The sequence below is a fragment of the Bos grunniens genome, chromosome 8 (assembly GCF_055505025.1).
Source record: "Bos grunniens cultivar Pamir isolate PY7600 chromosome 8, Bosgru_T2T1.0, whole genome shotgun sequence".
In the NCBI taxonomy this organism is placed as follows: Eukaryota; Metazoa; Chordata; class Mammalia; order Artiodactyla; family Bovidae; genus Bos; species Bos grunniens.
In genome coordinates, this window is record NC_141172.1 from 20,884,536 (window position 1) to 20,956,624 (window position 72,089).

At 37.6% G+C, this 72,089-nt stretch overlaps 2 long non-coding RNA genes across 2 annotated transcripts; one reads left to right on the forward strand and one right to left on the reverse strand.

The window, feature by feature from the left end:
• Positions 1 to 1,917: 1,917 nt before the first annotated feature.
• On the forward strand, positions 1,918 to 27,304 carry LOC147366736 (uncharacterized). Its single transcript, XR_015169061.1, has 2 exons — positions 1,918 to 2,251; positions 26,834 to 27,304. It is a non-coding gene; the product is annotated as an uncharacterized LOC147366736 (long non-coding RNA).
• Positions 24,693 to 42,238, reverse strand: LOC147366737 (uncharacterized). The gene is made up of 3 exons (XR_015169059.1): positions 42,155 to 42,238; positions 41,578 to 41,646; positions 24,693 to 26,873 (listed from the first exon to the last, which is right to left on the reverse strand). It is a non-coding gene; the product is annotated as an uncharacterized LOC147366737 (long non-coding RNA).
• Between the last annotated feature and the right edge of the window lie 29,851 nt (positions 42,239 to 72,089).

Consider the following 72,089-nt stretch of genomic DNA (forward strand, 5'->3'; position numbering starts at 1 on the left):
AACTTGATCAACGTTTTTTTAAATGAGTTAATGAATGAATGACTGAGTCTGCATACCATCTTTGGTCTGTGGTCTGGGCTTCCAATCTATGACTACTGATTTATACTGAAAGTCTCATGGTACAACCCAAAGGGAGGAGACATGATCAAGTTTGGACAGTGAACACCTAAACTCTTACTTTCTGAGAAAGCCAAGTAATCAAACAGCATTATCCACAATTTCACGGAGTATTTCAGTCAGTATAGTTCCTGCATGCAAAAGTAAAGTGTACCCAACAATGTCAAATTCATTCATCTATTTTTATTTTTATTCATCTATATTTTAATCACTCCATTTTGATTAGACACTTATCCAACAATGACAAAGTTTAGAGTTTAAGCTACTCAGATCTCTTACCTACAGTATTGAGCTTCAAGTAAATAGTATCTAAAATAAGCCTAGTTCCTTTGCTAGTTGGGAAATGAAAATAAAATAAATGTAAAAGAGACAGGAGGAAACAAAGATTAAGACTGATCCTCTGTGAAGGGAAGGCATTAATTTACAGAGATAATTTCTCTCAAAGTCTTATCTTGTTTCTTTACTCAGCTTATATATAATACTTCAATACTTTGGATACTATTGTTAAGAATTAACTCAGTTCTGTCTTTCCTTCTATGTTTTGTCCAGAAAAGGTTTAGTCAAGGACAACTAAATTTAAAAAATGAAATTCAGGTTAAAAGTGATATTCTTTGATCTAAGAAGAGGTTAAACAACCAAAATACTTTAAATATGATCAATAACCATAACGAGATAAAGGACATATGGAAGAAGAATATATATTTAATTAATATTATGCCAGAGATGCCCCAGGGTTTGAAATACTTTTAAAAGGAGCAGATAAATGAAATACACTTTATGACTGGGTAGTACATTTTGTAGTTCATTGCCCCAAGAAGAATTACTCAATGAAAATATTTTTGAAAAAACTTGAAAAAGATGAATAACTGGATGGAAATAGATCCTTAATAAGTTGTAAAAAGCAAATTGTTTGGATGCGTTGCTTGACCTTTTAAAGTGGGTACCAGGCAGGGTTTGGTCAAAGAAAAAGCAATCTCAAGCTATTTCAAAAAGGAAGGAATTACAAAACATGGATGACAAGAAAAATCAGAGAAACTACCATTAAAGTTCAGGAAATCAGAAAGTGCAGGAGTTCCAAGGAACCTCCATGGGCTGTCTCAGCTGTCTGCAGTGCCAAAGTGGGTGAAGTCACTGGCAGAGGCTCAGGTCTCTATCTGCCAAAGACTCTCTGTGTCTTGCTATGGCCAAAGCAATAATGGTGCCTTCCCTTTCACTTTCCAAATCTCATGCAAGTGTCTCTTATTAGAGGATCCTGTAACAGAACTCACATGAGGTCTAGGCTCTGCTCCCAGGAAGAGCGCAGAAAGGCAGCAGGAAGCATGCTGAAACACCAGCATCAGGCCCAAGTCAAAGCCACTGGGAATAGCAGTACTTTCCATCTGTTTTCTATAGTCAAACTAGATCCATCTGGGCCAGATGGATCCAGTATGACCCAGCATTTGAATCTTCTGTTCCTATGAACAAACCAGGCATTCCCAGAACCACCAAGGGGTTTAATAATCTTTTCTTTATGACATTTTCATTCTATAAGTAAGACAATCAGACAAATGCATACACAAACCTTTTTACTAAAGTTAGTCGAGTCCTTTAGTTAACTCTGCTGATTTGGACACCTCTCAGTTGGCATCCCCAGTAAGAACAGGGAGCAGTGGGGGAAGGGCTTTGGAAATACAGTAAAGAGGTAACTACTTTATAGAGCAGACTGAAATGTTACCAGGCTAAGACCAAATTCATCTCAGTAAAACTTCTATTACACTGCATACTAGCAATGTCTACTCCCTTGGTTCCACAGCCTTCCTGTCCTGTGACTCAGATGCCTACACAAAGGGGCTGTTGCCCAGTAGTCAGAGTAGTCAGGGGAAGGAAATGCTTGCTCACCTTCGCTGTGTTTGGAATAACCACTCCACATCAAAAGAGTGACTCACTCTGCCTACTTGCCAGCCTTGAGCTTGCTTCCACCTCCCACTACCCCTGCTGGTTGTGCTGTTCTTGGCTGAAGAGGCCTTCCCCCAGCAAGTCCAGGTTTGCGGAACCTGGCACCTAACTTTCCTGAATGACGAGGCTTCCTGAGGTGGATTGCTCTGCGGGTTAGAACCTGAAGGTGACCACCAATTTGCCTGACCTACGATCCAAGGTATATGATTCAAAGGTAAAAGCTGGGCTTTCACCTCTCTTCCTCAAACAGCACAAAGAGAAATGGAATTGTTTTATTTCCCTCCTCCTGCTTACAGTAAACACGTAACCTGAAAAGGTACCTATTTTCGTTGGTTTTAGAGAAACATGTTGCTGCTATAAGTTCCAGAAGCCACTGGGTTCCTTTTGGGGAGCTCAGCAGTATGTATCACAGTGTGGGGCTGATGGTGGATGTTCAGAAAATATTTATTCCTGGTGGATATGCCTCTTAACTGGATGGAAGCCATTGTAGAGTAAATCACTTCACTTTAGAGATTCTTAGCAAGGAAGAATCCACTCAAAATCCATTACTAGATTAGATATTGAGGAGATTGTGGTTATGGAAAACTAAAGGACTTTGGAATTAGCAGAGATGGGTTTAAGATTGGAAACTCTGGACCAATCCCTTAAATTCTTATCAAATAAATGCAGCATGGTGCTAAAGGAGTTTTAGAGTCAGACAGATCTGTGCTAGAATCTCGGTGGACCACTTACCAGCCACATGACTACTGGTGATTTACTTCTCTGTGTTTAATTTCCTTAGATAATAGAGTGTGAAATTTCCCTCTTAAGCTTGTGACAAGGTTAAATTAGATAATGTGAGCTATTTCCTAAACACGGAAACTGGGACACATTAGTATTCAATAAATTTTATTTATACCCTGAACCTATTTCCTAACTTGGAAAAAGGAAAGAATAAAACATGCCATCAGATCAGATCAGATCAGATCAGTCGCTCAGTCGTGTCCGACTCTGCTACAAAGGGATGGTACAGATTAGTATGGAGTACTATGGAGAAAGTGTTTCCCAGCGTGATTTATAAGCATTATCTAACTTCGTCTTGGCAATAGGCCTAGTCCTTTGTTCCAGTGTCTGAATGTGGGCTTATTGCTGTTATATTTTAGCATAGTCTTTGGTATTTTGCACATAAATTTAACAGAGCATCATTCAGAATGCCTGTAGCACATGATTATTTACATTAATAATGTGTGTGACAACCTGCAAGTGTTTAAGGAACATTATCCTCAGATATTTCACCACTGAGTGTTCACGTTGTCAGCTTCCCCTCATTCTGGGATATTCAGGGCAACATAGATTTACCACAGTGATATGGCTCAATCAATGTTGGGTTTGTCTCAGGAAGGACACTTATGAAGCTCACTTAGAGCAGAGCTTCCTGCCCCACCTTTCCTTTCAGGCAGCCAGTTGGGCTTCTCTGGCCTGCCCTGCTAAATAAAAATGCTCTGGGGGATTTGGAGAAGAGTTGGTGTGAATGGGTTTATATATTATCCAGATTGCCTCATTATTACTCATAGTCTGTTGGAAAATTTCCAACCTTTTTCTGCTTGATCCTAGCTACCTAAGGATTTTGGACTGACATCTGCTATCAAAGCCCATCTGGAAAGAGCATATTTGAGAATTAAGTTTAATTCACAAACATTAAGCAGTAATAGTTAATAATAAGGGATTGGTGTGGAGTAGAAAAAAGTTTTCCTGGCTTCAGTAAAAGATGGATTTAGGTTCAAATCCCACGACTATCTGTATGCCTCTGGGCATATTACTCTTAGAGCATTGCTTAGTAATCTATACATAAAATATCTCCTTACAATGTTGTGAGGAATGATAAAGATGTTTTACACATACAACTTCACTACTAGTAATGTTTCCCATAAATGGCAGCTATCATTAGTATTGCCTTGATATCCTAAATGATCCTCGAAAAAGAAATGCTCAGAGAAACTGATCAGTTTTTCTGTAGGTGTCACTATCCCATAAGGTTATCATACTGAATAGGGAAAATGGAAATTGCTTTGTAAAGTCATAAATATAAAGTTACTATGGTTGTTTAGAGAAAAGGCACTTGAGATCAAAGAGACACTGAAGCTATACCATACAGGGTGACCGCTCTTTCTTTGTTAGAATATAGGACAAGAAGAGAAGCAAGGCATTAGCTGAAGGCATAACTGAGATTCACTTTTTTCATACTTCTTAGATTGGTCCATTTCTAATATGTATTAACTATGGCATTTCTAAGAGAAACTTTGGTGGTGTTTATTTATGTGTACCAGTGTGCATGTATGAGTGTACGTGTGTCTGTGTGTGCACATTAAAAGATTTTTATTTAGCTGAACAATTTTCATTTTATTGATTCTAAAAAAAAAAATTAGGATACAGAAAGAAAGAATAAAGGTAGACTTTATTCTTAATATCTTACTTATAAGAGTCCAAGAAAATTAACCATAATAACATAAAAATGAAGTGAAAAATATTTTTATATAACTAGCTGGATGTATTTACACATTACACCCAAGATGTACAAGGCTTAGAAAATTGTTCACGTAAATATAGAGTAATTCATTGTATTCTTTATCTCTGAGTAATGATTAACTTTTTAAAAGATGTATTTCTTTACTAATCTGGAAAAACCCCACACTTATTTGGAGGGCATTTATTCTCAGTAGTAGTAGTAGTAGTGTTAGTTGCTCAGTCGTACCCGACTCTGCGACCCCATGGACTGCAGCCCATCAGGCTCCTCTGTCCTTGGGATTTTCCAGGCAAGGATACTGGAGTGGGTTGCCATTTCCTTCTCCAGGGGATCTTCCCCGACCCAGGGATCCAACCTGGGTGTGCTGCACTGCAGGCAGATTCTTTACTGACTGAGCTACGAGGGAAGCCCCCATATTCTCAGTAGACTGTCTTAATTAAAATTCCAGCATTGGAATTGGCTGTGGCAACACAGGGGATGTGACAAGATGGTGAATAGATTACCTGGATAATTTGATCAGTAAAGATGGATGATGTATGTATGTAACTCAGTCCCCTGAATTTTGTGGTTTTATTTGCCTGCCTTGCCCAGGTAATTACATCAAATTGCCACATCACTTGGCTGTGCAGACATGGCAAAGATTTTAGCTTATGCTCAGCCAGTTGAGAAAGCCTGACTTGCATAATTGTTATTCTGCCTTTAAAACATCTATCTATGAATGTTTAACTGAATAATTTGCCTGAACTTGCTTTTTGGAGTTTCTGATGTGGGTTGATATGTGCCATCCATGACTATGGCACTTTACAAGCCTACTGAGAAATAGACTTACTTAAAGTCTATTTCATAAAGTTCTTCCTGTCTCCCTCTCTCTCTTCTCCCATGTTTCCTCCCTTTATTTTTATTTTCTTCCAGTTCTTTTTCATAAAATTATACAATGTTAGGATTTGGTGGCATGGAGTATGCATAACTATGTTTCTCAAACTTAATTAATTCCCATACAATATTCATGGATTTTACATATTTTGTTATTTAATTAAAAAATAGATTATTTAAAAAAATCTTAAGTATTCCCTCTTTTAGATTCATTTTTTAAAACTATATTCAAGAATCATAGTTTTGTAAAAAATTATGTTTTAATTTATTTATTTGGTTGCACGGGGTCTTAATTGAGTCACACGGGATCTTTAGTTATGGCATGTGAACTCTTAGTTGCCATATGTGGGAGCTAGTTCCTTGACCAGGACCTAAACCTGGATCCCCTGTGTTGGGAGCGTGGTCTTAGCTGCCACTGGACCACCAGGGAAGTCCCTAGAATCATAGATTTAGCATGCTGATTAGTTCACTGATTTTTCTAACAAACCATAAAAGAAATATATTACAGATAAAGAAAGTTTATAGCTATACCACCTAAGATTATGCCACTTAGCTTTGGGAAACACTGTTCTAGTCCAACTTCAAATGAGAAAGCTGAGATCCAGAGAATTAGTGTTTTCTAGAGGCACACACGACTGAGCAACTTCACTTTCACTTTTCACTTTCACGCATTGGAGAAGGACATGGCAACCCACTCCAGTGTTCTTGCCTGGAGAATCCCAGGGATGGTGGAGCCTGGTGGGCTGCCGTCTCTGGGGTTGCACAGAGTCGGACATGACTAAAGGGACTTAGCAGCAGTAGCAGCAGCAGAGGCATATAGCCAGTTAAGAGCAGAGGTAATAGGTGAAACCATGCTTTTGGACTGTTAAATTCAGTCCTCTTCTACCATACCTACACTGACTTATTATGTTAGTTACGTCAAGGCAAGGGCTATTCTTAGGCTATCAAGGGACCACAGATGCTTCAAAACAGTGGTCTTCAAAAAGAGTACTCAGTTAGGGGTTTACAGAGACTTGTCCAGGACACAGATAGAGCCAAGGATATTTTCAGAGCCATACCTTTCCTGTGAATTCTTCACTAAGGGTCTGTGGATCTACATTTATTATTGCCCTTTTGCAAGCTTACAAGAGAAAGTCATATTTTTCATTCACTGCATGGCCCTAGAGTGAAAACATTTTAGCAGTGATACCAGACAAGGGATACTTGAAAATACTAACTATGCTAATACAGGAGTAAAAGAGTGAAAAGAATTTCATGTCTGGGTAACAAATCACAGACAGTCTCTAGTTCTTTGCTCTCCACAAAGCAAATAAGTAAATAAATAAATTTTCAGCTGATAGGTCTTTAAAAATAATTTTTTATGATATACCAGTATATAAATTTTTACATAAAAGCTGTTTGAAAGTCAAGATTTAAGTGTCATAACTATAATTAAGTGTCCTTCCATCCCCATCTACAAATAAGGATTTTTAACACTAACCTCAATTAAAATGACAAACAAGAACAGGATTAATACTAAACCCTGTTGCTGCTGCTGCTAAGTCGTTTCAGTCGTGTCTGACTCCTCGCGACCCCATGGACTGTAGCCCACCAGGCTCCTCCATCCATGGGATTTTCTAGGCAAGAGTACTAAACCCCTAACTCATTCTAATAGTAAGTAGTATTCATATTCAGATCCATGTGGGAAAATTCTGACTGATCCATTTCATTGAGAAATACACATACAAAAAAGAGGTATTTTTAAAATATTACTTTTTATTATTTTTAATTTCTTTACCAATCTTTTAACACAATTATATTAACAATAACTCAATAATACAATTTTTTGCTAATCATGGATTCTTCATGGTGGCTCAAATTGTAAAGAATCTGTCTACAATGTAGGAGACCTGGATTCAATACCTGGATCAGGAAGATCCCCTGGAAAATTCAGGAGAAATTTTTTTTAACGTTTAGCACTTGAGAACTTTTTTAAAAGTCACTTTAGCTTACATTTTTGCTGTGAAAAAGTATAATAGCCTTTAACAGAGATTTTTAAGAATAAAATTACGTTGACTTTTCTGTGAAGACTGACGGAAGGCTGAGTGGGGTAACGGTCACCATCACTGGAGAATGTACTTGTTAGAAGATGCATTGGTGGGCAGACCAAGGCCTGGACCAACTGGAGGGAATAGCCAGCTCCTGCCTTGACCTCATGACATCTGTGTCTTTATCACTTTCCTTACCATCATCACTGCTAGAGAAAAACTTTCTCCCTTGCTTCCCTGTTTAGGATTTACTCACATTGTCACTTTCAGGAACAAGTGCACTAAGCATAATAAGGAAATAAATATATTACTTTATTATCTAAAAAAGAATAAAATTATGTTACATAAATAAGATTGTATGAAATTAGAATAAAATCTGATAAGGAAGGGAAATGGAAAAACAAGTTCAAAAAAATAAAAGGAAAAATTTTAATTTCCAGTTGTTAAATAAGAGCTTATTTTTGAACTGCTATTCTTTTAGATGGATGATAATAGGGGATTAATCACTTTAGCATTTATATTCCCTAGGATGCAGTTTAAAATTTTGTAACAATTTTACTTTTAAAAGGGAATATTTAAAATAAGTTGGAAATTATTTAATTTGTACTTACTTACATTTTGGACAAATTTCAGATGTCACTTTAAAGTTGTGCAAGGAGTTATATTGATTTTCAAATCCCTTGAGGGAGTATATAAACAGGAAGTTGAACTTTCAGAGCTAGAATTGGTTTTCTAGCTATAGAGTCCTCCATGGAGAATCCTTTGCCTCGACTAGTTTCCCTGGAAAGAAAACGGTACCCATCTAAAAGAGCACACTGTCTCCTGGATGCTGCCAGTATTCTGGGGTGGACTTTCAGATATCCAGGTCCCAGGTGAGCCTGGATACTTTGTGGTATTTGTGCCTGTCAGATAAACATCTACGGGAAAGTCCAAAACCTCATAGGGGACATTGTACTGGTTCTAAAGAAATCTTATTCAGCCCCCTATACCACCATAGGATATAGCTTCTGTATTTACTAGATAAAATAAAATGATTCATTTTTACGTTCTTATAAAAGTTGGAAAAATCCAAAACAGGTAACAAAACTAGAAAACATTTGAATAGGAAAAACAGCAGCATGCATTTAAAATGTATGCATTGACATAAAACAAATGTGCACTTTTAAAGTGATATGTAACCATGATGCTGTTCTGTTATTAAAATTTTGAAGTTAGAGTACTGAAGTTCACACTGTTTAAATCTGTCTTTAAAGAGGGTTAGTTCAGATCATAACTCCTTACTTTAGTAATATATATATCTAGTTCTTCTATCTCAGAGAAATGCAAATTATTTATGCTCGATTCCAGCAGCATCGTATTTTGTGTCACCAAAAGCTTTTACTTAAAGGATATACTTGAAGTTTTCTCTAATTTTTTTCCCCTAATTTTTATGCTTTTGTTTCAAGAAATAAAAAAAGAAATATAGGCAAAATTTCCCCTTACATTTAAAATGATTGAACTAAAATACTTTAAAAAATATAAAAATCCCTAAAAACTATCTTGATCAAACTAATAATTTTCTGATCAAGCCTTCATAAAAACATTTCAACACAATTGTATGATAGAGGCTGCTTTTGGGTTTAGCTTCAGAGCATTATGAAATATAGATTTCATTCTGTTCTATTAACTCTTGATTGTATTAAAAAATGACTGACCTTTTCCCCCAAGAGGACTTATCTTCATTTTGGAAGAAACAAAACAAAAAATAATGAGATCTAACACTCCATGAACACATTTAGACAGAGCACTTCTACAGAGCTTAGAGTCTGGAAATAAATCCAGTATCAATTCCAACATACTCTATTGAAATGTCCTTTTTCCTCAGGAATCACAGTTTTGCCTTATGCTGCTTATATTCCACTCCAGACTGTTGCAAAGAAGCCATGGAAACTATTATCATTAGAAGAAAAATATTAGGGAAAAAATACTTGCATTAAAAAAAAATTGCTACTCTGCTAGACTTCTGGGAGATTTATTATAAACACCATATTGCTTGGAAAGTCAGAAACTTGTAAATCTTCCAAGCAATTAGGAGAAGACATCATTCTTAAGTATTAATTGCTTTTTCAAATTGAAATAAGCTTTCAAATAATGTTTATAAAGAAAATTGCCGACAACTCCCAGTTGTTTCACTTATAGTACTTACTCTGATGAGTTTTTAAATAACCGAACTCAACATTTTTATTGGCATCACAAATATAAAATAACCCAAGATATGCTCTGACCTAGTTTGAAAAAAAATACCAAGATTCATTCAAAAAATATAATAAGATGACTTGATTTAGAAGGTGAGCAAGTAGGATTACATATTTTAGAGTCAGTCTTAGGGTAGGTGCCGGATGGTATTCAGGTCATTTGCTTAAGAGAAAGGCAAAGATGAGTTACTCCTTGCCTTTTTATTAAAAATCATGCAGTGTTTCATGCTTTTTTCAGTGTTTAGTGTATTTAGCTGTGATATTTACAGTAACCTTATTACAAGTTGATTAAGGTTTAATCACAGCTGACTAAGCAAGTGGGCATGAAAGACGGAGAGAAAAAGTCATAATTATTACTCCCTTGTGTGTATCTTTATAATATTCAAGGATTTAGAGACTCAAATACATCCTTTACAGCTAATTTTACCTTACTTTTTCCATGGAAGGTAAAATAATTTGGGGCGTATAGGGAAACTGAAAGTGCAGAAAATACTTATATAATAGTATCAGGTGTTATCTAGTACTCTGTTAAGTTTTTCATACTGGTTAAGAAAGCAGTATTCCCCAAATACATCGGGGAGCGCTAATATTTTACACATACTTCTCAGGACCTAAGTCCGCCCAGAGCTCAACATTTTAGTCTAAGGTAAAAGCCCCTGTCCCAAGTGAATGGGGAAGAAAGACAAGAAAGCTATGCCTGACCTGTCCCCCTCTCCCCATCCAACCAGAACAAAAGCGCCTCGTTCCCTTTGCAGCCCTCTGCAGTTTTCTCCCTTTCTGCGAGTTTAGGCAAGTCTAGTCTTTAGCCCCTGGGTTAGCAGGCTGTGGGACCGGAGAATTTACAAATTAAGCTCTTATTCTTTGCAATGGGATACTATCTTTGAATGTGAATAGGAATTAGCTGTATCATTTGAATGTTTTTAAGATGTAAACTGAGTATCTGCTTAAAATTAGATTTAAGTATCATTAACAACAACCTACAATCTTTAGCCTACTTAGTGCAAGGAAAAGAAAAAAGAAGTACTTCCTCTTTACACTGTGAAGTATCATGTTAGATTGCCAACACTTTTAAGTAAAATACCCAAATACGTGGTGTTTTGTTTTGTTCTGTTTCAAATACAATAAAATAATGCTTTTAAACATCGCTTAGCTTCATCATACAGGAGTAATGGAAGCGTGAACCTTAGATACATTCTGGAGATTCGATAAAACGTATGGGAACGTTCAGATGTGAAGCTCCCAGCCGAAAAACTTACAGCTCCGACAGTTTTCTGCTGGGTCATTTGATTGCTCCAAACTCCTAATAGAGGACTCATAAATACTGGACAAAGGGGAAAAAGAAAAATGCCATCTTTCATAAAACAATAGCAACAACTTAGAAAACCAAGACTCAACTAGTAATAAAGAGAAAATCCAGCTCCTTTGAAAACCTAACTCAGAGACTGACAAAAAGTTTATTTTTTATTTATAAAAATAAAGCCTACCTTCCCCTTTTCTTTGATCACATTTGTGTAGAATAGTATAATTGTCACATTCGTTTCTCATGTTAGAAACGACGATAGGAATCATGATATCTAGGAAATGTTCATGTAAGAATTTTCCCCAGAAGAGGTTGCCTCCCAAGTTTATTATCAGTTAGTTTTATGTTCAACATTGTGTTTAGAAGTACATTTCAGTGTAGAAAGAAAACCATCCATTTGCCTATAATGTTGTTGCTCTTGGTTACTTCTCATTGGAAATGAGTATTATACCTGGTTCCTTCTTTCTGGCTTTCATTCCATTTTCCCAGCCAGTAATCTTGTGGGAAATATTTGGACAAGTCTAATGCTTTCAGTCAAAACATAAAGCACTTTGAAAAGTGGAGTAAAATAAGACAGTCATTTCTAAAAGCTTTATTATTTTTCAGTTTAAAAATAATGAGTCAGATTTGAAACCTCATGATGACCAAGGTTTTAATCTGATAATTTTAATAATTGATGTGCTGATTGTTGCATTGTGTAACTTATATTTTTATTTTTAAAGGTCTTTTCCACAAAGTATGGAGAGAATGAATATGTAGCATTTCTATTGCTGTTTTGGTTCTAAATCTGAAGTCGTATGTTCTTATAACTTTGGATTTTGACATTCATTCCTTTTGTAATTTTGGAAGATAACACTATGTTAGAAGGAAAATTGTGCCAGAAGCTAAAGCACATTGTATATTTCTATTACTCCTATCTCTTACAGCCTTCATGTCCCTATGTATGCAAAATGAGAGCGCGCTAAAGACCAAAGAGACATCAGAAAGCCTCTGCTAGCACTCCTTCCCTTTACTCATGAACAGACTGAAGCTCAAGCAGCCAGCATGGTTTCGTACAAGGGCTTGAATTTTGCAATCAGGCTTGAATTCTGTCTTAGTAACCGTGTAAACTTGGATAAGTTACTTAAACTTTCTGAGGCTTGGTGTTGTCTTTTGTGGAATGGGGATGATAACGCTTAACTGCTAGGCATGCCTTGAAGAATTTAATTAAAATTACGTATTTGAATGTCTGATAAACAGCACACACTTAGAATTTCTTAGTCCTCCTCTGTTTTTCAGGTAGTAAAGTGAATTAGGAACAGGAACCTGCTCTAGATCTTGAGCACATCAGACTTCTATGTTATACTATTTCTACCACAACTGCTGGTGAGTCCTCCCAAATCTCTAGCTTCTGGAAATGAAATCCCTCTATCTCTTGCCTGTTTTGACCGTATGCATTTTCTCTCAGTCTCCTTTAAATTGCCCAGGAAAAGCAGCAGATCAATTCTTCTTATGGTGGATGCTGAATTCTATGCACGGTCACTCTACCTTATTCTCCAAGAACTAGTGCCAAACTTATTTCTTCAGAATCAGTGAACCTTCTCTAAGGCTTTTTTTCAAAGTTCAATGTATGGAGTGATAATTTTCAGAGAAATAGGAAAGCAGAAGATAAATGGCAGACCAGAGAGTCCATACATGAGAAAAAGGTTTTCAGCAAGTAATCAGTCAGTAACTCAAAGGAGAGTCCAGACATCCTAGTATACCACAGTAGACTGTGAAGCGTATGACAAGAAATGCATTACTAATGAAGTGCCAATGTTTACAAAGACCTTATTTCTACTTTCTTATAAATTACAAAAGATTTAAAATGATCTAACAGCATCACTTCTACTTAATTCCATTCTACTAAGTTTTCTTTGAAAGAGAGAGAGGCTGGCTAGAAAACAAAGCTGTCGGGCTTGGTATCTGGCATGGTAAATAGCTTGCCTTAATTATGTTGAAGCCTATGAGAAATCTTATTGATACACTAAACAGAGTTGTAAATAAATGATATGTAAATATATGGCTCTGGACGATGGAGTTTGATTATTCGGTGGTAAGGCAGTACTGGTGGAAAGACAGGTGGGCCAGCACACTTGTCTTATTTGCTAAGAGAAAATATATTGTCATGCATCTGACTCATATTCTCATTCTTCCTTGTACTGTACTGCAAACACAGGTGTATTAACATTGAGATAAGGCATGGTGAGACAAAACACATCCTTTTTAACTTTATCTTCCTGACCAAAAAGAGCAGATAGAAGCCTGACTGATGGCGTTGTTGTTGTTTAGTTGCTAAGTTGTGCCCTACTCTTTGCGACCCCATGAACTGCATGCAGCACGCCAGGCTTCCCTGTCCTTCACTATCTCCCTGAGTTTGCTCAAACTCATGTCCATTGAGTCAATAATGCTATCTAGCCATCTCATCCTCTGCTGTCCCCTTCTCCTCTTGCCCTCAGTCTTTCCCAGCATCAGGAATTCTGGGCATTTGGACCAAAACCAAACACAGGTGAGATGGATCAGGGAAATTCTTTGACAGGTAAAAGAAACTGCCCCACACTGATTACAGGAGACATTAATCTGAATTTCATTAAATATTTCTCATTCAGTTGGGTGAATATTATCCAAAGATGACCTTTACTTGGGGCCTCCACTGTTCTTGATATTCTACAACAGAAGAAAATACTAAGTAGCAAACTTTAAGTCTAATTATCTACTAGGATAAATAAGGGAATCCTACTTATTTAATATAAGTATAAACACTTATAAATACTTCCCCTCTTAAGTAAAAGTAATATACAATGAGAATAAAAAATTAAAATAGAAAATAAGCAGTAAAGAAAAGAAGAATACAAATATGATAACCATAAAAGTTAACATTTTGGCCATGTGTTAGTCACTTAGTCGTGTCCAACACTTTGCAATCCCATGGACTGTAGCCTGCCAGGCTCCTCTGTCCATGGAGTTTTCCAGGCAAGAATACTGGAGTGGGTTGCCATTCCTTCTCCAGGGTATCTTCCTGACACAGGGATGGAATCTGGGTCTCCCACATTGCAGGCAGACTCTTTACCATCTAAGCCACCAGGGAAGCCCAACATTATGGCCATAATTAACTTCAAAATTAGACTCTGATGTTCCTGGTATTGAAGACAAAAAGGAGTCATGTAAAAGTTGCCAACTTGCACCATATACCAAAATTCATTTGGAGGTATCAAATAAGCTAAAATTGCAAAACTCATAGAAAGAGAAAATATAGGAGAATATGTTTGTGACAAAGATTTCTTACAAGGGACACAAAAATACTAGCTGTAAAAAAATTAAATAGAGTTTATCAAAATTATAAATTGTTCATCAAAAGATACCTTTAAGAAATTGAAAAATCACACAATTGCAGAAATGTTTATGTTATATATATCTAACTGAAGATTTATAATTATAATACATAATGAACTCAATAATAAAAAGCCAAGCAGTCCAAAGGACTTAAATTAGGCAGAAAATCTGAAAAGAAAGGTATGTGAGTAGTCATAAAATATAACAAAAAATACTCAACATCATTGTTGTTGTTCTGTCTCTGAGTCGTGTCTGACTCTTGGGCTGCAGCATGCCAGGCCTTCCTGTCCCTCACCATCTCCTGGAGTTTGCCCAAGTTCATGTCCATTGAATCAGTGATGCCATCCAACCATCTCATCCTCTGTCATTCTCTTCTGCCTTCAGTCTTTCCCAGCATCAGAGTCTTTTCCAATGAGTTGGCTGTTTGCATCTTATTGTCTATATCGAACTGTATAAAAAAGCAACATCATTAGTCATCAGGAAAATGTAAACTAAATCACAATGGGATACTGTAATAAGGAAGAAACTTTGTATTATATTACAAATTAATCACTAAAAGGGTATTACCTATAAGCTTATCATAATAATGCCCATCTCTGGGAACCCTGCCTCCCAAGTAGTGAGTGGTAAGCTAAAGTACTTTTGTTTAGCTCACTGGAATCTTCCTGACCAGGTCCATCTGTGAATGGCTGCAGAGAGGAAGAAATTAACATATTCCCTCCCCTTTATGAGGGGATGGCCAGAACAAGGACTTTACACCCTCCCCTTTTAGTCAAAAGAAGCCTGAATTTCAACTTAGGGAAGATGGTTCTTTGGGACACTAGTCCACCATCTTCTTGGTCTGCTGGCTTTCTGAGAGTTTCTTGCTTCCATAACCTATCTCTCAATTTCTTGCCCTGTCATGTGGCAAGCAGTATGAGCTTGGTTTTAGTAATAGTATTACTACATACTCAGCAGAATGGCTGGTATTTTAAAACTTGACAACGTGAAATACTGGAAAGGATTAGAAGTTCTCTGTGTGTGTATAATGATGTAATCACTTTGAAAAACATTAAATATACCTACTCCCTGATCTATGGAAAGACTTAGACAAGAATGTTCATGTCAGTTTTACTCAAATGGCCTAAAACTAGAATCAGCCAGAACATTCATCAATAGGAGAATTGATAAACAAATTTTAGTATATGAATACACTGGAACACTATTAAGTAACAAAAAGGAGCACCTGTTGAATGTGCAATAGCATGATAAGTCTCAAAAATACGCTGATCAAAGCAAAATACACAAGACACAAAAGAGTATATATTGTATTTTTCCATTTATATGAAGTTCTAGAACAAGAAAACTACTTTTTGTTAACTAAATCAAAATAGTGTTTTACTGGAAGGGAGGAGTAGGAGGAGATTTACTAGGAAGGGGCATGAGGGAACTTTCTGTCGAGATGGAAATGTTCTATATCTTACAAGCTTATTCATCACAGTGGATGTGTGCATTCGTGAAAATTCATCAAACTGTAGACTTGAGAGATCCATGCATTTCATGCCATGTAATTTGAAAAGGGACAGTATTTCCTTACTCAATTGTTGATATAAATGATAGCCTCAACTATGTTTTAAAGCAAATTATGGAGAAGATTTTATTGAAGACACCACAGAGTGCTTATGTATCTTCGCTAAGACACTTTGTTTTCTAGTCTTTAGACACTTCATCTCAACTCATTTCTCCTCCCTTGACCACCTGAAGCCTTAGTAGCTATAAGCAAACAGCATCTGCATTACCTGGGAGTTGTTAGACATGCAAGTTCTCAGGCCTCACTAAACCGGAATACCTGTGCAGGGCGGCGGGGAGGGGTCCAGGGGTCTTATTTTAACAAGCCCTTCAAGCAATTGTGCTGCACGTTAACCTATAAAAAGCTCGGCTGTGTTATAATCTGAGGTGGTGAGTGCAGAAAAGATCTTTGGGCAGCGACGGACCACCAGGTAAGTGCTTCAACCTCCAGTGCTGAGTGAACACGAAAGCCCTTGATTGGGGAGAACCGTTGTGGAGCCAGCTGGCAGGCTCTGAACAAGCACGAATATTCTGGGCACAGGGACATCACTGTACGGCTGCCAGAGCCTCCCTCTCAGAGAAGCACCAGCACCAGCCAAGAAACAAATGCCACTTCTTCCCCTTCCTTTTTCTTCTCTTTCCTGACCCACTGGCACTGCTGACCTGACTGCCAGATTTAATTACAGGCTGCGAGAGAAGTTCTAGTGTTTGGATTTGGTTCCCTAAGGGAAAAATGACTTACTTTAGAAGATGGGAGACACGCTTCCAGAAGGGCAGAGGGACTGCATGGCAGGGAAGCTCCTGTGACCAGCAGTCACTGTGAGATCTTCCAACTAATCACTAGGATGAGCTGAAAACAGAAATAACCAAGAAACGTAGGTCACAGGTCACCTTCCTGGGATTTATGGCACAGCCCGGAAGGTTTAGAAGGGAACCTACCACCTGCTCAGATTCGGCACCAACACACACATGAAGAGCTGCTTACGTATCGCATGGTGTTTAGCAACATGTGTTTAAACACCATGATGTTTAGTAACTTAACATACATTGGGTTGACGGAAAAGTTCGTTCGGGTTTTTCCATAAGATGTTATGAAAATCTTGAAAGAACTATCTGGCCAACACAATATATATTAGGCTCACAAATCTCAACCCCTGTTTCCCAAACATAGGCCTAGTACTCTGTCTTTATTCTTTCAGGATCCTCATTCTCTTTTAGATAGTCGAGGCAGATGTCAAAGAAAATCTTCTCCCCAAAGTATTAATATTGTGAATACACATGTAGGGGTGTAAAATTGCATGAGAAATACCATCTTCTCCTAGGGTTAATAACGTAAATATTATCCATTCTTCCTTGCAATCAAACTATCAACTAGGATCTCAAATAGATTGGTGAATAAAGTTAAACCACAAATTTGATCTCCATTAGGTAGAGTTTTAAAAATAAAAGGCAAACAACTAGGGAAGGGAAACAGGCCTGGCTTAGAATTCCCACTTAACCTCTCTTAGCTTAGTAGCAGGGGCCTTAGATGAGTGTACTTGAGAATTTTGAGCCCCATTTTCTTTACTTAAAAAAAATTCTCAATTGTGTTTGGAGAAAAGTGTATGTAAAGTACTTGACACTGACTTCCAGTACATACTCAATAAATTGTAATAATGATAATAATGTGTGTGTGAAAGTCACTCAGTTGTGTCCGACTCTTCTCTACCCCATGGACTGTAGCCCACAGGACTCCTCTTTCCATGGGATTCTCTAGGCAAGAATACTGGAGTGGGTTAGCACTTCCTTCTCCAGAGGATCTCCCTGAACCAGGGATCGAACCCAGGCCTCCTGCATGGCAGGCAGATTCTTTACCATATAAATGATAATAATAATAATAAAAGACTAGTAATTAATTATCTTCAATTTAGAGAAGGCTTCTGTCACAGAGTGAATTAAAATAAAACATGAAAGCTTGTTTAAATATTAGTCTTTCCTGACATTTTACAATATTATCCTCTATGTTTACAATATAACCTAACTAAATAAAGTTAATTTAATGGAAAATTAGTTAGAACACAGAAATGCTAGTCTTAAGAACTCCTTGATCCTCAATTTGGTCTTTGTAATTGCTAAGAAAGAAAATGTTCATTTCCCACAATCCCGTCCAGACTGGAAACCAACTGGGATGAGTGACATATTACGATAAGAAGAAATCTCTAGTTACAGCTCTTACAAAACTTCAGTTTTCTTTCAACACAACAAGCATCACTTTTGACAGTTCTGCTCCACAAGAGACAGAAGCCCTTACAAATTTACTATCACTTGATCAGCCCCGTTCTCTGCTTTAGAGGTCAGAGGCCCAAAGGTTATAAAGTTGTCAAGAACCTTTTGATGATGTCCAGAGGGAGAATCTAGCCTTGCCTGCAAAGAAAAGTTAAGAGAGAATATGTTGCTCTTAAATATTCTGGATAATTTGTTACTATTCCCTATAGAAACACAACAGTACAGCTGGGTATAGTGGAAAATGTCTTGGATTTGACATTAGAAGTCATTGGTTCAGATCTTCTCACTAGTTTGAGTCTGAATGAGGCACATAAAGATTCCAAGTTTTCATTTCCTCATTCTGTAAAGTAGGTCATAGCAAGATTCAGTACCATATTTATATCCTACACTTTAAAACCTTCCTATGGTATGTTCCTCCCCTAGTCCTAAGAGTTAACGGGATCAGGAAAGCTAGGCCTAACCAGACACGATGCATCCCTCTGCTAGACACGGTATTGATACACAGGTCTTCAGAGTTCTCTGTCCCAAGTGAACCCAAGCCCTACTCTAGGGCTGCATGAGCATACTCCCTGGTCCTTCTGAAGGGACACTGTGATGTCACTGGACACATCCCAGGCCTGATAAGTAGCCAAATGAGGTCTATTTTCATGAGTTATAGACAGACCTTTAACATTACAGATTGGAGTGTCCCCATACAAGTTTCAAGGGCCCTTAAAACTTAGTACAGAAGTGGGCAGAGGATGAGGGAAAAGACGGGGGAAGACCACGAACTGCAAGTTTTCATTTGTCCCAGTACTTCACAAATACTATGGGCAGGTTTCTCTTTCTTATCTTAAAGGTTCATTACAAAATTGGCAATTTTTGGTTATATATAGTAATAGATTCCATTAACAAAGAGATAAGGAAATATCATGCCTTCAAAATAGTCATAGGCTAACAGGGAAGGTCTGTAATTTATAAGCATATACTTTCAATACAATGTGTAAAGGGCTTTGCATCTCATGCTCTTTAGCAGCTCAGATGACATTGCACCCCTGAATTTACTGCATAATCAGAACAAACATTAATTAAGATCACTTTGGGTAGCAAAGGAGTTCCATGAGAAGATTCTGCATGTAAATTAATCTCATTTTGGGCACAAGACATAGGGCATGTTTGTGTTCCCCGTTCAGTATGGGAGTGACAACAAAGGAGTCAAAGCTACCAACGCTGGTGTCATAAAGGCAAAGTTTGAACCTGTTTCTTCCATTCACTATTGTTGTGACTTAACACTAATAAGTTATCCACGTGGAATATATATCCAGTGGAATATTACTCAGCCATAAAAAGGAAGGAAATAATGTCATCCGCAGCAACGTGGGTGGACCTAGAGATTATCATACTGAGTGAAATAAGTCGAATAGAGAAAGATAAATATCATATATCACTTACATGTGGAACCTAAAAAATGGGGACAAATGAACTTATTTACAAATCAGAAATAGAGTCACAGATGTAGCAAACAAACATGGTTATGAGAGAGGAAATGGGAAAGGGGTAAACTGGGATACTGGGACTGACATATACACACTACCATATATAAAATAGATAACTAATAAGGACCTACTATATAGCATAGGGACCTATTCTCAATACTCTGTAATGACTTATATGGGAAAAGAATCTAAAAAAGAGTGACTGTATGTATATGTATAATTGATGCACTTTTCTAAAGAGCAGAAACTAATAAAACATTTTAAGTCAACTATATTCTAAGAAAAATTTCTTTAAAAAGATAAAAACTTCTCTAAGCTCAGTTTCTTAATTTATAAAATGGAATTCCTAGCTGAAAATTTCTTAGCTGACTCTTCTAGACTGAATTCTGAGGAAACTGGCAATAAAACTATTTCTGGCTATAAACTGGATTTATATATTCAGCTTCCATGGAGTCAATGAAACTCTGAAATAGCATTTAACCCTGTTATCAGTTGAAAATGTATTCAAAATATGACTAGAGGACATACTTATCATCTTTTTCCAAAACATACATATGGGAATAAAAGACACCAAGACTAACAAAAAGCAGAAACTTCTTCTCAAGTGGCTATTGTTTCTCCCTTCTAGCTGTCTATGGAAACATAGCCCTGAAAATATATTAGAAATGGGAAAATATTATTCAGTATTCAGATTCATTTTATGCTTCCCTTTTTCATAAAATAAAACAAAACACTCAAGTGGTATACTTCTGAAATGTTCGGAATCAGATAGTATCCTCTTTTCCTTTATACCCAGCTTGTTTTGTTATAAAACTCCTGGGTCTTTTATTTTTTCCTTGAGAGAGATATACTTACCACTCTGTGACAACTCTTTCACAGTTGGTGCTTACACAAAAGAAATCTGAAAATAACCTGATTTTGGCTCTTTCCATAGTAAGTTGTAACAGGCATTTTCCCCCTGGTTTAGATGCTTGTAGATTTCACACAGTTTAGACTTTTATCATAGTCTGTGCTGGCACTTTTTTGGTATTAATTTTCGTTTGATTAGTCTATGATGCAAATAAATATGAAAGGAAACTGAATCAAAGCTAGAGGAAAGACCGTGTGTAAGTAGAGGAGCAAGGCGGAGAGGGGCTGAAGGGCAAGAGATGGTGTATGTTCAGTGTCTCCCATTTCATGTGGAGGCTAGTAGAAAGTGATGGCTACATTCCAAGCTTAGTTAGGCAAGAACCTAACAGAAGCAGAAGAGATTAAGAAGAGGTGGCAGGAATACACAGAAGAACTATACAAAAAATGGTCTTAAGGACCTGATTACCACAATGGTGTGGTCACTCACCTAGAGCCACACATACTGGAGTGTGAAGTCGAGTGGGCCTTAGGAAACGTTGTTGTTGTTCATTCTCTAAGTCATGTCCTACTCTTCACGGCCACGTGGACTGCAGCACACCAGGCTTCCCTGTTCTTCACTATCTTCCAGACTTAGCATCACCAACTCAATGGACATGAATCTGAGCAATCTAACCATTTCATCCTCTGCCACCCTCTTCTCCTTTTGCCTTCAGTCTTTCCCAGCATCATGGTCTTTTCCTGTAGGAAGCATTACTATGAATGAAGCTAGTGGAGGTGATAGAATTACAGCTGAACTATTTAAAATCCTAAAAGGTGGTGCTGTTAAAGTGCTGCACTCAATATGACAACAAATTTGGAAAACTCAACAGTGGCCACAAGACTGGAAAAGGTCAGCTTTCCTCCCAATTCCAAAAAAGGCAATGCCAAAGAATTTTCAAATTGCCGTACAACTGGGCTTGTTTTACAGACTAACAAGGTAGTGTTCAAAGTCCTTCAAGCTTCAGCAGTACATGACCAAGAACTTTCAGATGTTCAAGCTGAATTTAGAAAAGGCAGAGGAACCAGAGATCAAATTGCCAATATCTGTTGGGCCATAGAGAAAGCAAAGGAATTCCAGAAAAACATCTGCTTCATTGACTACACGAAAGCCTTTGACTTTGTGGATCACAACAAACTGTGGAAAATTCTTAAAAAGATGGGAATGCCAGACCACCTTACCTGCCTCCTGAGAAACCTGTATGCAGGTCAAGAAGCAACAATTAGAACCAAACATGGAACAATGGCCTTTTTCAAAAATGGAAAAGGAGTACATCAAGGCTGTATATTGTCACCCTGCTTATTTAACTTAAATGCAGAGTACATAATGCGAAATGCCAGGCTGTATGAATCCCAAGCTGGAAAAAAGATTTCCAGGAGAAATATCAATAACCTCATATATGCAGATGATACCACCCTAATAGTAGAAAGCAAAGAGGAACTGAAGAGCTTCTTGATGAGGGTGAAAGATGAGAGTGAAAAAACTGGTTTAAAACTGAACATTTAAAAAACTAAGATCATGGCAACCAGTCCCATCATCATGGCAAATAGATGGCGGAAAAAAGTAGAATCAGTGACAGATTTTATTTTCTTGGAATCCAAAATCACTGTAGACGGTGACTGTAGCCAGGAAATGAAGATGCTTGCTCCTTGGAAGAAAAGTTATGATAAATCTAGACAGCATTTTAAAAAGCAGAGACATCAGTTTGCTGACAAAAGTCTATATAGTCAAAGCTGTGGTTTCTCCAGTAGTCATGCACAAATGTGAAAGCTGGACCATAAAAAAGGCTGGGCACTGAAGAATTGATGCTTTCAAATTGTGGTCTGAAGACTCTGGAGAGTCCCTTGGACAGCAAGGAAACCAAACCAAACCATCCTAAAGGAAATCAGTCCTGAATATTCATCGAAAGGACTGATGCTGAAGCTGAAGCTCCAATACTTGGGCCACCTCATGTGGAGAACTGACTCATTGGAAAAGACCCTGAAGCTGGGAAAGATTGAGGGCAAGAGGAGAAGGGAGTGACAGAGGATGAGATGTTTGGATGGCATTGTTGGCTCAGCAGACATGGTGTGAGCAAACTCTGGGAGATGGTGAAGAACAAGGAGACCTGGCGTGCTACAGGCCATGGGGTCACAAAGAATTGGATGTGACTTAGAGACTGAACAACAACATTCCAAGATATGACACATTCTGGGAGGAGAGGGAGAGTACTTGTGGCCAGCAAGGAAATGACTGGGAACTGGGACCCACAGGAGAATTCCTCCATAGACTGGAGTCAGCAGGATGGAGCCTCAGTAGGGCAGTGAGTGTGAGTCTTAGACTAGTGTTGTTGACATGTAAGGGATCAAGAGGTCTCAGCAGGGGCTTCTAGGCCTTAGTAATAGTTGGTGTCTGAAAAGTACCTGAATCATAGTTCCTGGGAGGGTTCTGGGTGGATATAAAAAAATAGGTGGAAGGCAGGGTAGATTTGTGTAAACACCAGCAATCAGTACAGAAGTGTAAGTTCTCTGAAACTAATGCCCTAAAAATTTGGGGTTTAGGATCTCAGAATAATATCAAACCCTACTGACTCTTAAGGAGGTGGCTCAGACCTCAGTAGTGTAGTGTCCGCAAATGTTCAGCTTGTACACCTAGCTTGGGATGGGCAGAAATTGACAAAAATCTTAGTGGGGAAAGTGAACAAGTGTGGACAATTTTTAAGTGCTGCCTATATAGCCAGTGCTATGATAACTTGTCTATTTGCCTTACTGTTTAATCCTCACAATCCCTTTATGAAAAGGGCTTCCCTGGTGACTTAGATGGTAAAGAATAGGCCTGCAATGCGGGAGACCTGGGTTCAGTCACTGGGTCAGGAAGATTCGCTGGAGAAGGGAATGGCTACCCACTCCAGTATTCTTGCCTGGAGAATTCCATTGGCAGAGGAGCCTGGCAAACGGTACAGTCCATGGGGTTGCGAAGAGTCAGACATGATTGAGTGATTAATCCACACTTCATGATGTGGGAATAATAATTCCATTTTAGAGTTAAAAATGTTTTTTGAGGTTTAAATACTTATAAAATGTCATATCTTAGTATGTACTTAAATTTGGCATTTATTATTCTTGCCTAGGACATTTTTTGGTTTTAACAGTTTCATAATTATTTCAGGGGAATTTCTTTAGAAGAGACTGAAAGGTCTCCTTGTTTTGCCATCTTCATAGATGTCTCCAATATATGTGTTTTTTTTTTTTTTTTTTTGCAGCACATGCAGTAAAGTGAGTCTGACCATCTAGAATGGTCAGATTTGAACACCATGCTTGAACTTCAGTGTGCATGAGAAACAGCTGGGGAGCCTGTTAAATTTGCAGACTCCAGAGAGTTTCCCTGAGTCTAGTACATCTGGAGTGGGACCCAGGGATCTACATTTTGAACAATCATCAGATGTGTATTCAGCTATAAGTTGTCCGTGGACTACACACTGAGGTAGACTGTAAATGAGCAGCATAGATCTAGACCATGGTCATCTCTACATTTGGTCCAGGGCCTGTGTTCCCCCGGGATCATTTGATTATAAAATCAAAGGAGAAGTCACGGAACTGTACTCATTGCCCTTCACTGCTGCGGGGAGGGGAGGGCTGACGGGAGAGTAGTCAAGCTGCTGAGATGTAGGTCAAGGAAGAGCCACAGGATGGTTTACACAGTGCTGCTTTGACTGGCAAATACTGGATTACAAGGTCAAAGTCAGAGTGGTCTGGAACATTTCCAAGCAGAATAGACAAACCCAGAGGCCAACTTTAACAGGCTCTATCTACTAACAATTTTAGTATTTTGTATTTTTAAAATAGTGAAAATAATTCTGAGGCAAAGGCTAAAGGTATTTTAATAGATAATTTAAATTTAAAATAATCGGTAGTATTTGGGTCATGCCAGAAAGAAATACAGATATACTGTTAAATACTTATTTATTCCAACGTGTTTTTTAATTGATAGTAGATATGGATGGTTCAAATTAGTACAGTTTTTGGTCACAATTTTTTGTTTCTAGATACAAACCTAAAATTTTTAGGTAGGATACTTTTTTAAATTGTGATAAAAGTCACATAAAATATACTATTTTAACCATTTTAGCTGGACAGTTCAGTGGCACTAAGGACATTCACACTGTTGTGCAAATCTCACCATCATCCATCTCCCAAATTTTTCTAAACTGAAACTCTGCCCCCATTAAACATTAACTCCCCATCCTCTCTCCCTCACCTTCCCACCCCCGGCCTCTGGCATCTACCAGTGTACTTTCTGACTCTAGGAATTCTACTATTCTAGGTATGTCATATAAGTGGAATCAAACAGAATTTTACCTAATGTATACTGGAATGCATTTTTAAAGTTAATGATATATTAGGTAGGACACTTTTTACTTATGCAGGCATACATATTTCACTTAATGTAAGAAATTGAGTCCTAAAAACTTGCTAGCAAGTGGACTTTGAGAAATGTGATCATATTGAAAACTTGGCATTTATAGGAATTTGATAATCCTTTTGTGAGAATGAAAAAAAAAATAACCACCCACTAATTGCCAAGCCTAGAGTTAATTATATCTCTATACTTTAACATGAATTTCAGCAGAATTTGAAATAGTGCAAAGTGAATAAGGACAAATAAAAAATGTCTTTGGAATAAATGATTTGATAGCAATGAAAAAGATCATATGAAAAATTTTATCTGAATAAGTAAACCTAAAAATAAGCAAGGGCTTCCCGGGTGGCTCAGATGGTAAAGAATCTGCCTGCAATACAGGAAATCTGGATTCAATCTCTGGGTCAGGAAGATTCCCTGGAGAAGGGAATGACTACCCACTCCAGTATCTTGCCTGGAGAATCCCATGGACAAAAGAGCCTGGTGGGCTATAGTCCACGGGGTTGCAAAGAATCAGACGCAACTGAGTGACTAACACTTTCACTTTCAAAAATAAGCAATCTTAACTTTACAATAAATCACTATTTACAGTAAGAGGATAACTAATGTAAATTATGACAGCAAAGTATAAAGACCAGCAGAATAATCAATTTTATGACATATTTCTCATTACAGAAAACGTATTTTTATTTAAAGACCATGACAAGTCCACTAAAAAGAATAAGCTGAGAGTGCCAGGTGTCATATTAATGAAGGACTGTAACTATCAAAGAAGATGGGTTCAGTACATCTGGCTTCTCTTTCATGGAAACTGGCAAAACATCACTGGTCCTAATCCTACAGATGTAGATGTTTAAAACAGGTTGAGGCAGCAACATTTTATAGGCCAGCATGAAAAGAAAAACAATCACAGGAATGATATAATTATGGGGTAATAAAAACATAAACACCATTATTGCATTAATTTTATATTTGGACTTTTCTCCCATGGTTGGCTTACCAGCTTATAAGTACAAGGTTTTGATTACAAAAATAATTCAGATATTTGGTCATTTATCCGTCCTAATACACACACACACACACACTGGATTTGATCAGTTTTGTAGTTTGCTGTAATTGGTCATTTAAAAGAACAGAGGATTTAGGTTTTTACCAAATTAAAGAGGGAAGTAGCTGCCACTTTTGACTTCTTAAATGTTTACAAATTAATTTGTTTCTTGTTATTGACCTTCTGAATCATCAATATGCTTTCTTCAACTTCTATTGAAGTACAGACTTATTGGGAGACAACTAGTTATCTTGACAAGTTGCTTAAACCCTCCAAGATTCAGCTTCTTCACTTGTAAAGTGAAGATAATAATAGCTACTTCCACAGCTTGTTTTAAAGAGAAGAGGCAGTACAGAGGTGCTTAATAGTACAAAGCTCAATAAATGATGGTTATCATTTTAATGCTGGAAGAGAAAGCCAAAGTCAGAAAGAGGCACCTCATTTTGATCCTCTTATGCAGCTTCTAGTTAATATGGTTGAGAGCCAGCTCTTCATAGGAAAGTTGGCTGAAAAATTCATGACATCAGCAACAGTAACAAAATGAGCTCAATTGTTGGATACTGATTGGAAACATGACTACTGTTGGGAAGGCATTAAGTAGCCTGTTTTTGGGGAGGAGGGTGTTGTGTATTTAAATAAAAGTAGGCCTTTTAATGAAAAATTAGGTCAAGTTCCAAAAAGAAAGTGTAGATAACTTTTTTTGTAACTGAGTGGAACCAGTGAATCTTCAGGATGGTGGAACAGCAGCCCTGTGTTACTGATATACACGAGTGTCAAGGCTGTGTTGTGGGCTATTCTGATGCTCATTATCTGCAGGAATATTGCATTGTGCATTCCAGCCTTTAGCCTCTGGTTCTTCTCTCCCATTTTCAGAAATCCACTCCAACACCTCAGAGAAGTCTTTATCGTGGTCCTGGAGATAACACAGATGGATACAGATCAACTTCACTCCTGCAAAATGCTTCATTGAAAAAAATCACATGCTCAAATATGTTTGGAAAACGTGGCAGATTAGAACTTCGTTTTTGGATGTTCACACTCTGTAGTAAAGTATTGAAGACTTTGAAAAATCCCATTTAACTCATTTCCCCCAAGCTACTCACTTAAATTTTTTCATGTAACTTTATTTTGTACCCTGCATAATTATTGTTCTGCAGACTGTACTTTGGGAAACATTAATTTAGACTTAACTCTTGCTATCACAGAGGTTATATTGTTTTTCATGCAAAAGTATTGCTGTACCAAATTTTTAAATACCTTAAAGTTTTACTCTTTTGAGTATTTTCCAAACTTTCTCACTTTATCCTATTACTTTTACTTACATAAAGTTTCCAAGGTACCTAAAAGGATGAAACAGAATGGGCTTCCTTTTCTGGCTTCTATCAGTTTTCCCACTTTATGACCAGTATGTTGAGCTTTAGTATCTCAAATCTCCTAGAGATTAGCTCTCAGGGGGAAAAAAGACAAAATCTTAGAAATGGGAGAACAGAAACAAAGTACTAATACTTTAAATTTATATATATATATATATATATATATATATATATATATATATATATATCTCTATTGAAGAAGGCAATGGCACCCCACTCCAGTACTCTTGCCTGGAAAATCCCATGGATGGAGGAGCCTGGTAAGCTGCAGTCCATGCAGTTGCTAAGAGTTGGACACGACTGAGCAACTTCACTTTCACTTTTCACTTTCATGCATTGGAGAAGGAAATGGCAACCCACTCCAGTGTTCTTGCTTGGAGAATCCCAGGGACAGGGGAGCCTGGTGGGCTGCCGTCTATGGGGTCACAGAGTCGGACACGACTGAGGCGACTTAGCAGCAGCAGCAGTAGCAGCATATATATATATAATTTAAAATTATTTTATTATCTATATTAGATGTATAAGAGCATAAATCCTCCATTCCCATAGCCCCAAACCACTGTGCATTGTGCTCTAAGGTAACCCAAATATGAAGAGCAGAGAACCCCTTCATATTCACACTTCAGATTCTGAGCTGGTAAGGAATCCATAAATAGCAGGGCTGTCCAAAGAGCCGCAGTTTCACCCTGATAACATCAAAGTTTACACCGACTGTGGAAAAGGCGTATACTACTACTTTTCAGAAACAACATGCTGAACTTTGCCAGTTATGCATGCTCAGTCTCAGTCGTGTCTCACTCATTGAGACCCCATGGACTATAGCCTACCAGGCTCCTCTGTCCATGGGATTTTCCAGCTAAGGATACAGGAGTGGGTTGCCATTCAGTTGTTGTTGTTCAGCCTCTCAGTCATGTTCAACTCTTTGTGACCCTATGAACGGCAGCATGCCAGGCTTCTCTGTCCATCACCATCTCCCTGAGTTTGCTCAAACTCATGTCCATTGAGTCAGTGATGCCATCCAACCATCTCGTTCTCTATCAGACCCTTCTCCTCTTGCTCTCAATTTTTCCCAGCATCAGAGTCTTTCCCAATGAGTCAGCTCTTCACATCAGGTGGCCAAAATATTGGAGCTTCAACATCAGTCCTTCCAATGAATATTCAGGGTTGATTTCCCCTAGGATTAACTGGTTTGATCTCCTAGGTCTCCAAAGGACTCTCCAGAATCTTCTCTAACACCACAGTTTGAAAGCCTCAATTTTTTGGTGCTCCGCCTTCTTTATGGTCACAACTCTCACATACCTGACTACTAGAAAAACCACAGCTTTGACTATATGGACCTTTGTCGGCAAAGTGATGTCTGCTTTTTAATACACCATCTAGGTTTGTCATAACTATTACTACAATTTAGTAGCCACATACAATTTACCTATAAATGTGAACCTAATTGATGAAGACGTCCGTTTCCAGCTCTATTCCAAATGGGATACTATTCATTATTATAAAATAATAATTATTAGTATAGGGCTAGGTAGAGGCAAATTTTCTTCACTGGAAATACAGTGTACAAAATATTCTACAAAAGTCAGTATATGAGATAAGAAATCCCCAACCTAAATACCAATTTTCATTTGGTGTCAATTATTTAAAATGGTCTCTGTAGAAAGCTAAAGAATCCTAATGCAGGGGGAAAGTATCCAAGGACAAATCTAGAGGGTAAAAAACACAAAGAGATCAAACAAATTTGACAGGAGATATTGTTTCAACTATTGGCAATTTTCCCCCTAGACCTCTGGCTTCCAACCACATTCAACCTCAGAAGAGCAAAGGGCAAAGAAATTCCAGTGGAATTAACTCATACTATTTCTGAGCACAAGAAGGCATGAAACAAATCTCTGGTAGAAGTTACACGTTAGCTGAACAATATATTAATGTATCTTGTAGTATGTAGTTCAGGTAGTCTTGGAGCTCATTTGTTTAAAGAAGAATGTCCACAATCTATAAACCCACATCCCAATCCAGTGATTGAGAATAAGAGAAATACTCAGTTACAGAAAAACCAAATTACAGATCTAGACATAACTTTTGTACATGTATTAAGAAACTAATGTTTTTCTTTGAGAAAATAATTCCACCTCCCTGGACCTCAAAATTTGCATCTGTGCAGTGATAAAGTCATATTAGATAATGTTTTAAATTCTTTCCATCCAAATTTGCATGATGTAATAACTGTATTTTTAAAAATGTTCTCTCTTTATTATAAAAGTAATTATTTTCAAACACCCCTGACCATGTTTACATCTTTTGGTGAGCTTTGTAAAAATACAGTCTTAGGTTTTGTCCCAAAGATTCTGCTTCAGTAGGTCTGGGGTGGGGCTCAAGATTTCACATATTTTTGAAAGTGATACCCATCCTAACATGTAGCCAGACTCAAGAACCACAGACCTCAAGTGCCAGCAGCCACGAGTAAAATCAATATTTCCCATCTGGAGCAAGTCACCTAGAATGTTTCAATTCCTAATAAGAGGAACACTGATTTTTTATTTATACAGTGAGAAAATTTATAATCTTGAATAACTGGAATCTTAGAGGTTGGGCATGTTCCATGCCCAAGGTTTGGTCCCACTTTTGTCTGATTTGGCAGCTCTGTCTGTCTCTTAGAGATGTTCTCAACCTTAGGCTTTTTAATAAGTCTCTTTACTTCTTGTATCTGTTTGGGGAAAAGGAAATGTTTTCCCAAAGCTTTCCTGCAGTCTTTGCTCTGCATTTTGTTGGCCAAAATTGGATCTCATGCTCATTCATAAACTGGTTACAAGCAAAAGTCATGGCATTCCCAAGATCAAAGTTTCTCAGCCTCGACTGCACACTGGAATCACTGGGAAAATGTAAAAAAAAAAAAAAAAAATTCTGGACCCAAACCCTAGAGCTTGTGATTTAATTGGTCTAGGGTGTAGCCAGGGCACCCAGAGTTTAAAAAATTTCCTAGGTGACTCTAATGTACAGCCAGTTGAAAACCACTGTCTTAGATTAATCATCTGAAGATGAAATGTTGCAAGGGAGTCAACTACCATGACCACTATAATTCTTTTAAAATCCTTCTGACAAAAGGAGTCTCTACCTTATAATGGTGCTACAATGAGTAAAAGCCTCACAAGACCTGCAAGGTAAAAACAACTAGGAAGTGCCAGAAACACGCAGTTTTTGATTCTTGGACTAGTATTCTTTCCACCATGAGACACATTTCTGTGTCTAGAGTCAGTGTGGAAAGGAGGACAAAGTCATGCAAAAAGCATTACAGCTTATCCTTGGTGATTCCAACACCATCTACATCTAAATAATCTCAACTAGAACCTGCTGTAGCCAGAAAGAGGGAACCAGTAAGCAAAGTACATAGATACACTGAAAAGGAGTCATAACACAGGGATGGTAAAAGATAGATTAAAATGAGAAAGTTTTTACTTTTGTGTTGACATACCATGGTATCATCATAGTAAGAATATGTTCTTTGACATGCAGGAAGAAAATTTCTCCTTTCAGAAAATCATTGTACAACAGTCTATTGTGGGTGAACCAGGACAGGCTTTATAAAAGGGGAAATACCTCAGTAAAGAGAGAAGAAAAACATTAGATTTTTTTCGTGGTCTTTAAAATACATACTTTCCCAAAAATAGTCATAGAATTTAACAAACTGGCCTTTAACCAAGTGAAAATAATTCTGAGTTATTTACAAGCCTGGGATCACCAAGTGGATTTTCTTAACTATACATTCACACTATGTTTACAACTTTGAATATTTTCAGCTTGCATTTTATCATAATTCAAATTCTCCAAATGCCTTTCTTGGCCTATGAACTGTTAAAGACTTAATTTTGGTTCTATTATACATGATTACAATCAAAATGTTGAAAATCCTTCAGATTTCAAAGGAAAAAAAAAGATAAAAAGTTACCTAGGCCAGAATGATTTCAGCCAGGGAGCTAAGATTAAAATTTAACGAATCAGAAAAGTAAAGAAATAGGGTAGCTATGAACGAATTCAGTAATAAAATCCTTATTATCCTCCTTAAAACCTAGGAGGTAATCTGTTAAAGTTTGAATGAAGATGGTTTGGGATTGCCAAACTGAATTCTATTATATTTGATTTTTTTGTTAGCTTAAAGAATAGATACTTGTTGAATATATGGTTTTGGGAAATTTTTATTTTTTTTTAATTTTTTTTAATTTTTATTTATTTATTTTTTTTGGCTGTTATGCTTTTAATGAATGGAGGGAGATACAAAATGCATCAATGAAAAAGAATGGTTTACATACTCATTAGCATAGTGATTAATGTTAATTTAGGGACACACAACGTGTTAAACCTCAACTACAAAGTTTCCTGCAACCTAGGATAATGGAAAAGCTGCTTAAGTTTTTACCCACCACCTTTTAAAGTTCTAAATGCTATCTGGAAGAACTAAAAATAGGCTCCTTTCAGCTGTGGTTAAGAACTCTAGTGAAGCTGTATGGCAACGACACTGGGACTGAAGTTTCCCCAAAGGGGCTGTCTAGATTACCACATCACAAACTGTAAAGGTATTTCCAGTAACAGGCAAGTTGAGTGGCTTAATAGTTTAAAAGTGGAAAGCAGCTAAGATGTCTCATTTTAGAGAATTTTAAAATGTGGTATAAATACCACCTCTCTCCTACAGAGAAACTTTTTAAAGCACGGACATAACTTTAAGGATACTAAGGAAACATCGATAGTTTTCATAAAGCTTCAATAAACACCCCAAGGCACAAGTGTTCAAAACTTCCTATTCACTAAAATGTCACTGCATTACAGTGACATTTTTAGATAAATCCCTTAATAACTATCATTCTTTATCAATTAATAGAGATAATTAAAGACGTACTAACATGAAGGACTTTTATTTGTTCCAAAATGTTTATCATGATGTCAGTGTCAGAACCAAAAGACCTTACTGGCAAAGGCTATGTTTTTTTATCCTTAAATTCTTAAGGTACTCTCTGTGGGTATCACACTGATAGCATTGGTCCCTGGAGAGGAAATCACTGATATTTGTTACCCCACTGCATACTTATTCAACAAATAACCAGCATTAGTGGAGCACCAACCATGAGCCAGGCACTGTAGCAGACTCTGACAATATTTAGAAACACATGCCCCAATATTAAAGATTTCTTGTCTAGTGGGAGAGGGAGAGGGTGGGAAGATTTGGGAGAATGGCATTGAAACATGTGAAATGTCATGTATGAAACGAGATGCCAGTCCAGGTTCAATGCACGATGCTGGATGCTTGGGACTGGTGCACTGGGACGACCCAGAGGGATGGTATGGGGAGGGAGGAGGGAGGAGGGTTCAGGATGGATTTTCTTTTAAAAATTTAGGAGAAAAAAAAAAAAGAAAATCATCTTTAATAATTCAGTTTACAGACGAATGCCGGAGTAAGCATGGAATGCTGTGAAAACCTAAGGGAAAAGTACCAAATTCAGCCAGGGGAGTGGAATGAGAATGGAGAATAGAAGACTCTGGAGGATATAGTGCTTTGCAGAGGAATCAGCCAGGCAGAAAAATAAGAAAATGTCATTTCATGCTGGAGAAGGTGTGGAAAAAATGGGAATTTTCTTACACCATTTGTGGGAATGCAAACTGATACAGCCACTATAGAGAACAGTGTGGAGATTCCTTTAAAAACTGGAAATAGAACTGCCATACAACCCAGCAATCCCACTGCTAGGCATACACACTGAGGAAACCAGACGTGAAAGACACACATGTACCCCAATGTTCACTGTAGCACTGTTTACAATAGCTAGGACATGGAAGCAACCTAGATGTCCATCGGCAGATGAATGGATAAGGAAGTTGTGGTACATATACAGAATGGAATATTACTCAGCTATAAAAAAGAATGCGTTTGAGTCAGTTCTAATGAGGTTGATGAAACTGGAGCCTATTATACAGGGTGAAATAAATCAGAAAGAGAAACACCAATACAGTATATTAACACATTTATATGGAATTTAGAAAGATGGTAATGATGATCCTATATGCAAGGCACCAAAAGAGACATAAATATAAAGAACAGACTTTTGGACTATGTGGTAAAAGGTGAGGGTGGGATAGATATAAGAGAATAGCATTGAAATATGTATATTACCATATGTAAAATAGAAGACCAGTGCAAGTTCAATGCATGAAGCGAGGCACTCAAAGCTGGTGCTCTGGGACAACCAGAGGGATGGGGTGGAGAGCAGGGTGGGAGGGGGGTTTGGGATCGGGGGACATGTGTTCACCTGTGGCTGATTCACGCTGAAGTGTGGCGGAAGTTACCACAATATTAATTAGTACAGTAATTGTCCTCCAATTAAAATAAATAATTTTTAAAAACCCGAAAATGTCTTTTCAGTATGGAACGAAGATCATGGCATCTGGTCCCATCACTTCATAGGAAATAGATGGGGAAACAGTGGAAACAGTGTCAGACTTTGTTTTTTGGGGCTCCAAAATCACTGCAGATGGTGATTGCAGCCATAAAATTAAGACGCTTACTCCTTGGAAGGAAAGTTATGACAACCTAGATAGCATATTCAAAAGCAGAGACATTACTTTGCCAACAAAGGTCCGTCTAGTCAAGGCTATGGTTTTTCCAGTGGTCATGTATGGATGTGAGAGTTGGACTGTGAAGAAGGCTGAGCGCTGAAGAACTGATGCTTTTAAACTATGGTGTTGGAGAAGACTGTTGAGAGTCCCTTGGACTGCAAGGAGATCCAACCAGTCCATTCTGAAGGAGATCAGCCCTGGGATTTCTTTGGAAGGAATGATGCTACAGCTGAAACTCCAGTACTTTGGCCACCTCATGTGAAGAGTTGACTCATTGGAAAAGACTCTGATGCTGGGAGGGATTGGGGGCAGGAGGAGAAGGGGACGACAGAGGATGAGATGGCTGGATGGCATCACCGACTAGATGGACGTGAGTGTGAGTGAACTCCGGGAGTTGGTGATGGACAGGGAGGCCTGGCGTGCTGCGATTCATGGGGTCACAAAGAGTCGGACACGACTGAGTGACTGAACTGAACTGAAGGGAATATCATGTGTAAAAGAGATACAGATAACTAAGTTTAGCTGCCATATAAGGTTGCAGATAGGGACTGGTAAGAAGGCTGAAAAAAGTTTTATATAGGGATTGCATCACAAAAGTCTTATAAGGAACAACATCTTACCTGAAGATAGTGTCTTAAGCTTTTTCCATTAGACATTTGTAAGTTTCCTCACTTATTATGATAAAGGAACTAAGTAGTTTGAAAGATGTTATAATGAAAGAACATATGCTTTCTTGTGCAAAAATCATAGCAATCTGCTTATATAGAAAGTAAAGCAGAAGCGATGGGATGGACGCCTTTAACTGAGCACTTACCGTGTGACAGGCAGTATATGAGGTGCCTTGCACACGATATTTCTAATGCTTGCAATATCTGCACGTTAAGTATAAACTAAAGCTGAGAGAGACTGAGGGGTTGACAATGAACCTGGATGCTTCTGATGAGAGAAAATAGGGCTTATTGTTAGTATCATAAAGAAATATTGGGGATTTTTAAATTCATGATACATTTATGAGATTTAAAAAAATAACAGTGTGCAAGAATATATTTCTTACAACATCAGTGACCAAGGCACAGCTCGAATAGCTGCCGTTCAGCAAATTTGTAAATGAATCATCTTTACTCCTTTTCCCAGACTAGCATCCAAAAAAACTTCTCATCATTTTAAAACGAGAAGAGTGTCAACTGGGGACTGAACTCTGCTCCTTTTCCCACATCAGTTAACGACATGTAGGTTTGTAGTCTGCTGACTCTTTAAATTATTTGATTATAATCAGAATCTTCCAGTCACTACATAAGGGGAAAATACCTTTGTTATATGGTCATAAAACTTTGTTCTCTTTACTAACATCTTTTTATAGCAGATGCATGGACAAGTGGTCTGATGTTCCCTAGGACTTTTCTTACAAAATTGTGTTGATTAAATGAGAAAATATGTTGAAAGCACTTAGCATCATGTCTGTAGCACATGGCAACCATTATTGTAGAGAACCAGTCAAGACAATGCTCTCTTCTACTGCCTCCCCCCAGTCCTACCAATACACACACACACAGGTGTTTAGGACTCACAGTTCCCATTTTAGAATGCTTGTTCTAAGTTCCTTCACTGAGGTCTCAGGTTAGAAGAATGAAGGGATCACCCCCGTAGTTTGGGTCTATCAAAACAGAAAACTTGTTAATAACCAGATGATGTATTATCAATGCCTATAATATAGAGACAGCATTTCCTATAATCTTCGATTGTCAGTAAATTATTCCTTTGCTTAAGAAAACTAGCTGAAACCCAGTTTTATCTCCAAACGAATAGATGCAAAGATATAATGTCTGAAATATCCCTTTGCTTAAGAAAACTAGCTGAAACCCAGTTTTATTTCCAAACGAATAGATGCAAAGATATAATGTCTGAAAAAACTGGTTCCTCAGGATGTTTAATGGTATCACAGAGCTTATCGCTGTGGAAGAGGAGATCCATTTTCAGTTTTCACTCTGAGCATGGGAGAGGAAGTTTAACTGGGATTTTACCTACTCCCACTCCACTGTCACACTGTCTACTTTAAACTAACATTGCATTCCTAGGATAAACCACTCTTGTCCATGAGATATTGTCTTCTTCATATAATGTTGAGTTTAATTTGATAGTTTAAAAAAAATCTGTTCAGGAGTGAGATTGACCTTTTGATTTTCCTTTTTTATACTATCCTTTCCAATCAGGGGTCAGAAAGAGTTGGGGAGCATTCCCTCTTTTTCAATTCTTTAGAAAAATTTCTATAAGATTGTAAGTATTGGATTTTTGAACGTTTGGTGAAACTAACCATCTAAAGCCATCCAGCCCTGGAATTTTCTTCATAGAATTTTAAAATATGAATTCAATCTTTGTGCTTATAGAATAATATGTATTTTTCTTTTACTTCTTGAGTTAGATTTTTAAATAAATTATCAAGTTTATTGCATAAACTTGTTCTTGTTAATTTATTGATTATCTCATTAATCTTCTATATTTTAGTTCTTTTACACTTTTAATATTTTTACTCTTGGTGTTTTGGCTCTATTATTTATTATTTTGATCAGTATTGATAACATTTTGTTAATGCTATTAATTTTCAAATAAGCTCTTGGCTTTGTAGATTCTGTTACAGATTTATTTCTTATTTTCTTAATTTCTGTCCATATTTTAAAATTATTTATGTCTTCTACTTTCTTTTATTTTATTCTGTTGTTTTAACTTCATCAGTTGTGTAATTAGTTCATGATTATTCAACCTTTCTTTTTTTTCTAACAAACATACATTTTTCTTTAAGTACTGCTTTTACTGCATCACTTGATATATATAGTGATGTTATGACTCTCCTTTGACTCAATGGTAATTTAAAGATCATTTGAAAATTTCTGGTCTAGAAGCTTTAAGTCATTTTTGGTTACTGGTTTTTTACTTAATTCTCCTGGTCCCAGAAAAGTAACTTTTATGAAACTGATTTTTAAAATTCATTTTGATCCACTCTGTGGTTCAATATGTGATTAGTTTTTTGGTTCCATGTGTGTTTGAAAAGAATGTGTCTTCTTCAATTACTGGATGCAGGGCTCCATGTATATCCATGAGATCATATTTATTACTTATATTGTACATATATTTTAGATTATATTGCTTTTTGTCTACTTGTGAGAGAAGTGTATTAATATCTCTTTTTATAAAGGCAAATTTATACATTTTTTGATTGGTTGGTCAAATTTTGCTTTAAATATTTGAATCTATATTTTAGGTGCATACAGACTTAGATATGTTATACCCCTCTGGTGATTTGAAGCTTTTATCATTATATACTGACATTCTTTAATCCTATGAATGCTCTTCAGCCTTAAAATCTTTTTTATTATTTACTTATTTTTATTGCTGTATAGCTGATTTACAATGTTAAAAATAAACAAATAATAAAAATACACACACACATATATATATATTTTCAGATTTTTCCATTAGGGTTTATTACAAGATTTTGAATATAGTTCCCTGTGTTAAACAACTGGACTTTATTTTTTACCTATTTTGTATATAGTAGTTTGTATATGCTAATCCCAAGCTCCTAATTTATCCCTCCCCCACTTTCCATTTTAATCATGTTTGTTTGTATGTCAATAAGTCTGTTTCTATGTTATAAATAAGTTTATTTGTGTCATATTTTAAATGCCACATATAAGTGATTACATTTGTCTCTCTTTGTCTGAAGTGAGAAATAGATTTAAGGGCCTAGATCTGATAAATAGAGTGCCTGATGAACTATGGAATGAGGTTCGTGACATTGTACAGGAGACAGGGATCAAGACCATTCCCATAGAAAAGAAATGCAAAAAAGCAGAATGGCTGACTGGGGAGGCCTTACAAATAGCTGTGAAAAGAAGAGAAGTGAAAAGCAAAGGAGAAAAGGAAAGATATAAACATCTGAATGCAGAGTTCCAAAGAATAGCAAGAAGAGATAAGAAAGCCTTCTTCAGCAATCAATGCAAAGAAATAGAGGAAAACAACAGAATGGGAAAGACTAGGGATCTCTTCAAGAAAATCAGAGATACCAAAGGAACATTTCATGCAAAGATGGGCTCGATAAAGGACAGAAATGGTATGGACCTAACAGAAGCAGAAGATATTAAGAAGAGGTGGCAAGAATACACAGAAGAACTGTACAAAAAAGATCTTCACGACCCAGATAATCACGATGGTGTGATCACTGGCCTAGAGCCAGACATCCTGGAATGTGAAGTCAAGTGGGCCTTAGAAAGCATCACTACGAACAAAGCTAGAGGAGGTGATGGAATTCCAGTTGAGCTATTTCAAATCCTGAAAGATGATGCTGTGAAAGTGCTGCACTCAATATGCCAGCAAATTGGGAAAACTCAGCAGTGGCCACAGGACTGGAAAAGGTCAGTTTTCATTCCAATCCCAAAGAAAGGCAATGCCAAAGAATGCTCAAACTACTGCACAATTGCACTCATCTCACACGCTAGTAAAGTAATGCTCAAAATTCTCCAAGCCAGGCTTCAGCAATATGTGAACTGTGAATTTCCTGATGTTCAAGCTGGTTTTAGAAAAGACAGAGGAACCAGAGATCAAATTGCCAACATCCCATGGATCGTGGAAAAAGCAAGAGAGTTCCAGAAAAACATCTATTTCTGCTTTATTGACTATGCCAAAGCCTTTGACTGTGTGAATCACAATAAACTGTGGAAAATTCTGAAAGAGATGGGAATACCAGACCACCTGATCTGCCTCTTGAGAAATCTGTATGCAGGTCAAGAAGCAACAGTTAGAACTGGACATGGAACAACAGACTGGTTCCAAATAGGAAAAGGAGTTCATCAAGGCTGTATATTGTCACCCTGTTTATTTAACTTATATGCACAGTACATCATGAGAAACGCTGGACTGGGAGAAACACAAGTTGGAATCAAGATTGCCGGGAGAACTATCAATAACCTCAGATATGTAGATGACACCACCCTTATGGCAGAAAGTGAAGAGGAACTCAAAAGCCTCTTGATGAAAGTGAAAATGGAGAATGAAAAAGTTGGCTTAAAGCTCAACATTCAGAAAACGAAGATCATGGCATCCGGTCCCACCACTTCATGGGAAATAGATGGGGAAACAGTGGAAACAGTGTCAGACTTTATTTTTCTGGGCTCCAAAATCCCTGCAGATGGTGATTGCAGCCATGAAATTAAAAGACGCTTACTCCTTGGAAAGAAACTTATGACCAACCTAGATAACATATTCAAAAGCAGAGACATTACTTTGCCAACAAAGGTTCATCTAGTCAAGGCTATGGTTTTTCCAGTGGTCATGTATGGATGTGAGAGTTGGACTGTGAAGAAGGCTGAGCACCGAAGAATTGATGCTTTTGACTGTGGTGTTGGAGAAGACTCTTGAGAGTCCCTTGGACTGCAAGGAGGTCCAACCAGTCCATTCTGAAGGAGATCAGCTCTGGGATTTCTTTGGAAGGAATGATGCTAAAGCTGAAACTCCAGTACTTTGGCCACCTCATGTGAAGAGTTGACTCATTGGAAAAGACTATGATGCTGGGGGAGATTGGGGGCAGGAGGAGAAGGGGACGACAGAGGATGAGATGGCTGGATGGCGTCACTGACTCAATGGACATGAGTCTGAGTGAATTCCGGGAGTTGGTGATGAACAGGGAGGCCTGGCATGCTATGATTCATGGGGTTGCAAAGAGTCGGACACGACTGAGCGACTGATGTGATCTGATATGATAATCTCTAGATCCACCCATGTTGCTGCAAATGACATTATTTCATTCATTTTTTATGGGTAACAGTCCATGTATGTATATGTATAAATAAATATATACATATATAGAATATGTGTGTGCGTATGGTATATATACACCGCATCTTCTTTATCCATTCATAGATTGCTTCTATGTCTTGGCTATTGTAAATAGTGCTAATAGGAACATGGGGGTGCAAAAATTATTTTTAAAATCTATTTTTATATGTTTGTTTTTGGTAATCATCTCAATATAAAAGCAGTTATTTTATTGGAGTATGCTTATCTTTCTTAAATTTTCACAACATTCTTATCTCTTAAGGTTTTTAATAGACAGCTTTTTAGAAGAGTTTTAGATTTACAGAAAAATTGAGAAGAGAGTACAGAGAGTTGCCACATACTCTTCAGTTCCGCTTATTAACATCTTACACTTGTATGATACATTGGCTGTAATTAATGAACCAACATTAACTAAAATCTATAGTTTTTTCAGATTTCTTCTGTTTTTGCATAATGTCTTTTCTGCTTTAGGGTCCCACTCAGGATCTCACATTTTTTTAATCATCATCTTCACAAAGTTAGTTAGGAAGAGCTCCTTTTTAACGTGTTTCTGAAAGAATTTCTCTGAGATTGGTATATTATTTTTATTTTAAATATTGGGAAGAATTGAATGGTGAAGTGATTTGTGCCTGAGTTCTCTTTGTGAGAAAGTTTAAAATTGTGTATGCAGTTTCTTTAATAGATACTGGATTATTCAGATTTTCTGTTTTTGTTAAGTTGTATTTTTCCCGTGACTCATTTCATCTAAATTGTCAAATTTCTTAGTGTCATGTATGTAATATTCATTTTTGTGTGTTTTTTCTTTATTTCTATAGGAGTTGCAGTGACATCATCTGTTTATTCTTTCTCTTGGTAATTTGTATTTTCTGTCTTTTTCCTTAATTAGTCCTGGTAAATTTTTTAATTTTATTAATTGTTTCAAAGAATCAGCTTTTGGCTTTAATTTTATTCGATAATATGATTTTTTTCTATTTCTTTGATTTTTTCTTATTGTCTTTGTTATTTATTTCCCCCTACATATTCTGTTTTGATTTGCTATTCTTGTCTAGCTTCCTAAAGTGAAAATTTAGATGTTTTTTGCCTTTATTCTTCTATTCTGACATGTGTTTCTATCTAATAATTTACCTTAAAACACTGCTCAGCTGTATCCTACAAGTTTTGATATGCTGTGTTCATAACGTTGTAATTTACTTCAAAATACAGTTGACTCCTTGAACAACACAAGGGTTAGGAGTACCAAACCCTCACACAGTTGAATATTTGCATATAACTTTTGATTCCCCCAAACTTAACTAATAGCCTACTGTTGACCAGAAGTCTCACTGATAACATAAACAGTTGATTTACATGTCTTTTAAGTTACATGTATTATATACTACATTCTTACAATAAAGTTAAGAAAAGAAAATGTTATTAAGAAAGTCATAAAGAAGAGAAAATACATTTACAGTACTTTTCTATAGTTATCAATACAGTAATCTAATATCATCTGTTTATAAGATGAGTTGTCTGTGTATATCACTACTGTCTTATGTGATACAAAACACTGTAGATGTTATATATATTACTAATATTAGACATCAAAAAGGAAAAGATAATGTGAAAAATAAATTCATAATTATTTATAGGTATAGCCATTCATGCAGTGATAACAAAGAATCAATATGATTGCTTTATGGGAGCCTAGTGTACTGTGTCAGACTGGCCTATACACCAATGAGTGAATCATTATACAATTTTTATAGCATACAGTGTTACAGTCACATTGATAATACAGTATTGAAAACATTGTTACATTTAAAAAATGCTTACCTGTGATGATAGGCTGATAGGCAGTTTCTTCAATTATGAGAGAGAGTGAGAGGCACACTGTACAATATTCTTTGAAAGCACAATTATAAAATGGTAAGTAAACTAAGGGTATTAACTTCACGTTAAATATCACCCACTTATGCCTATAAAATGATAGAATACTATCTACCTGTATTTTATACATTCATGACATACCTAACTTTTTCTGAATTTTTAAAAATATTTCTAGGCTACACAGTTCACCTGTGAGTTTTTTCAAGCTGTTGCAATCTCCAAATTTTTTTTCTAATGTATTTGTTGAAAAAAATCCGCGTATAAGTGGACCCATACAGTTCAAACCTGTGTTGTTCAAGGGTCAATTGTATCTCCCAATGTTTTGAAATACAGCAGTATTTCTTTTCAATCTATAAATTATTAAGAGATGTATTTTTTAACCTCCACATTGCTTTTCGACATCTATTCTCCAATACCATCTAGGTGTTCAACAACTCAATTCAATTCTAATGTTAGCTTCCCAGAGGTAGCACAGACCCCAGAAGTTTAAGGGCCCACAAGACTGCCCCATTTCAAATGCTACCTGCTAGTCCTTGATGTTCACAATGCAGCTACAAATGCAGGACTAGCTACAAATGCAGGACTTCCCATACACCCTCAGTTCAATAATTCACAAGAATGACTCACAGAACTCATGAAAGCACTGTACTTACATTTAATGCAGGACTTCCCATACACCCTCAGTTCAATAATTCACAAGAATGACTCACAGAACTCATGAAAGCACTGTACTTACATTTACTTTTTTATTATAAACGAATCAAATGAACAGCTGCATGCAAGTACACAGGGCAAGACTGGAAGTTGCCTCCCTTGTCCGAACATGGGAGCTTCTGTCCCCTTGGAGTCAAGGTCAGCCGTCTTCTCTCTATACATGAATATATTCACCAGTCAGGAAGTGTTCAGAATTTAACCAAGGCTTCATTATACAGCATGATGGATTAAATCATTGGCCGCATGATCAAATGCAATCCCTAGCCTCCTCCCCTCCATGGAAGTGGAGGAATTGGGCTGAAAGTTCTGAGCCTCTAATCAGGTGCTTAGTTTTTTCTGATGTGGTCAGCTCCTCCCTAGACACTATCTAAGAGCTTACCATGAGTGACCTCATAGCATAAACTCAGGTATAGTCAAAGTGACTCATTATAAAAAGCGAAAGACAATCCTATAGGGAAAATCCAAGGGTTTTGAAGCTCCCTGTGCCACGAACCAGGAACCAATGAAAGAGATCAGATGTATTATTATGTCACAGAAGTACTTGGAGATTTTATAGTTATCTTTTCTTAACATTTTTCCTAGCTTATTTCCACTGTGTTCAGAAAATATACTGTGAATGAGTTCAATTATCTAACATTTGTTAAGAAATGGTTGATTTTTTATTAATATTCCATATGCACATGAAAAAGTGTGTACTCTGCAGAGGCTGGGTGTCAATAAGGTCAAATTTGTTACCAATCGTTTGTTAATATACTCATTTTTGTGTGGAAGGTGTACTTGTTCTAAAAGTCATTGGAAAAGATGTTAATGGCTCTCAGTGTGATTGTGGAATTATCTGTTGCCCCTTCTAGTTTTTAGAATTTTTGCTTTATACATGTAGTGAAACTATATTATTTGAGGCATACGACTTTAGAATTCTACCATTTCCCTGGCAGACTGAGCCCTTCATCATAATGAAATGTCCTTTTTTGTCCCATAGAGTGTTTCCTGCCTTAAAGTCTATTTTGTTTGATGTTAACATAGTGACAATAGCTTTCTCTCTTTTTTTTTTTTCCTTTTCATCAGGTTTATTGAGGAAATCACCACATTCATAATAGATAACAATTTCATAATCTAAACAGTTCCTATGTGTCCATTTGGAGTTAATCCACTGTCCTTCAATACCGATCCCTGGCAACAACTGATGTGTTTCTCTCACTACAGTTTTTCTTTTACTAATGTTTTATGGAAGTGGAATTATATGGTGTGTAATCTTAGTGTCTTCTTCTCTCATTAAACATGATGCATTTGAGAATTTGCCCGTATTGTTGTATCAGGAGTTTATTTCTTTCTATTGCTAAGTAATATACCATAGTGTTAATATGATACAGATTGTCCTGGATTTGACCAGGAACTCTGTCAAACTGCTCCTATGTTATTTTGATGAGTCCTTATCATTCTTAGATCACTTCCTTGCTTTCTGGCATAAGATATTTTAGCCTTATCGTATACCACGCCTGAACCAATTCTAGATTGTAGCCTAAAATTTAACCCTAAATTTTATCATAAAAATTTTGCCATAGAAATCTTTTTCTTTAACCACATAATTATATGCATTCAGGACTAAATGTTTTGAGAGCTCTAGTTGACCTTGAAATCTCGGAGGAAGTTTTACTGTTTTTTTTTTTTTCCCACTGCTATGAAGAGCTTAGACTAAAACAGATATTTTCCTTTGCTATTTGCCTCTCTGGGAGATTTTCATTTAGTGTCAGTCAGGCATTTTATTGTAAAGTGACCAGTGATGTACTGGTAAAAGTTAAACAAATAACTGTCTGGAAAGAAAAAAGAGGCCCTGATTTATAGTCTATATGGATTTCTGTGGTGTAAATATTCTCACCATAGCTTTATTTCAAGTCATCAATATGAAGTTAACCAACTTTCAAAATTCCTGAAACAACTGACCTTGCAATCAAGTACAGTACAAACCTTCACGTGCTCTGTTTTGTGTGGGTCGTCCAGCTCAGTTCAGTTCAGTCACTCAGTCGTGTCTGACTCTTTGCGACTCTATGGACTGCAGCACGCCAGGGTTCCCTGTCCATCATCAACTCCCAGAGTTACTTTAACTCACATCCATTGAGTTGGTGATGCCATCCAACCATCTCATCCTCTGTCGTCCCCTTCTCCTCCTGCCTTCAATCTTTCTGAGCATCAGGGTCTTTTCAAATGAGTCAGTTCTTTGCATCAGATGGCCTAAGTATTGGAGTTTCAGCTTCAGCATCAGTCCTTTCAATGAATATTCAGGACTGATTTCCTTTAGGATTGACTGGTTGGATCTCCTTGCAGTCCGAAGGACTCTCAAGCATCTTCTCCAACACCACAGTTCAAAAACATCAATTCGTTGGCACTCAGCTTTCTTTATAGTCCAACTCTCACATCCATACATGACTACCAGAAAAACCATAGGTTTGACTAGATGGACCTTTGTTGGCAAAGTAATGTCTCTGCTTTTTAATATGCTGTCTAGGCTGGTCATAACTTTCCTTCCAAGGAGCAAGCATCTTTTAATTTCATGGCTGCAGTCACCATCTGCAATGATTTTGGAGCCCCCCCAAAATAAAATCTCTCACTGTTTCCATTGTTTCCTCATCTATTTGCCATGAAGTAATGGGACCAGATACCAAGATCTTCCTTTTCTGAATGTTGAGTTTTAAGCCAGCTTTTTCACTCTACTCTTTCACTTTCATCAAGACGCTTTTTAGTTCTTCTTTGCTTTTTGCCATAAGGGTGGTGTCATCTGTGTATCTGAAGTTATTGATATTTCTCCTGGTAATCTTGATTCCAACTTGTGCATCATCCAGCCCAGCATTTCTCATGATGTACCGTGCATATAAGTTAAATAAGCAGGGTGACAATATACAGCCTTGACATACTCCTTTCCTGATTTGGAACCAATCTGTTTTTCCATGTCCGGTTCTAACTGTTGCTTCTTAATCTGAATACACATTTATCAGGAGGCAGGTCAGGAGGTCTGGTATTCCCATCTCTTGAAGAATTTTCCACAGTGTGTTGTGATCCACACAGTCAAAGGATTTGGCATAGTCAATAAAGCAGAAGTAGATGTTTTTCTGGAACTCTCTTGCTTTTTCGATGATCCAATGGATGTTGGCAATTTGATCTTTGGTTCCTCTGCCTTTTCTAAATCCAGCTTGAACATCTGGAAGTTCACAGTTCACATACTGCTGAAGCCTGGCTTGGAGAATTTTAAGCATTACTTTGCTAGCATGTGAGATGAGTGCAATTGTGCGGTCGTTTGAGCATTCTTTGGCATTGCCTTTCTTTGGGATTGGAATGAAAACTGATCTTTTCCAGTCCTGTGGCCACTGCTGAGTTTTCTAAAGCTATCTACTCTGCATATGCTGTGGCTTAGATCATAGTCCCCTTCTTCATAGGAACTGCCTTGTGTGGAAACTCTTAGTCACAGAGCTTTATTCATGCACTTGGGGCAGTTTCAGTGCTTATTTTCCTTTCTAAACTGGTTTCTTCTGCACCTAGGATGATTCTTATCTTCTTCCATTGTCCTCCACTGATTTAAAAGTGTGTGTGTGTGTGTGTGTGTGTGTGTGTGTGTGTGTATGTGTGTATTCCCATCCCTCCTATCGCTAGATGGTTTCTATCTGAAAGATTTCAGGATGTCTCATCCATCATATTATCAGAAATGAATGGATCCAAGTAACTTTATTATGAAATGCTAAACCATCAGACTCCTGACCAATGTATCTTGAGCAATAATTTTAATAGATATTATTTACCAACTGAACAGAGGGTAAGTCTATCAAACATGCACATTAAGAACAAATTATTTTGAAAATCCCAAATATTTGAATTAGGACCATACTCAGAATAAAAGTGCTTCATAATCCAATCATTATTTTCCATGAGTGAATTTATGATTTACCTAATAAACTCCACATATTGATTGAGTGAGTAGTTCTCATACTTCCTCTATGGAGTCTTAAGAGTCCTACTACTTACAAAAGACAAAAGGGCATAAATAAGGGAATTATTTCAGCTTTCTACTTGTCTTAGGTTTCTTGTGGTGGTTTAGTCACCAAGTCATGTCCAACTCTTGTGACTCCATGGACTGTAGCCTGCCAGGCTCCTCTGTCCATGGGATTCCCCAAGCAAGAATACCTAGGGTCCCATTCTACTTTTAGACTTCAGTATAAGGGGCTGTTCGAAACCAGTTCCATGAGTACTAATGGGTTGCAACCCCTTTTTCATCTCATATGCCATCTATAGATTATCTGAGACCTATCTCCTAACAGAAATGAAGGCATACTGTAAAGAAATTGAAGAACTTCCTTAACTGGATCTGTGTTTATTCAGGCTGCATGTGCTCACTTGCACAAACCCCATCCTACCAGACAGTATTAAGACAGAAAAAGCTAGTTAGTTCATGTAATAAAAATATTCCTGGATCTATAGAATGATTAAACTGTTGCATGGCTGCAATAGACATTTTGCTGCCCTACAAATCTTTTTAAAGTCAGCTGAGAAGGATTTGACTATCTCATTTTTCTCATTGACCTTCTTTGGAGTCTCTATCAAACAGAGAAATCATCAAAGGGAAGATAACATTAAAAGAAACCATTAGCAGGAAAGAAAGGTAGAAAAGAGACATCTGCAAACAACCTCACCTTCTAGAAAGTGAAGTGCTGACCCAGCTCCTTTCAGAAGCATAAGTAGCCACTTCTCTGTGAAGAGCCTATAGAATTTTTTTTTTTTTTTTTTGCATATTTTCCAAGACTTCTGCATTTGATCTTTTAAAAGGAGTCAAATGCACAATTTAAAAATGGGATTTGGACATATTGGGTTAAACAAAAGCCCTGGTCATCTTGTCTCCCACAGTACATCTGTGAGTCCACTGTAATTTCAGCATAATTCAGTTCAGTTCAGTCCAGTCACTCAGTCATGTTCAACTCTTCACAACCCCACAGCCTGCAGCATGCCAGGCCTCCCTGTCCATCACCAACTCCTAGAGATTACTCAAACTTATGTCCATTGAGTCAGTGATGCCATCCAACCATCTTATCCTCTGTTGTCCCCTTCTCCTCCTGCCTTCAATCTTTCCCAGCATCAGGGTCTTTTCCAATGAGTCAGTTCTTCACATCAGGTGGCCAAAGTATTGGAGTTTCTGCTTCAGCATCCCTTCCAATGAATATTCAGGACTGATTTCCTTTAGGTTGGACTAGTTGGATCTACTTGCAGTCCAAGGGACTCTCAAGAGTCTTCTCAGCATAATTAGAAAGTGATAAAATCTCATAATGTTCTCTGCCCAACCTCTCTATACTCTCTATATGTAATGGTATCAATCATCCCAGGATTTTATAGTGTTTGTTTTTTTTTTTTCCTTGAAAATGTTTGGTACAGTTAATATGCCAGAACTTAAGTCTTTTTCAGTTGTTTATTTCTATTAGCTCAAATAGTGAGGAAAATTATATAGCAGACATCAAACCCGCTTGCTGAAAGAGAGCTAAATATATATGTACGTGAGTTTGTAATAACTAGCTATGATGAGTTTTTCCTTGCTAAAAGCGGCGGGGGATGGAAAACAACTATCATCATCTGAAAAGTGGAAAGTGTTTTTTTTTTTCCTTTTGCAGTACTGATATCGATCAATGACTAACCTCCCCAACACTTTTAAATGCCAAACTGTAAACCTGGGAGTCATCATTGCCTTTTCCCCATCCCTTTTCTCCAGCATCTGTATTGGAGAACACATAACCAATGATCATTATTTATATGTAAATCCCTCCTCTCCACTCGGAGAAGGCGATGGCACCCCACTCCAGTACTCTTGCCTGGAAAATCCCACGGATGGAGGAGCCTGGTAGGCTGAAGTCCATGGGGTCACGAAGAGTCAGATATGACTGAGCGACTTCCCTTTCTCTCTCCACTAGAACTTCTTCTTTAGGGAAGATATCAAATTTTGTTCATCATTGGATCCCTAATACTGAGCAGTAGACTCTCATTTAACAAATGAATAAATGGATAAATAAATGATTTATCTTTTTTGCTTATTTTCTACAAGGAGTGTTGTGGATTATAACACAGTGCAGTGGCAAGAGAGTTCATCCAGGATGCATCAGCCTTGTGAGTTGTCAGACCCTGTATAGGCCACTTACTCCTTCCTGGTTCCCAGTTGTCATTAAAGAAATTATTTATGAGCAAGTGTTTATTTAGTAAACTGTGGAAAACTACACAAACATAAAGTAAGGCTTATCCTGTATGTCGGTTGTTTTTTATACCACAAGAATGGAACCTGAAAGCAGCTAGGCAGCTCTTTTGATTCAGAATTTGAATCTCATTCTGTCTTTTAGATGCAGGGACATGCCATCGGACCATCTTGGGGAATTCAGCCTGGCTGATAGGTTAGATTTTATTTGTTCTTTGAAGAAGAAAGGTGCATCAGATATGTCAAATGTACTGCTTTTAGTAGTCATTGTACTGCAGCCCTTGTGTTCTAGAGAGGCAGCGCTGTCTGTCTAGTATTTAAAAGGAGCTCTGGAGGAAGACTTCTTGCCTTTGATCCAGAAACCTGGATGTGGGGTTTGGACTTAGTCCACTAACATTTCTCAGTTGCAATTTCTTCAGCTTTAAAACGGGGATAATATCTTCTTAGGGTTGTTGTGAGGATTAAATGAGATCAGGCATCAGTTTTGAATATCAATAGAAAAACTCAAGCATGTAAGAAATAGAACTTTATTTTAATAACTCAGTTTAACACTTCTCATACCTGTTGGCTGTTTTAAAAGTTCACCTTTGCATATTGACCCTTTACACCGAATTGTTCTAGGTTCTAGACCAAAGCTGTTAATGGAAATACAATGCAAGTTGTACATGTAATTTAAGAATTTCTTGAAGCTATATTTTTAAAAGTTAGAAGAAGCACAATAGTTTAATTTTAATAACACATTCTGTTTCACTCCATATTTCCAAGATATTATTTCAACATGGATTAACCAGATATTTTACATTAATTGTTTCATACTGTCATTGAAACCTGGTGTGTATTTTACATTTGCAGAGCATTTCAATTCAGACTGGTCACATTGCAAGTGCTTGCTTTGCATTTGTGGTGCAATGCTAACATATTGAACACACAATTCTGGATCACCATGCAATAGCAAGTTGATTGAGAGGGATGGAAGAAGGATATACTTGGGATCACACTGTTTATTGCTGAGCTACCCTACTCCACTCCCCCATCCTACATTTCTCCTTTGGCTTTAACTTTAATTAAATGAGGTGAAAGGAAAGGGAAGCATACAGAGAAAAACACCATCTTATGTATGACATGTACTTACTTCAGTGCCTAGTGTTATGATACAAAGATGAGCAACTAATGTATGTTAATACTTATTATAACTAAAGCCTCTTGTTGTATTATCATATGTCTTACTAGAGACCTACTTCTTTATTAATATATTCCTCTAGACCTATATTGTATGACTTTCCAGAATAAGATAATGAAGCTCTTAATCTAGCATAACTCTGCCAACCTAAGCCTTCCTTGTTCAAAGGAAACAGCTGAAAGAGGCCATTTTATTTATAAAATGAGTCACAGTTCATTAAAGAAAAGACATTGAAAAATTGCATCCCTCACAAGTATGTCTCTAAATAACTCCCCAGGTTCACTTTTAGTGGTTATTCTATGCTGTTTTAAAATGTGCAGGAGAGTTGGACTAGAATTCATCTGACCCTAGAAACCCGAATCTCAAGTTGCTCTTGCCTTTCATACCTTTGCATTTCCCACAGTTCCTTGGTAGATTTCTAGGTCAAAGGAGGTTAAATGAACTAGTTACCCATCACGCCTTTAGAAGCCTTTAGCGGATACCTAGCACATGGTAAGTGCCCTATATTAATCAGGTGCTTCTCAGACATTATTGTTTTTAATCACAGCCATGATCATATGAGGTATTATTATAAAACTCCCACTTTATAGACAAGAAAACTGAGGTTTGGGGGGTAAGTAAGTAGCTCAAGACCACAGAGATAGTAAATGGAAGAGGCAGCTATGAAACCAAAGTAGCCTGACTCCAAAGCCCTTACTTGTCAACATTTGGCTACACCCTCCCTGGGCTCTCTAAATTTCAGTGTAAGAGGCAGAGGCTCTGAGAAGCAGCAGTTTTATATACTTCAGTTAACACAAATCTGTTAAATTTTTACTTGATAAAAATCAATACTACTTGTTGCTGGGTGTGCTCTTTCAAAGCACAGTGTTGCATATAAGACACTCATAGGGTATCAGCATACCTGTATCTACATCTGTTGTATCTATATCTGTATTTTCTCTTGCTGATTAAAAGGTCAGGAAACAGCCTGACTTCCACTTATAACAGTAAGGTCTTGCAGATGAACCTTTTTGTATATAGAAGAGCAAACAGAAAGAAAATGAACAGACTTTCCCAGCCGTGTGTGTGAATTGCCCAAGCAAAGACTGAATAAAAGAAGCCAGACACAAACATACGGTATGGTTCTATTTATTTATAAACTAAACTAAGTTATTGTGTTTAGGGATGCACATGTAGATGGGAAATAGTAAAGAAAAGCAAGGACTTTGAGTTCCAGAAAAATCAGGGTTATGAGTCTCTCCATGGGAGAAAGAGGATGTCATGATTGGGAAGAGGTCCAAGGGAAGCTTCTAGAGAATGATGATTTTCTATTTCTTGACCTGGGTAGTGGTCACATGGCTCTTTATTTTATAACAGTTTATTAAACTGACACTTACATTTTCTCAATTTGTGTAATATTTAACAATAAAAATGTTTGATGACATCACTGCTGTGCAGTGGTGAATAATTGGAAAGTATAGATTAAACTTTCTCAGTTGTGGTTGGATTTGGGGAGGGGGGTTTCCTACACAGAAATGGCAAGGGAACTTTCAAATATGCAGGTTCTCAGGACTTGCCACCCTAGATTCCAATTCATTCATTCAACATTATATGTTGAGCACCCACTATGTGTCAGAAACTGTAGATGCTGAGGACACTGTAGTGAACAACAGTGACAAATTCCTACTCTTGTGGTGTTTACAGGCTCACAGGGCTTCAGAAGGACCCAGAAATCTGTGTTTTTACAAGATTCCTATGTGATTCTTCATATGAAAACAACTGATCTAGGTGCTAAACTTCTTTTAAATCCTTCTCAATTTACACATACAGAAAGACTCATACAAACAAAGTTAGAATTTAAAAGAAAATTAATTCCTATCACACCACAGAAAACCCAAAGCATTTTTTATATAAATTGAAATTCTTAAGCCAATGTTGGTCAAAAGAAGAAAAACATCCCATCGAATATAATTCCTTTTCTAACTGTCCTTCAAGCCTCGAGGTACCACCCTCTATTGTCATTAACTTAATGTTTTGAACTTTCAAGTTATTCCACCCCCACCATTCTCATCCTGTGTTCTTTTTTCTTAGCACAAATGAATACTGTAAGCAAGTGAGTCTTTAAAGACACAGTAAAGAAACTTCCCAGGTTTTATATTAATTCTTTCTCTCTTACATAGCTTGGGCTGCTGAAATTTCATTCGGAACATCTAAGACCTTCTTGAATTCCAATCAGTACTCCTAATCTCTAATGAAGGAACCTAAGTGACATTGAAACAAATAAAATAACAGCAATACCAACAAACTCCACAAAGATTTTTAAAAAATCACTTTATTTGAAAATCTTATTCACTGTAGATAATAAAAATGGTAGAACTGAATTCAACCTGTGGATACCAGACCCCAACTCCCAGTGAAGAAAAAAAAGAACTCACAGAGAAAGGACATATGATCTTGCCTGAGGTCATTCTGCTAAGATAAATAGGACCAAGCCTCATTCATTCATTTATTCAGTCTTGCATTCAGTATACGAGGCACTCCTCAAGGCTCTGGAAATACTGCTGTAAACAAAATAGACAAAAACATGGTCTGTGTGTGTAAGGGAAAGAGAAAGGCAAATGATAAATAAAATGTAAAAGTAGATTCTTTAGGAAATTAAATTGTGATTATTGCTATAGGGAAAAATAAATCAGGCTGTGGGAGAGAAGGTTGAGAGACAGGAATAAGACTTGAAATTTTATATAAGATGGTTAGAGAAACCCTCAAGGAGAAAGTGGTATTTGTGTTTAAAAAAAAAAAAAAAAGCATATAAGAGGTAAGAGAGTAAATGTGATGGCATCAGGAAGAAGAGTTTTCCAGAGGTATTCAGATTTGCACAAGCCAAGGCCTGGACCTGGGAGTATATCCTTGGTCACATCTCAGAATCTAAGTTGTAAAATGAACATATTAATTTCCTCCTATTATAACAATTTCAAAGTTTTAATGATACAATGGATTTAGTCATAAATGTGAATATATTAAAGGGATTAGATCTGATAGACAGAGTGCCTGATGAACTATGGATGGAGGTCCATGATATTGTACAGGAGGCAGGGATCAAGACCATCCCCAAGAAAAAGAAATGCAAAAAACCAAAATGACTGTCTGAGGAGGCTTTACAGATAGCTGTGAAAAGAAGAGAAGTGAAAAGCAAAGGAGAAAAGGAAAGATATACCCATTTGAATGCAGAGTTCCAAAGAATAGCAAGGAGAGATAAGAAAGCCTTCCTCAGTGATCAATGCAAAGAAATAGAGGAAAACAATAGAATGGGAAAGGCTAGAGATCTCTTCAAGAAAATTAGAGATACCAAGGGAACATTTCATGCAAAAATAGGCTCAATGAAGGACAGAAATGGAATGGCCCTAACAGAAGCAGAAGATATTAAGAAGGTGGCAAGAATATACAGAAGAACTGTACAAAAAACATCCTCACGACCCAGATAATCATGATGGTGTGATCACTCACCTGGAGCCAGACATCTTGGAATGTGAAGTCAAGTGGGCATTAGGAAGCATCACTATGAACAAAACTAGTGGAAGTGATGGAATTCCAACTGAGCTATTTCAAATCCTAAAAGATGGTGCTGTGAAAGTGCTGCACTCATATGCCAACAAATTTGGAAAAGCTGCAGTGGCCACAGGACTGGAAAATGTTTTCATTCCAATCCCAAAGAAAGGCAATGCCAAAGAATGCTCAAACTACCACACAATTGCACTCATCTCACACGCTAGCAAAGTAATGCTTAAAATTCTGCAAGCCAGGCTTTAACAGTACGTGAACCGTGAACTTCCAGATGTTCAAGCTGGATTTAGAAAAGACAGAAGAACAGAGATCAAATTGCCAACATCCATTGGATCATCAAAAAAGCAAGAGAGTTCCAGAAAAACATCTACTTCTGTTTTATTGACTATGCCAAATCCTTTGACTGTGTGGATCACAACAAACTGTGGAAAATTATTCAAGAGATGAGAATACCAGATCACCTGGCCTGACTCCTGAGAAATCTGTATGCAGGTCAAGAAGCAACAGTTAGAACTGGACATGGAACAACAGACTTGTTCCAAATCAGGAAAGGAGTATGTCAAGGCTGTATATTGTCACCCTGCTTATTTAACTTATATGCAGAGTACATCATGAGAAATGCTGGGCTGGATGAAGCACAAGCTGGAATCAAGATTGCTGGGAGAAATATCAATAATCTCCGACATGCAGATGACACCACCCTTATGGCAGAAAGCAAAGAAGTAAAGAGCCTCTTTTTTTAAATTTTATTTTATTTTTAAACTTTACAATATTGTATTAGTTTTGCCAAATATCGAAATGAATCCGCCACAGGTATACCCACGTTCCCCATCCTGAACCCTCCTCCCTCCTCCTTCCCCTACCCTCCCTCTGGGTCGTCCCAGTGCACCAGCCCCAAACATCCAGTACCGTGCATCGGATCCTCTATGACCCACCTCCCAGAATATTGGAAATAAAAGCAAAAATATACAAATGGGACCTAATTAAACTTAAAAGCTTCTGCACAACAAAGGAAACTATTAGCAAGGTGAAAAGGCAGCCTTCAGAATGGGAGAAAATAATAGCAAATGAAGCAACGGACAAACAACTAATCTCAAAAATATACAAGCAACTCCTACAGCTCAACTCCAGAAAAATAAATGACCCAATCAAAAAATGGGCCAAAGAACTAAATAGACATTTCTCCAAAGAAGACATACAGATGGCTAAAGAGCCTCTTGATGAAAGTGAAAGAGTAGAGTGAAAAAGCTGGCTTAAAACTTAACATTCAAAAAACTAAGATCATGGCATCCAGTCCCATCACTTCATGGCAAATAGATGGGAAAAACAATGGAAACAGTGGCTGACTTTATTTTGGGGGGCTCCAAAATCATTGCAGATGGTGACTGTAGCCATGAAATTAAAAGACGCTTGCTCCTTGGAAGAAAAGCTATGACCAACCTAGACAGCATATTAAAAAGCAGAGATATTACTTTACTGACAAAAGTCTGTCTAGTCAGACTATGGTTTTTCCAGTAGTCATGTATGGATGTGAGAGTTGGACTATAAAGAAAGCTGAGTGCTGAATAATTGATGCTTTTAAACTGTGACGTTGGAGACGACTTCTCAGAGTCCCTTGGATTGCAAGGAGATCAACCAGTCAATCCTAAAGCTAATCAGTCCTGAATATTCATTGGAAGGACTGATGCTGAAGCTGAAGCTCTGATACTTTGGCCACCTGATGTGAAGAACTGACTCACTGGAAAAGACCCTGATGCTGGGAAAGATTGAAGGCAGGAGGAGAAGGGGACCACAGAGGATGAGATGGTTGGATGGCATCACCAACTCGATGGACATGAGTTTGAGCAGGCTCCAGGAGTTAGTGATGGACATGGAATCTGGTGTGCTGCAGTCCATGGGGTCACAAAGAGTCAGACATGACTGAGCAACTGAACTGAACAGAACTGTGAAACTGGCACACAGAAATTTCAGTCTCAATTATTGCTCATTTGTTTAGCGTATCAGTTCAGTTCAGTCACTCAGTCGTGTCTGACTCTTCGCATATACCAAATACTTGGAGTGTAGGAAATGGCATCCCACTCCAGTATTCTTGCCTGAAAAATTCCATGGACAGAGAAATCTGGCAGGCTACATTCCTTGGGGTCACAAAGGGTTGAACGCAACTGAGTGACTGAGCATGCACACCAAATACTGAATGCATAACTGTAAATAAGAACTATTTAATAATATGTAATAGAGACATTAACTGATGCAGCAGAGAGTGGAGAATGTGTACTTTGAACCCTGGCTTTCTGTCAACATACATACACTCTGCTTACATTAAAACACTTCAGTATAGCCATCTCCCAGGTTAAGTGAGGTCTAGAACCAAGCTCCTTGTTCTTCACTTGATGGTGTTACTACTTTACCTATTGCTGCACCACAGCAAGTCTGATCAGGGAAGAAACAGAGCCAGTCACCTAGCATGAAGGCCTGAGAGGAATGGACAGAGCAGTCAGGATGTACAGAGAAAAAAATAATCCCAATATTTCCTTGTTATTTCACATCTCTTTTTTCTGTTTCATCTTTATAACTGTCTTACTAATGAGAAATCTGTGTGCAGGATAAGAAGGAACAGTTAGAACTTGGACTGGTTCAAAATTGGATTCAAACTTGGAACAATGGACTGGTTCAAAATTGGGAAAGGAGTATGTTAAGGCTGTATGTTGTTGGTCTGTTCATTTAACTTATATGCAGAGTACATCATACAAAATGCTGGGCTGGATGACACACAAGCTGGAATCCAGATTGCCCAGAGAAATGTCAACAACCTTAGATATGCACATGATACCACTTTAATGGCAGAAAGTGAAAAGGAACTAAAGAGCCTCTTGATGAAGGTGAAAGAGGAGAGTGAAAAAGCTGGCTTAAAACTCAACATTCAAAAAATAAAGATCACAGCATCCATTCCCATCACTTCATGGCAAATAGATGGGAAAAAGTGGAACAGTGTCAGATTCCATTTTCTTGGGCTACAAAATCACTGCGGATGGTGACTGAAGACATGAAATTAAAAGACGCTTGCTCCTTGGAAGAAAAGCTGTGACAAATTTAGACAGTGTATTAAAAAGCATAGACATCACTTTCCGACAAAGTCCATATAGTCAAAGCTATGGTTTCTCCAGTAGTCAAGTGCAGATGTGAGAGTTGGACCATAAAGAAGGCTGAGTGCCCAAGAACTGATGCTTTCAAATTGGGGTGCTGGAGAAGACTCTTGAGAGTCCACTGGACAGCAAGTAGATCAAACCAGCCAATCCTAAAGGAAATCAAGCCTGAATATTCACTAGCAGGAAACAATGCTGAGGCTCCAATACTTTGGCCACTTGATGTGAAGAACAATTCGCTGGAAAAGACCCAAATGCTGGGAAAGATTGAGGACAAAAGGAGAAGGGGGTGACAGAGAATGAGATGGTTGGATGGCATCACCGACTCAATGGACATGAGTTTGAGCAAACTCAGGGAGATAGTGAAGGACAGGGAAGCCTGGAGTGCTGCAATTCATGGGATTGCAAAAAGTCAGACATGAATTAGCAACTGAACAACAATTAATTAATAGGCATTGTTAATTCCATATTACAAATAAGAAAAATAAGCTTTAAAATTAAGCGCTTGGTCCATGGTCATATGGCTAGGAAGTGGGAGGAAAAAACAATGTCCAGATTTCTATCTCCAACTTTATTGTTCATTCAGTAATCTTATATAGGTAAAATACTGAGGCTTGTAATTCTTGGTTCACTCAGCAGGATTAATAAACTGGAGGAGGAAGAGGAGAGTGGGTTATGGTGTCTATGCCTTTGCACACATGGACCTTCTGCTAAAATGTCCTCCCCAATCCTCTTCCCATATCTGTTGTGGAGACTCCAATATGCTTCAGAAAACTTTATTTTTTAGAACAGTTCTAGATATATAGAATTATTGCATAGATAGTATAGAGAGTTTCCATATATCCCATACTCAATTTCCTTAATTATTAACATTTTACCTTTGTATGGTACATTTGTTACAATCGATGAACCAGTGTTTGATACATTATTAGCTAAAGTCCATATTTTATCTCAGTATCCTCATTTCCCCCCTAATATCCCTGTGTCTGTTTCAGGGTTCCATCCAGGATACTGCATTACATTTAACAATAAAGTCTCCTTAGCCTAGCCTTGGTTTAATAGTTTCTCAGACTTTTGAGTATGGGTCAAAATTTTGTAGAATCCCCTTCAAATGGGATTTGACTGATGTTTTCTTATGATTAAACTGGGGTTATATGTTTTGGGGGGGAAGACCACAGAGGTAAATTGCCATTCTGATCACATAATATCAAGGGTATATGCTACCAGTTTATTGTGATCCACACAGTCAAAGGCTTTGGCATAGTCAATAAAGCAGAAATAGATGTTTTCCTGGAACTCTCTTGCTTTTTCAATGATCCAGCAGATGTTGGCAATTTGATCTCTGGTTCCTCTAACTTTTCTAAAACCAGCTTGAACATCTGGAAGTTCACGGTTCACATATTGCTGAAGCCTGGCTTGGAGAATTTTGAGCATTACTTTACTAGCGAGTGAGATGAGTGCAATTGTGTGGTAGTTTGAGCATTCTTTGGCATTGCCTTTCTTTGGGATTGGAATGAAAACATTTTCCAGTCCTGTGGCCACTGCTGAGTTTTCCAAATTTGTTGGCATATGAGTACAGTACTTTGACAGCATCATCTTTTAGGATTTGAAATAGCTCAACTGGAATTCTATCACCTCCACTAGCTTTGTTTGTAGTGATGCTTCCTAATGCCCACTTGACTTTGCATTCCAGGATGTCTGGCTCTAGGTGAGTGATCACACCATCATGATTATTTGGGTCGTGAAGATCTTTTTTGTACAGTTCTTCTGTATATTCTTGCCACCTTCTTAATATCTTCTGCTTCTGTTAGGGCCATACAATTTCTGTCTTTTATTGAGCCCATTTTTGCATGAAATGTTCCCTTGGTATCTCTAATATTTTTGAAGAGATCTCTACTCTTTCCTATTCTATTGTTTTCCTCTACTTCTTTGCTGAGAAAGGCTTTCTTATCTGTCCTTGCTATTCTTTGGAACTCTGCATTCAAATGGGTATATCTTTCCTTTTCTCCTTTGCTTTTCACTTCTCTTCTTTCACAGCTATCTGTAAGGCCTCCTCAGACAGCCATTTTGCTTTTTTGCATTTCTTTTCCATGGGGATGGTCTTGATCCCTACCTCCTGTACAATGTCATGAACCTCCATCCATAGTTCATCAGGCACTCTGCCTATCAGATCTAGTCCCTTATATCTATTTCTCACTTCGACTGTATAATCACAAGGAATTTAATTTAGATCATACCTGAATGGTCTAGTGGTTTTCCCCACAGTCTTCAATTTAAGTCTGAATTTAGCAAAATTCTGAAAGAGATGGGAATATCAGATCACCTGACTTGCCTCTTGAGAAATCTGTGTTCAGGTCAGGAAGCAACAGTTAGAACTGGACATGGAACAACAGACTGGTTCCAAATAGGAAAAGGAGTTCGTCAAGGCTGTATATTGTCACCCAGCTTATTTAACTTCTATGCAGAGTATATCATGAGAAATGCTGGGCTGGAAGAAGCACAAGCTGGAATCAAGATTGCAGGGAGAAATATCAATAACCTCAGATATGCAGATGACACCACCCTTATGGCAGAAAATGAAGAAGAACTAAAAAGCCTCTTGATGAAAGTGAAAGAGTAGAGTGCAAAAGTAGGCTTAAAACTCAACATTCAGAAAACTAAGATTATGGCATCCAGTCGCATCATTCATGCAAATAGAGGGGGAAACAGTGGAAATAGTGGCTGACTTTATTGTTAGGGACTCCAAAATCACTGCAGATGGTGATTGCAGCCATGAAATTAAAAGATGCTTACTCCTTGGAAGGAAAGTTATGACCAACATAGATAGCATATTGAAAAGCAGAGACATTACTTTGCCAACAAAGGTCCATCTAGTCAAGGCTATGGTTTTTCCAGTAGTCATGTATGGATGTGAGAGTTGGACTATAAAGAAATCTGAGCACCGAAGAATTGATGCTTTTGAACTGTGGTGTTGGAGAAGAATCTTAAGAGTCCTTTGGACTGCAAAGAGGTCCAACCAGTCCATCCTAAAGGAGATCAGTCCTGGGTGTTCATTGGAATGACTGATCTTGAAGCTTAAACTCCAATACTTTGGCCACATGATGCAAATAGCTGCCTCCTTGGAAAAGACCCTGATACTGGGAAAGATTGAGGGCAGGAGGAGAAGGGGATGACAGAGGATGAGATGGTTGGATGGCATCACCGACTCAATGGACATGAGTTTGGGTAAACTCCGGGAGTTGATGATGGATAGGGAGGCCTGGCATGCTGCAATTCATGGGGTCACAAAGAGTTGGACACAACTGAGCGACTGAACTGAACTGATATGCTACCAGTTTGACTTTGTTGGTGTTAACCTTGGTCAGAAACAAAAACAGAAATCCTTTGTCTATATTCCTTTTCTCTGCTTCACTGTTTTTCTTTTTTCTCTGATGTCATTGGGAAAAGTAGGAAAAATGAAAATAGAATGAGAAATAATGTGGAAGATAGATATTTCAAAATGAAGATTAAATGTTTTTAATATTACATCAGAAAATTGCAAAGAGTATGTAACTTAAGTAGATCTACGCACACAAATTGACAGAATTATGACTGGGGAAATACCCTGAATGTACTTCATATGTGCTTTCTTGTTCCCCTTAAATGATACTGGCTCAAACAACTAATGGTAGATTTTATATTTTAAGGAATCAGAAGAAAGTTACATTTTCAATGTTGAAATTTCAGACTGTTTAGGATAACTTCATTTCATTCACTAAGATACAGATGGAGTTGATCCTCTCCAAGGAGTCAGTCAAAAACTTTTCCACTCAACCTTGTAAATTTTGTTCAGAGTCAATTTGATGCACCTATTTCCTTCTTCCATTAAAAATCTATTTCCACAGAAACTTTAATATTGACTTTTCTATTTAGAATGAAAATTGACTGAACCTTCCTAAATAAGAAAAAAATGACAAACTGAAATTAAGTGGGTTTTTTTTATTATTATTTCTGTGTAATTTAGAATGGATTTGGGAATCAGAGTGCTCCCTGCATATTGTTTAGTCGCTAAGTTGTGTCTGACTCTTTTGCGACCCTGTGGACTATAGCCCACCAGGCTCTTCTGTCCATGGGATTTCCCAGGCAGGAATACTGGAGTGGGTTGCCATTTCCTTCTCCCAACCCAGGGATTGAACCCGTGTCTCCTGCATTGCAGGTGGCTTTTTACCATTGAGTGAGCAGGGAAGCCACTCACATATTACACAGAGCTATTTACACTACACTGTGATTTTCTTAGATGGCCATAACCATTAAATAGTTATTTTGGTAGGAAACAAAAAAAAATATGGACATTAATATAAGAACATAACTCTACTTGATCAAATTTAAGGTTGTAACCAACACTTATGTCATCCCCACTATGTTAAAAATATTAAAAACTCAAGAATGTTTTATGTCTTTCAACATGTATGAGCCTGATAGAGTTTGCTCACAGTCATAGCACCATGGAATGAAAAGAAGTGTAGCTTAATGGAAAGTGAAGACGGGCCAAACCCACCTCTGCCTTTAATGAATGGATGACCTGGAGTCACACATCTGGGAGCTACAGAATCTCTATGGAATGAGAGGTTGTACCAGGTGATCTCCACGGTCTTTTCTCATCTCAATATTCTTTGATTGTAGAGATCCATTACTAACCATCCAACCCCCAAATCATCAATCATCCACAAAACATCTTTCTGTAAATATTTCTGGACACATAGTCTCAGAAATTCCCTATGAATCACTAAATTATCCCCTCTTTGTTGGGAAATTACTAATAATTTCCCAACAAAGTGTTGATGTTACCAAAGCAATGGTGAATTAAATCCGGCTTATGCCTATGAAAGTATTTATCTATTCAGAGTGATATCTTTCAAAGATGTGTCTTAATTAATAAACGGTTATTCCCACTCAAAATTAAAACCAAATGAAAAACATCAATCCCCCTATTTTTTTGTGAACTAATTTGATTGTTTGCATCATTCGAAAGGGCTTCTCAGGTGTCTCAGTGGTGAAGAATCTGCCTGCCAATGCAGGAGATGCAGGAGACGGAGGTTCAATCCCTGAGTCAGGACAATCCCCTGGAGAAGAAAATGGCAACCCACTCCACTATTCTTGCCTGAGAAATCCCACATACAGATGAGCCTGGCCAGCTACAGTCCATGGGGTTGCGAAAAGTTGGACATGACTGAGCGACTAAGAACACATGCACACACACACACACACACACACACACATCATTTGAAAAACTGGGCACTCATGCAAATTTGCCTCTGAGTATAGACTTTCCCCTGTGGCTAATATAAATTCATAGACTATTCCAAGATGGGCATACTCATAGTTAGTCATTTGAGAGAATAGAGTTGTGCATACCTGTGCATCATAGAAAAACACCCACACATACAAAGGCTGCATTTTTACCCAGACCCGAAATGAGAAAATAAAAGAACTAGAATGCCTTCTTACCACCTCCACCCTAACCACACCTTCCTGCCCTAAGCCTATTGCCCAAACCTGGCTATGCCCCAGTGTTTGCCTCTTTGAAATTTAAAAAGATGTTGAGAGGAAAAGGTGAGTGGAAGAATAAGGTCAGGAAGAGAAACTGGTGAAAAAATAGATGAAAAGCAGGAAATGCAGTTGAGTGTGACTTTCTGGAATGCATTACATTTGGAAATGTAAAACAGCAATTAAGGCTGTAAAAACAACTAGGATGTTACTCATTCTTATATTTCCTCCCCTATGCTCAAGAAGTAGATGAACATGTGACAATTCAGTTGAATTAGATGAATAGGGGTTGTCTTAATGACTTCAGATGAATTTTTCTCTGTAGAGCAACCAACGGGGGTTCAAGAAATTCTGTAAAACTCTTTGCTTGGATCGCTTGGTTTGGACCTCTTAAAACAGATAAATGATTCAACTTAATTTTGTTCTCCTTACACCTCCCCCCGAACCACCCCCACGCCACAGATGGTGCTTGATCTCTACAGAAAGATCAATAGTTCACTCCATAGTGGCCCCTCTTAGAACTGTCTTCATTCTTCCTTCCTTCCTTCTGTCTCTTTAGCTTTTAGAGTATAAATTAGCTGAGTCTTTTCAGCCCTTGCAACTGTTTCGAAGACAAGCAACCTGCTGCTGAGTCCTTTACAAGAGCAGGTAAGTTCAAAGACAGAAAAACCAATAAAAAGGGAGGCAAAGTGGTATCCAGAGAAAAGCGCTTTTGTCAGGATGTAGCCAATCAGGATTCCAGTCATCTGATAAGTCTGTGTAGACAGGGCAAAGGGAGATGCTAACTGGGGAGCTGGGAGTTGGAGAAATGTGCTGATGTTCATAGTTCCTTGAAGGAGATCAAGCCAGGTGTGAATTATACAGGCCTAGAGCCAAGCCAGTGGCTGCTCCACTATTAAGGCCTAAACTTGTTGGTCTGGATGGGTCAACCTATTTCATATCTATGTGTCAGAATATTACAAAAAAAAAAAAGAATATGTGAAACAAAAATTTGAGACAATTATTTGGCTTCAATCAGTTTTAAGCAGATTGAACACAGTAATTAAACTCTCAAGACCATTGCTTGATTTGCTACTGCATTTAATTTCTTGATGCAAATATGGTTCCTTTATTTTTCATTCTGAAAATTAAAAAAAAAGCTTACACAGGGAAGAGCTTATAGCTTGCAGAATGCACATAGCCCTAATAATAATCCTAATTAATAATCAAGCCCTAATTAATAATCAAGCTGCAATTTCTGCAAGAAGAAAGGGGGGAATCTCTTACATTAGTGTGTACAAACAATTTAGCTTATTAAATCTGAGCTGAGCCAAAATGTTTGTCACACACCAGCACCAATGTCAGCATTGCAAAAGTAAAAATTTTAACAGTGTCAGCACTGATTCACTCACCCCTCACACAGTGACTAGATTAATGAAGAGTATTTCCCTAACGAAGAATCAGAGTTAAAAAGAGAGATTACTGCATTTGAAAAATATCTCAGTTAAAGGTGACTCGGAACGGATTCAATTCAATTTTGCATTTATTAAGCATTTATATATGCAGCATATTGTAACAGCAACAGGCATCTGAGGCAAATGATACCTTCCTTCAGTTTATGGAAGATAGTCATGTATGTGCTTTAATATTGAAATAAAGGTTAGATGGAGACACATCATAATAAATCAAGAGGTCATCAGCCCTAAGCCACAAATAGGTCTGGATTTGCATTGTATGTTTACCAGTTATTATCAGTGTGATCCTGGCCAAGTCTCTTAGTCTCTTCAAACCTCAACTTTCTCATCTGTAAAATTGGAATCATTAGAATTACTTTATATGGTTATAAAGATTAAATCAGATAGTAACACACAACAAAATTAGAAGATATAGAGTTGGACATGACTGAGCAACTGAACTGAACTGAACTGAACATCCCTTTCATTCTTCCTAGGATTAGGGAAGGATGAAATTAATTCCAGTGAGAATTGGAGAAAGTATCTCAGGAAGATATAGAACTTTAATAGAAGATGTGGTAAGATCTTTTCATTTGCAGGACAATGAGTAAAGGCCCAATTGTTGAAGCAAATATATGTTTGAGCCTTGGTGAATAGTCCGATGTAACCAAACTAGAGACTATAGAAAGAAGGTTTGAAACCACAGCACAGAGGAGTAATTTGTGATCTAACTAAAACATAGGAAAAGCACTTTTACACAGCAATGTTGAGGCAATGGAATAACATGATTTGACTGTAGAATTCCATGGACAGAGGAGCCCAGCAGGCTACAGTCCATGGAGTCGCAAGAGTCAGACGTGACTTAGCAATCAAACCACCAAACTTCTAGGAAACTACTAAATAGTCTTTGTGAATAATTATGGTCAGGTCATAAATTCAGGTCATAATAGTAAGAATAGATTTGAGGAAATGGATATAAAAAGGGTTCTACAGTAGAATTTTCAAAACAAATTAAAGCTGCTTTCTTTGGAGACCAAAACTTGTGAGATTTAGAGCTACCCCATCAAGAAGTTTTTTTCCTTTTTGTGAGGATTAGAGATTATTCATAATGTTGTCTATATAAAAGTTGACTTAGTTTTTAACAAGCTAGGTCTAAGTTCATGATATCCTTTCCAGTAAATATTTGCATGTCTAAACTGAAGGAGACATGAAGATATATTTAAATTCAATGCTTGCAGTTTTTACTTTAGGATAGTAGTGGTCTCAGACTAGCATGCACCAGAATCACTGGAAGGGCTTGTTAAAATAGACTCCTGTGTATGTGCCCAGAGATTTTTATTCAAAAGATCTAGGGTGGCACCCAAGAATTTGTGGTCTAGAGGCTACACTTTGAGAAGTAGTGGTGTGTGTGTATAAAGGCCTGTCCCTTTGATCAAGGCCTTGTGGTTTTCACCTGTATAAAGGCTAATTGGATTAGTCCATTGGGGAGAATAGGAAAAGTATTTCAATCTCTATTCTGAGAAAAGTAATCAAGGGATTAGCCCATCCTTTTCCTCCTGCTGGAGCAGTAACCTGGAAATTCCCTTCTGAGTTTCAATTTGTAGGTTTTTGTAACAGAGTTCTGTCATTTGCCCCAATCATGAATGAGCCATATTGATTTGAGGCTTAGGACCACTTGAACAATTAGAAGTTCCCACACTGAAGCCAAAAGCTAAGAGCCATGTAGGTAAAATCCAGTTATTTGGATAAGTGGGGAGGATTGCATTTGACAGAAAATTAAATTTCATGTGAGATTCTTTAACTGTACTGTCTTTTGGTACATTGAAATTACAGTATCATTGCATAGAAAATAATAAGAGAATGTTTTAGCCACACACACACACACACACACAAACACACACACGGAGTTGCCACTAATTTGCTGGTTCTTAAAACATTTGAATGTGGTGTGTGAGTTAGAAATATTTGTAGAGAGGACTGCCAGGTTTTAACTTGGATGACAGGTAGACAGAGACAACAACCAAGATGGAAAACCCAGGACGAGGAGGAGTAGAGTTTGGCAGGAAGACAATGAAATTGAATTTAAATCGTCACAGAGGCTTCCAAGGGGGCTTTCCCAGAGACAATATGGATTTGGTTCTTAGGTGTTTGTACAAAAATAATATATTTCTGGGATTGGACGGACTTGCCTAGAAAGAGATCTTAGAGAGGACATAGGAGTCTTGTTGTAAATTTACTAAGAAAAGCATATACTATTTAAACTTTTTTCTGAGAATAATTGCCAGAAGGATACATGTAACTTGAAATATGTAAACTTTATTGTTAAGGCAACATTATGGGCATTTAATGGCTATCTCTATGTTTTAGAAGTTTTTAGCACAAGTCAACATGGATGTTTAATCATAAAAATACCCCCTTGGAGCTAGTATCAGAGAAAGAAAAATTGGACTAGGTAAACTGATCCTAATTATGCTATTTTTAATTTTTATATTCTTTGTAGTTTAGTAGGACATTCAACCTAGAATCATCTACTTCCTGGTCAATTGAATATTTTTCAAACATTTAATATTTTGTAATAAGACCTCCAGCTGTTGGATCAACTCTGTATGAAATCACATCATGATATTAGAAACAATGAATTGACTATTTTCATATCTGTGACTTTTCTGCATTTTCAACTTACATACCATGAAAAGAATAATAGAATATGAAAGCTGGAAGAGACCATAAAGATGACTCAATATAACCCTTTCACTTTACAGCTTAGAAAGTTTAGGCCCCAAGTGGTTAACCACTTTGATAAGTATGACCTAAGTAAAACCGGTATCAGGGCAAGAATCAAGGTCTGCTGACCCCAGCTCTGGTGCTCTTTACCCTGTAGCATGTTGCCTACCCCATGTAGTACCTATTGCAACACCTCAAAATTATTTCACTACAGAGATTAGGTCTTAAAGCAGAAAAGTTTATTTTTTATTTCTCTTTAATGCTTTAAAAAACCCGAGCTCAGAAATAGAATATGAATGAATCATCCCCAGGAACCATTCACATAAATAAGTGAGCTTTGGGTTTTATTCCAACAGTCTAAATTGAAAAATGGACAGGGCAAATTAAAACTGTGACAGAAGAAAAATACCTCTTTCTGGTCATTACTTTGCTTTACACTCTTAAATATGTGTGTGTATATATCCACACACACCCATGCACACACATACACACAGTTTTTCCCTGTCTCCTCTAAGGTGGGTTTCTTGAGATGACTAAGGAAAACAAAAGAACCAAATTATTGTTTTTAGTACATCCTGAGATACCTCACAAGAGGAAAGAGAAATCAGTAGGACTTTTTTTAAAAAAGATTAATTAAATGCCCCATTCTGTTGAAGAGTGCCAAGTGAGTCACCTTCAAATGGAGGCCCTCTGGCATCACGGATAGGAGGTTGGCTTCTGATATGAGCTTGAACTCTGCTGATGGAAATCGCTACCATGGCTGATTGAACCGCTGCTTCTTTTTCAAAGCACAGCTCTAGTCTGTTGAGCACGATCCCACAGACCACCAGGATCGTGGTGGGCTTAATGGAGTTTATGTCAGGGTCCCGGAGATCAGACAGCCCTTCATCTCTCCTTCCACTGTCCATCACATCATTTTTCTCCTGTCTTTCAGTTTATTTGGTTATAATTTATATTAAAGAACTCAAAAGGCATTTCCTCAAACAACCATGTAGCCCCTCTTTTGTTTTTATGCAATAACTGACTTCAAACAATGTACATAGTACCAGTGAATTCTTATACAAATGATTAAATTTAAAGATATTCCCATCTCAGAGTTCCAAATATTTAAGCAAAATTAAGTAGTTTTTTTAAAAGAATGATTTTACAAGTTATGTATCCTATTCTTTAAATCTAAGGTTGATACATTATTCAGGGACATTTTATCTGTGGCTCCATTCACAGAAATAATCTGGATTTGCTGTCTGCATAACTTCGGTGTCCCTGAATCACATTTGCCAAGGAATGTCCTTTCGTGAAGAATCAGTCTATCGTACACCTGTGAATCTTTCTCTTTGGGTTCCTTCACAGGCTTGTTTCTTCAGGTGTAGTATCTTCGTGATTTACAAACATGGAAAGGAGGGAATTCTAAGGACTGATACTCTATGTTCTAAGAGTAGGTGATAAAATATGAAAATGAGTCATCCTGACATCCTTCTTCTTCAAAGAGGCATTAACATCAATTTGAGTGAAATAGAGAAAAGGCATGATCATCCCACTACCTGAATCCACTTTCCTGAGTGCTGAATCATGACCTGTTGCGCCATCTTCAATCCCGTGCAGTTGGTTCCTGGCAAGTGTCCCATCTTGCTTGCTCAGCTCTGACCCACTGTAGTCCTCCTGGAGACTACACACAGGTTCCTGGAGCCTCAGGGTTCAAGGGAGGCTCTGTAAGTGAGTCATTCTCTTTAGGTAAATGAGGCACTTTATTTTTCAATAGGGAGACAAGGGAAAACCCACACAGGGCTGCAAGTACACCCTTAGCTAACTCCTCATTCCACATGTGTGTGAAAACTCATGTGTCAGTACTACTTCTAGAATTTATGTGTCAACACACCCTTTGAACCATGTGCTAAGAGCAGGAGGAAAAAGCTCTTTCTCTTGTGTCTCCCTGTCTCCTCTCCTTACTACATCTGGTCAAAAGCCAGTCAGTTTTTCTGAGTCAAGGATAAGGAGTTAACTGCTTTGCGTAAAACAATTTTCCCTGTGACTCATTGTTCTTGATGAGGTCTTATGTAAGCATTAGTGCAAGTCTGCTAATTGTCCTAGGATTTGAGAGGCAAACACCTATGGAACTTAAATAATGGAATAACTTCTGTTGATGTTCATCTCTGCTTTAAATACAAATGTAGAGTCACTGCAAATAACACTAGTTAACTAAAACTTTTTAAATGATTTCCAGAGAAACCAAGAGTATAAATTCAAATGAAAGAGCAGTATAAAGTATATTTTTAGATTGAACAGATTTATTATTCAGGCCATCCATGTGGCTTATGTGCTTTTAAATTTCTTCCAGCTAAACTGCACTTAAGTTTCGTATTATTTTCTTCATATAATGTGTCATAAACTACAGTATGTTTCTAGCTTATTTCCTACTGTGAGTGTGTCTGTGAGTGCTCAGTTGTGTCCGACTCTTTGTGATTCCATGAACTGTAGCCCATCAGGCTCCTCTGTCCATGGGATTTCCCAGACAAGAATACTGGAGTGGGTTGCCATTTCCTTCTCCAGGGTATCTTCCCAACCTAGGGATTAAACCTCCATCTCCTGCATTGCAGGTGGATTCTTTACCACTGAGCCATTGGGGAATCTCCTACTAACTTTCATCTTATACTCTTGATAGTTTGCATTGGCAAAACACTTTAAAGCTTACAAAAGAATAGTACTCATGCATTTCTTTCTACTGTACTCATGTAGGTTCAACCTTACAGCCTACAAAGTTGGCAGCTCTACACCCTCATTGTCCAGTTGAGGAAACTGTAGGTTCAAGAACTCCAATGATGTGGTAGAGGTCACAATCTTGGCAAATGACAGAAATGTGACCAGAACCTCGGATTTTTAGTGCCAATTTCCCTTTGAACCTCAGCTGCTCACTGTTGCCCATCCATGCCACATTTTCTGTCTCAAAGACTTCATATATACTCATTTTACCCTTGCTTACTTGGCTTCTACCTCTTATCCAGTTCATAGATTCTCCAGGGTTTCTCATTGTATGGCAGAAGATTGTGCTGTGTAATGAGGTTAGCTGGTCATCCCAGTTCTTCATAAATTAAGGTTGAGGTGGGAGCTATGTTCTCAGGACAGATGTGGAGGTATGGCCAGGATAGATTGACTTAAGTCAATGTAAAATGTCTTCACCTGGTGCAATTTGACCTGGAAGTGTGCTTCAAGTCGTCTCCTTTGTAGTTTAGTCATGCTGCCTACGGAGAAGGCAATGGCACCACACTCCAGTACTCCTGCCTTGAAAATCCCATGGATGGAGGAGCCTGGTGGGCTGCCGTCTATGGGGTCACACAGAGTCGGACACGACTGAAGTGACAGCAGCAGCAGCAGCAGCATGCTGCCCAAGATGCCCAACAATAGAAGTGCACTCCTGAAAGGATCAACTTTTGTGAAAATCGTTTTGTTTTCTTTTTTGTATATTTCTTTCATTCATTTTCTTTTCCTTCCTTTCTTCTTCTTCTCTCTCTCTCCCTCTTTCTTTCTTACCTAATAGATAGATACCTAGTATACAGTTAATCTTTACATATGGCCCCAATTAATTCTGTTCCTGTGTGTGTGTACACACTGTCCCTCCCACCAAGAGTCAGAGTTTGTCTTTCCTCAATGAATCTAGGTTGGGCCTAGGAAGAAAGTAATCTGCTGACACCTCAAAGCCCATTAAGAGGGCTTGGAAACTTGGTTTATTCCTTTAAAGCCATAAGCTACCATGTAAGAAATCCAGGTTACTCTGATAGAGAGAATGACCATATGGTGAGGCCCTGGAAGATGAAAGGCCTGTAGAGAAACAACAAGGAGACAATCACCATGTCCTGTCTATAGCCCAGAGGCTATCTGCTTGCAACCTCATAAGAAAAGTCAAGTGTGACTGGTAAAGAAACCACCAAACTGGTCCTTGCCAATCCAGAGAATCATGAAATATAACAAAAATATTAGCTATTTTAAGCTACTAAGTTTTTAGATGATTTGTTATGCAGCATAGTTGGTCACTTATACCCTAGTCTGAATGTTCAGTAACTTTTATCTAGTCTGAAAAACTGTGCCCCAAATAGGTCAGTTTGGAATAGATTTTTATGATCTAAAGTGGCATAGTGGTAAATGATGGTTAGTAGGCAGGGTAAAGAGAATTTAGGCCAAAAATGGAATAGGAATCCAGAGAAGGAAACTATGGAGGAGAAAAGTAATCTTTTTTTAGGATTTTGTATTCAGTTCTATATAACTCTGATTCCCTTTCTGTGTGTCAGGCTTTGTTAAAAATAGAGAAAAAAGTTGCCTATAACACAGGTTTGTCGGGCCTAACACTTCAAGAAGTGCATCTGTTTTCTTTTTTGTGTTGATTTTTGGGTGCAAGAATTAAAAAGTAGATTCAATGAAGAAAACTCACCCAGTAACGCTCTTAGAGAGTTGGACCAAGCAAATAATCACATTAAGACAGTGGATCTTTGTATGTCTGGAAAAAAACACAATTTGGAACATAGAGGACATTGGCTATCTTTTTATTTTCCAATTAAACTGATCAGGGGCTCCCCTCCACCAGATCCGAGTAGCTAGGGTACAGGCATAGACTGCCTTATACATACCAATGGGTTGGCTCCAGGTTGAAACTGTCTTCCATACAAAGGAGAAATTCTGGATCATTACTTGTCCACCTATTATTTATCCTTAGAGTGTCTGTCTATCTGGAATACCCACAAAACCTTGGATAAAGCTAAGAAATTTGGAAGAAACATGTAAGTTAAAACTAGCTCAGAGTCACTTGCTTCTTCTATTTATTTATTTGGTCTGAGATGATTCCCACATTCACTTACCATATGGCATTAAATCATTCTGGTCCTTGAGTTATTATTACATGATTCAAAGAGTATAATTTACAGAATTGCCAACCCAGGCTGCACTCTGTCCCACACCAAAAAAAGACCACAAGGAGGGGAGAAGAAAAATGACTGTTTCCTGGTAGCCCATATTTACGCAATTTTCTCCCACCACAGATTGTTTTGGCAGTCTAGACAGAGTCTTGTAAAATCCTTCCCTGATGTCATCCACATCCTTCCTTGATAAGTTCAAAATGAGTCCGGAGCAAGTATGGCTCCTCTAGCAATGTCATACAAATAATTAGTGCAGCGCCACCCCTGAGAGGCCTCTGGACTCCAGCGATTTCCACATGAAGGGATGGACTGATGAGCTGGTCAACCAGATTATGTAAATATGTGGTGGAGAACGCAGCTGCTGAAGGGAAGAAAGAAACACACATATGGGTATTTCATGTTTTAAAAGAACTTTGTGGAAAACAAAACAGATTAGAAAGAGAAGGAGACTAGATTCAGGAAAAGAAAAGATTAAGGAAATTATTTTCTTATTGAAGCCAGGGACAAACTCTGAAATGAATGACTTCTTAAAAGACTGCTTAAAATTGTGTTTCTAAGAGAGTACATTTGATCTTATTTCCATTATTTTTGTAGAGGAGAAAATGTCTTTAGGTTAGGATTTGAAGTTCAGGTTATAAGAGCTGGAATTTATTCTTATATCATTTTATTTATTTATCCATCACTAAGAAATTACACACACCAACGCATATATAATAGGATAGAATATACAAATCAATGTTATTCTTTTCTAACAAAAGATAACAAAATATACAAGACACAGTCAAACAGTTATCAGGCTTACAGCCTTGGTAAAAATCAATTCCAGTTTGTTAGAATTGTTGGATCAGAAAACGTAAGGACAGACATATTCCCCTATTAAAAGCTTGAAAGTGTTCTTTGTGCTAAATTTTACTTTTAATGTGGTTATATACTTCTGGCCTTAAAGGAATTGAAAGAAAGACTTCTCAAGCCACAGTTTTAATATTCTCTTCAATTTAGTTAAATGGTCCCTCAAAATGAAGTTATATGAAAAGGAGTAAGAGATGTTCACTATATGATAAACTTCTAAGTTTATTAAGTTAC